This window comes from Eschscholzia californica, unplaced genomic scaffold (assembly GCF_041429995.1).
Source record: "Eschscholzia californica isolate CP2 unplaced genomic scaffold, dmEscCali1.0.p SCAF_2, whole genome shotgun sequence".
Classification (NCBI taxonomy): domain Eukaryota; kingdom Viridiplantae; phylum Streptophyta; class Magnoliopsida; order Ranunculales; family Papaveraceae; genus Eschscholzia; species Eschscholzia californica.
Window position 1 is genome coordinate 17,033,575 of NW_028238309.1, and position 72,089 is coordinate 17,105,663.

The 72,089-nt window shown below is 36.2% G+C and overlaps 1 protein-coding gene and 1 long non-coding RNA gene across 2 annotated transcripts; one reads left to right on the forward strand and one right to left on the reverse strand.

Moving 5' to 3' along the window:
• The first annotated feature begins 4,785 nt into the window (after positions 1 to 4,785).
• On the forward strand, positions 4,786 to 8,681 carry LOC147556580 (uncharacterized). Its single transcript, XM_086663307.1, has 3 exons — positions 4,786 to 5,036; positions 7,569 to 8,400; positions 8,489 to 8,681. The coding sequence occupies exons 2-3, from the start codon at positions 7,569 to 7,571 to the stop codon at positions 8,503 to 8,505; spliced, it is 849 nt and encodes a 282-aa protein (XP_086519433.1). The 5' UTR covers positions 4,786 to 5,036; the 3' UTR covers positions 8,506 to 8,681.
• An 18,576-nt stretch (positions 8,682 to 27,257) lies between these two features.
• Positions 27,258 to 28,427, reverse strand: LOC147556581 (uncharacterized). The gene is made up of 2 exons (XR_015235007.1): positions 27,957 to 28,427; positions 27,258 to 27,915 (listed from the first exon to the last, which is right to left on the reverse strand). It is a non-coding gene; the product is annotated as an uncharacterized LOC147556581 (long non-coding RNA).
• Positions 28,428 to 72,089: the final 43,662 nt, after the last annotated feature.

A 72,089-nucleotide genomic window follows, 5' to 3' on the forward strand; every position in this document is an offset into this window, starting at 1 on the left:
TGTAATTAGATTTAGGTTGTTTCCATACATGTAATTATAGTTCCTTATTTTAATTCCCTCTCTTATGTAAACTTCTCCATTGTAATTCTCTATATATAATTGTTCACCACATAAATAAAAATACCTTTGATTCTTAATATTTCAGTGCAAGAGTTATCATTAGTTTGGTTTTACCATTATCATTATCTTCGTATTATTATTTTCACATGGTATCAGAGAATAAGGATTTCGTTGTTTCGATCTTGTTTGGGAATTCTTTTCGACATCTCTAAGCTTCTTATCTGCACTCAAAGGTCAGTCTTTTCCTAACAATTTTTTTTTTTGACACTATTACCAAATCTTTGTCTAAGATTTCGATTTTTTTGTTTCATTCAGACCAAACCTGAATCACTTAGCATAATCCGACCAATAAGGTCCAACTTACATTTGAACTACGGTTAGAATCACACATAACTGTTTTGAATTAGGGTTACTCGCTTAGCATAAACCCATCTCTTCTGTCTCGACAACTCTCTTTCTATATATATTTTAGTCGGGACTCATCACGACCAATCTGGTCGACTTTGTGGCTTCAACAGACGAACCTTCAACCCAATAAGTCTGGACCCAATCCCACTCACTTTGTTCTTCCCAAGAGAAGAAACGATTTCGCACAACCTCTAGGGTTTGCTCATTTCAGTCGGCCACATCTACGCAAGAATCGTTGCTTTTACAATCACCGATTCATTGCAACCACGAAGCTGACTACTATTTCAACACCCATAGACCGTTTTGCTTTTGTTGTTTACTCTCTTATTAATTAGATTTCCTTCACAAAACCTTCTCTCACTAGACTATCTAGGAAACCTAATCATCTTCTATTTAAACCACTTACAGTTTGATTAAAACCACTTCATGTTTTGATTAAAACCATAGTGTTTTGACTACTTACTGTTTTGATTTAAAATCATAGTGTCCCACTTACTGTTTTGATTTTAAAACCATAGTGTTCCACTTATTGTTTTGATTTTAAAACTAATTAATGTTTTACTGTTTGACTATTAAAACTACTTAATGTTTTGATTAAAATCATTTACTGCCTTGTTTAAGACAAATATTGACAAAAGCAACCACCTTCTCACGGCCATATCATCCGTTTGCAGACTTTGTTTTTCGATCAAAAATTGATCAAAACATCTCTTCCATATTTGTGACGGTACTATTAAGAATTTCCCGTCCCGAATAACACTGTTGCAATACTTTATTTGTCACAGTTTCTGTTTTTTAACACAACTGTCGCTTTCATCAGTTTCTATATTTTTATATATGTTCACTGTTTGACCTATTTCCGGACTTCTAAATCTGTTATTATCTTATTTTTCTTTGACGACTTTTAATCATGTCAGACGAATCACCATCATTTTGGTTGTTACTTCTTAGCAAATATTTTAGCTTTTCGACAATGATTTTCTTGTCAATTTTAAACACAACAATATTATTTTTGTTGTCGCTCCTTCCGTCAATATTTGACATTTCTTCGACAATGCCTTACTTGTCGACTCAACCGACAATGACACTTGAGTTATCACTTATTCAACCTATTTCCCATAATTACTTTTTCTTTAGCAGACTCTTAAAATTTATTCTCTCGAGTTTTTCTACTAATTTTTGTCGACCCATGATTTATATTCCTTCTCCTTTATTGAGATCGATTCTTTTTCCCGGTATAGATACTGGTGACCCTAGCCCTACGGCTACGACACTTTTCTCGGGAACTATTCTTTCCATTCACCCTACTTCGTGGATTATCGATAGTGGAGCTACAAACCACGTCTGCTTTTCATTACAGTGTTTTAGTTCGTACGAACTTGCTCCTCCATCACTTTACGTTCAAATTCCTGATGGGAGTACCCTTCCCGTTACACATATCGATAAAGTAGTTTTTTCTGACTCTTTACATATCGAAAATGTTTATCATATTCCTAGTTTCAAGTTTAATTTGATTTCTGTACGACAATTATGTAAATCTTTAAATTGTCTTGCGACTTTCTCACCTTCGCACTGTGTCTTTACGGAAGTTTTCACAACCCGCCTGATTGGACAGGCTGATGAGGTTGGCGACCTCTATATTTTACGCCGTGACTCTAAAGCACTTACTTTACATAAGTCATTTGACATTTGGCACCGCCGACTAGGACATCCAAGTTTGAATCGCCTTAAACACTTATCTCAACGATTTGATTTTATTCGCTTCGACTCCACGCATGACTGTACAATTTGCCCTATGGATAAGCAATCTAAATTGCCTTTTCATAAAAGTACAACAGTTAGTACTTTTCCTTTCCAATTAGTTCATGCTGACATCTGGGGACCTTTCCCTGTTCCTTCGCTCACAAATAAGCGATACTTTCTCACGTTAGTTGATGACTATTCCAGATATACTTGGACATTTCTTATGCAGTCCAAGTCTGAGACTAAGAAATACTTAGAATATTTGTTCAATTTCACAATTAAACAATATCAAAAGACTATTAAGTCCATTTCTTCTGATTCGGCAACCACCTCTACCTGCCCTATTCAGACTTTTCGTTCCGATAATGGAACTGAATTTCTCACTAATGACTTACAGTCTTGGTTTCAGTCGAATGGTATTATCCACCAACGCAGTTGCGTTCATACTCCACAACAAAATGGGGTCGTTGAACGCAAACATAGACACTTGTTGGATGTCGCTCGTGCTCTGCGATTTCAAGCTAATCTTCCCCTTAATTTTTGGGGTGAGTGTCTAAAAACGGCAACTTACTTAATTAATTAGATGCCAACTCCAATTTTATCACTTAAGTCACCCTATGAAGTCTTATATGATACTCCACCAGACTACTCGACCTTCCGTGTTTTTGGGTGTCTGTGCTTTGCCCATTATGTCAAAGCTACTAATAAATTTGACATGCGAGCTAAACCAGGAATCTTTATTGGGTACGCTTATGGAAGGAAGGGTTACACCATTTATGACCTAGAGACTAAAACTCTCTATGACTCTCGAAATGTAACCTTTTTTGAAAACAAATTTCCTTTTGAGTCGGTTACTGATGTTCCATCTGACTCACACTTTTTTTACTCCTTTGAATATTTTGGATGACCATGTGCCTTCTCCAGACACTTTCCAGTCTCCGTCGCGACACAATATTTTTTCACCTCCACCGATGGTCGAGTCTTCTCCCTCGCCTTTGGTTGATTCTCCCCGTTTACCTTTTATTGAGTCAGCGCCCTCTATTTCTGTTGGGCCTCTGACTCCCTCTGATTCCAGCGAGGATTTATCTTCACCATCTCCTGTAGAGGTGCCCATAGCTTCTTCAGATAATGCATCTTCTCCAGACTTTTCTGCTTCCGCTTCTCCCCGACCTTCTACTAGTGACACTTCACCACTTGACTCTCCTGTTGAGGAATCTGGTAATCCTACACGACCTATTCGTGTTAGGAATCCTCCTGCTTATTTGACTATATTCTTTCTAGTTCAGAAACGACATCTTCGCAAACTCCTTATCCACTGGTCGACTATATAAGTTTCGACCGTTTTAGTCCTTCTCATAAGGCTTTTCTCACTTCCGTCATCACCACGGAAGAACCCAAATCTTACAAAATTGCCTCTGCTTCTCCAGAATGGCGTGAGGCGATGACTAAAGAGATTTCAGCCCTCGAGACTAATAATACTTGGTCTCTGACTTCCTTGCCACCTGGCAAGAAACCCATTGGTTGTAAGTGGGTTTACAAAATTAAATATCTTTCGGATGGATCCATCGAACGTTATAAGGCACGCCTCGTCGCCAAAGGGTATACCCAGGTTGAAGGTGTCGACTATCATGATACTTTTGCTCCAGTTGCCAAATTGGTAACTGTTCGTGTCCTCTTATCCCTTGCGTCTATCCAAGGATGGTTGTTGCATCAGTTAGATGTCAATAATGCTTTCCTCCAAGGAGACTTGGAAGAAGAAGTCTATATGACCATTCCTCCAGGTTTTAGCAACAAAGGTGACACTAGAGTTTGTCGCTTGAACAAATCATTATATGGTTTGAAACAAGCTTCTAGGCAATGGTTTGCCAAATTTTCCTCTGGTTTAAAAGCCGAAGGTTTTTCTCAGTCTTCGTCAGACCACTCTCTTCTTAGTTATTTTAATGGTCCGACTACTATCTATATTCTTGTCTCTGTAGATGATATCTGAAGGAGTTGAAGGAGATGTCCTTCGACCAAGGTGACAATGCGAACAATTTGTCGGATAGGACAATTGATGTGGAAGATCATCAAGTCCGATTGATTTAGGGATCGTAGAGTTGTAGCTAGAGACCAACTACGATCGTCGAATTACGAAGTAATTCGCGGCTAACTTCGATCGGATCCTACAACGGGTTACACATAAGAGTGACAAATTGATCTAGGATATGACTAGTGGGAGTGAGATATAATCATGGGAGTGTCCCATAAACATATCTCATAGGCCTAAAAAGGAATTAGGCAAAGATAGTACAAAAAGGCCAAAAGCAGGGTTTTTGGGCCTAGGCCGATTCGGGCACTTTTAGGGCTCGGATTGGGCTGATTTTTGGAGGGACGTTTCCTTATGTTATGAACATTAAATCTGCCAATTTTGGCTGGGTTTGGACGTCATCTCCTTAGGGAATTGAGAAAATACCAATAGTTGCTATTTTCGACTATTTCCCTAAATCTTATTCTAAAGGGTGTTTTGGGAAACCTAAAAGGAGGTGGATTCTTATTAGGGTTCTATATAAACACTCTTAGGGCAGAGAATAAGGTGTGGAATTTCTCTCTAAGCTTTCTTACTCTACCACATCAAGTAGAGAGGAGAAAGTGAGCTAATTCCCATTAACTATCTATCTAGTCAAGCAAGAAGAAGGTCTTCTTATTATCCAACCACCATTGGTGTGCTAGCTATACAACAAGGTGGGAGATCAAATTGATTGCTCGTGTCCCAAGTAGAGGAGCTACACTTGAAGCTCTTGGTCTTCTTCAATCAATTCAACTAGTTTGAGGGAAAAGCGATTAAGGTAATCCACTATCTCCATTAGATTAATTACTAGTTTTGCATGTGATCCTGGGAATACTAGTGTAGACATTAGATGTCATATTTCCGCTATAAACACTAGTAGAAGGGTATAAAACCCTACAGTGGCGTCAGAGCCTCTTGCTATTAACTAGTTTTTGCTAAGAATCGAACTAGTTCATATTAGATATAATTGATAGTTTGATAAATTGAGTTTATAAAAATATTTTAAAAGTGTTTTAAAACTATTTAAACTCACAATTTGATAATATTGAATGGGATTCAATGAATTTCAAATTAAGAATCAAATTGATGATTAAAAGTGTTTTAAAACTCAATTAGATTGAATTTCGGACTAATCCATGCTTGATTAAGTTGATAGTTATGTTTAAAAGAGTTTTAAACATAAGAAATTGATTGATTTTGAATGGGATTCAAGAATTTTTCAAATAGATTTCAAAATTGTTCTTTGAAAAAGTTTTCAAAAACCTAGACTTTGATCCAAAATTGGTTTGATTAAGAGTTGTTTTCAAGTTTTGGAAACTTTTGAAAAACAAAGATTTTTGGAATTTTAGAAGTGTTCTAAAAAGAAGTGTTTTGAGTTTTGGGAAACTCTCAAAACAAAATTTGGAAATTTTAAAAGTTTCTACAAGTTTTGTAAAAATTTTAGAAGTGTTCTAAAAGATTTCAAAATTTTAAGAAAAGTTTTAAATTTAGAAAATAGCAACTTAGAGTTGCAAAAGAAAAAAAAAAAAAATTTTTGGAAACTAGGGTTTTGGAAAACCCTAGTGTCCGGCCAGGAAGCTTCCTGGCCGGACCGGGAGCTCCTGGATGCGTCCTCTGGACGCATCCAGAGCAGCTGCTGAGACGCGTCTAGGACGCGACCAGCAGCTGCGACAGAAGCTTCTGGACGCGTCTTGAAGACGCGTCCAGAGCAGCTGTTGGGACGCGTCTTGGAGACGCGACCAGCAGCTGCGGAGGGAGCTTCCTGGACGCGTCTAGGACGCGTCCAGAGCACTCGACCAGACGCGTCTTGGAGACGCGTCTGGGAGGTTCTGGGTGTCTCGGACTAGTCCGAGACACCTAGTGCTGGTCCGGTCCAGCACCAGACACGTCTAGGACGCGTCTGGTACATGGACTAGCGTCCTGGCTCCGGCCAGGACGAGACCAGGCCTTGATAGGTTTCGGCCAGGACATGCCGGCCTATGGGCCGTGCTTTGTCCGGACCTTGTCCGAGCCCTTTTCTGGGCTTGGGCCGGGACTTGTCTAGGACTTGTCCCGGGCTTTTTCGAGGCTTTTCGGACCATAAAAAGGAACCATCATTCGAGTGGGAGTTTTTGCCAAAATTTCTTCCGATTCCAACCAAATAATTCCAAAATCAATCCGGGCCATCCAGAAGGCCAAAACGGATTTCTCTTTAAATTGATTTATGAAATCATTAAGAATCGAACCAATGTTTTTCCGAAATTGACCCGGGCTTTCAAAACCCGAAACGGAGTTTTTCTTAAAGATGATTTTAGAAATCATAAAAGATAAAACCGGAACGCACCACTAGTTGAATTCTTCGAATTTAGACTTAAGGTCCGTAATGTGACATGTGATGTCAACAAAAGTATCTCCCAAGATAATCATGCATATATAATTCTTAGCCTTGATATATTATATGATTGCATGTGATGTGAATGCGGGAAACTAGTATGGCCATAGATTTATATCTTTATTCTTGTTTTAAGCACGGATGGGTGCATGCTTTGTAATTAATTTTAATTTCAAGTTTATACGATCTGCGAATCGTTAGAGTCTTGTAATTAGAGTTTAGGGTCAATGAGTCCATTGAAGAAAACTCAAGGATGGAATCCAAAGGCGAGTGGGAGAAATCAATGGAGGTTCAAGGATGGAGATCTAGACGAACCAAAAGGCGAAACAAGAAGAAAACCAAAGGAGATTAGATCTTCTAGGTTAGGGGCCATACTAGGATCCATGTCTGCTTGATTTACTTTCTCGCGCGCATTTACTTACTTATTTACGCTTTATGTCGTGGATGTTAGTTAGGCTAAATAGTTCACTATAACAAACGCCAGACTAGCGTAAAAGTCCCCAAAAGTAATCTTGAGTAATCGCCTATCCAGATTAAGACACTCGTTGCGCCCTTGTTCGAGGAAGGTGGGTCGGCCTTCGCAGAGTACCTCCTCTACCTTGGGACAATGCGGGTAGGTCTATAGAAGAGGCCTACACGTCTAAATGGTTCTACTCAACGAGATCAGCAAGAGAGTCTTGGATACTCGAGGCAAAAGGATAGATTAGTCATTCATTAATGAAATCTATCAACCAAGAGTCATAAGGTATGATCAGTGAAGTAGTTCACTCACCCGGAACGACGGAGTCAAAGGGTAGGGCCTTCGTCCGCTTTACTCCGAAGAACTGGGGTCTTGGAATCACTTATTCAATCGGGGACGATTTTTATTGAATAATGTGGGAAAACTAAGTTTTTCAAAAATGATAACGAGTTTAAAACTTTGCCATTTCTTTTATGTAGATGACAAAAGATATTTTCAACTTCCGCTCACTTCTCGACAAGGAGAAGCTAAATGAGCACAACTTCCTTGACTGGGAGAGGAACCTGGGAATAGTTCTCAGGATGGAAGGAAAGCAACATGTACTAGAAACTCCAATTCCTGTATTGGATGATAATTCGACTAAAGAAGAGATAGATGAAGAAAGGAGTGTGCGGAAAAAGGCAGAGCCTGTAACTTGCTTAATGCTAGCAACCATGGAACCGACTCTGCAAGAGCAGTTCATAGACATGGATGCTTACTCCATGATGCGACAACTTCGGGAAATGTTCCAGAAACAGTCGAGATTGGAGAGGTTTGAAACCTCTAAAGCAATTATGGACATGCGCCTTGAAAAGGGAAAACCAGTTGGGCCTCATGTTCGTCAAATGATCAGGCTCATGGGCAAGCTGGCTAAACTAGGTTTCCCTTATAGCCAACAGACGGCTACCGACACTATCCTTCACTCCCTCCATAGTGGTTTTAATCAGTTTAAGATGAACTACAACATGAATGGATGGGATAAAACGTTGGAGGAACTTCATTCTATGCTTCTAACAGCCGAAAAGGACGTCGCTATAGTGGAGACTAAGAAGGACGTTCTTATGGTACAAAAGGACAAAGGGTTCAAGAAAGGTGGAAAACAGAAGAAGAAAACCGCGTCAAAAGGAAAAGGCAAACGAGTTGCCAAACCTAAAGACAAAGGTCCTCCTCCTGACACCAAATGTTTCTACTGTGATGGCAAAGGCCACTGGAAAAGAAACTGCCCTAAGTTCTTGGAGGACAAAAGGAATGGAACAGTGGCTTCCAATTCAGGTATAAACAGTTAACTTATCAAATACTGTAAAATTCCCAAACCTAGGTATATGATACCTAAAATTGCCCTATCATTGTGAATGTACAGGCGCAGCTGGGAACTGAGTATTTGGCTAAAGAAGACAAGATCCAAGAGGGAGCAGAAGCCTCGACTGCTAAGGATGCTGAAAGGGATCGAAGTCTACTTTAGGCACTATTCTAGATTAATAGTTTTTCTAGTTTTTTAACATCATCTCTGTACTAAGTATTACGGAGAATCAATAAAGAACTTTATTTCTAAATTGGGATGTTAATAAGTGCTAGATTTAACAAACTATACCAAAAGATTCTAAACTTGGTCAAAAACCTATAAGATAGGTTCATCGGAAAGGGATGAGGACAACAGGTCCACTATAACCAAAACATGAATCAAACTGACAAGAAAGAAAGTCTTGAGTCAGAAACAGAAATTGATCTTCAAACGTACTTCTAACCTATCCATATTTGGAGTGTCCAAAAGGATTAAGATGAAGAACACGAATCAAACTCTATCCTCCAAAATCCATTAGTCTAGACATAGCTTCTCACAAAACTACCAAAGTCCGTCTAAGCTTGTAAAGGCATTACAAAATTAGCTAAAGTCTGACGCAATTTCTTTAGAAGAAATTTGGGCTTTTTCCACAAGCAATCAAGAGAACAAAGTGTTTGTTGCTCATGATAGTATTCTTCTAATAATTAGCGCACCTAGTAATCTGGGAGAAAAACACTAATTATTACAAGAATAAGTGGGAGAAAAGTACAAGTCGATTTAATTCGATCATGAGAAAAATCATGGAGTTTCATGAAGAACAATCATGAAACTTGTACAAGACGATTAAATTCGACCAAGAGCAACAAACTGCGACTCCTTGGAAAAGGAAAGGTTAAAGATATGATCTTGTAAACCCACCGCACAAAAGCGAATGTCATTCGCAGGAGAACTCTCAAAGCGAGTGAAAGTGTCTCTAAAGGAATATCTCAAAGTAGTTGAGATAACTCCAAATTGTTGTTCAAAAGCCCTGAAAGGTCAAAATAAAATCTTAAAGACTCAGAAAATAAAGGTTATTTCTGAAGAGATAAAAGACCTGCGCAGAAACGGAAACTGACTCTAGATTTTGGCTAGAAGCCAAAATCATCGTGGAATCCATATCTCGTCAAGACATGAAGCTTGATAATTTAAGTCAACAGAAGACCTAAATTGGTTTTCCAAAATAGAAAACTGAGAAGGATGGAAACATTCATGTTTCCCGAAACGAGACAAGAAGAATAAAGATTCTTCCAATCAAGTTATGTCCACAAGCATGCTTAAGAAATCTATCGACGGATTAAAAGCACGCAAGAGTTAGAATCTTCGATTCAAAAGGCAATCAAAGAAGTTTGATTCCTGAGGAATGAAGAAAATCTTGAATCACGAAATTTCAAGAAGGTAAGTGGGAGTAAACAAACCTTCCGGGTCCGTATGCAGAGTACATACAAAAGATTGAGTACGACATAAGGTGTTGTATAACAGTAACGAACTGACTCAATAAAGGACCACACACAAAAGGATAAAATGCCATTTTGGGCATCTGAAGATCTATAAGCATAGATCAAAAGGATGATAGGATTAGAGAGACTCAGTACGCTGAGATGCTTGAGATCCGAAACAGAAAATCTAAGACTCGGAAAGTCTAAAAGAATTTCGACCCAAAAACTCATGACAGAGGGCGTTGCAAAAATCGGAGTCTGAAAAGACACCGATGAGCTAGCACGCATGAGAGAGACATTTATGTTCGAAAACATAAAGTCAATCATGTTGGACATGATTAGCATTTAAACATCCGAATTCGGATTGGAAAACCGAAACACTACTTAGTACATCCTAGAAGGCTAAAGGATGAAGTAGTACAAAATTGAACATGTCATCGTAGCAAACTTTCAGACATGGAAGGAAAGTAGGCTAAAAGTGTTTAAGCCGGGAACTGTTGCAAATACTACATAAAGAATTAAAAGCCTTAACTCTAGTAAAAGTTATTAGAAATTATCAAGGTTGAAGATAACCGTCTTCAAATTAATTGATAATTAGCAAAGTTTAAAACCGACTACCACGGTAGTCAAACTGAACTGTCACCTAAGACATAGTATGAGAGTCATACACAGTCTAAGGCATGAGGTATAATTTTAAACCTCGACGAGTAAAACTGAGTGGGTAAAAAGAGTTTTACGGAAGAGGCTCAGATTTACAACTCTCGTTATCAGAAATAATAGAGTTATTTCACAAGTCGTCTAAATTTGGTTTAGTATTTAAACGACAGTCCATTGATGATAAAACATTCCGAATAGGTTTGTCAGATACGTGATCTGATGAATGAAACCCTATTAAGTGAACTTGGAATATTTATTATCAAATCCCTGGTCCAGGTCATTGCATGGACAACGATGACTCACGAAGACTAGCACGGGAGTCGATGGGATAGCGCAGTTTCATGGGCTATAGGAATAGTATATTCTATTCGACTACGTGGGTGTGTAAAAGGTTTATACACTGGATAACCCTCAAATGAGAAGTACATCACTCGTGATGAACGTCAATACTTCTCATAAAGACAATTGGAGAGATTCCTCAAAACATGAGTGCTCCACTCATCTTATGTAAGGAATGCCCGACTTTGGTTCCGTTAAACGCCGCGCCGTAAAAGGAGGTTATAAAGGCGGACACTGGGAAGGACAGGATAGACATGAAGTTAAGTGGGAGCGCAAGAATGGATTGTGTCACCCTAATCACATTAGGTACAAAGTGTCTCAAGGCCACTTGATGAGTAGCAACTGAAAATGCGTGGCCGCGCTCAAACGGATTAAAAGTTAATCGTTTGTCTTTTACAGTTGTACTCGGATATCAAGAAAGTCTGAATGACGTGACGTATCAGATGGGATACTAAATTGACACGGGAATCGAGGCATTGCACTTGTTCTAAGTCCAAGTGGGAGTCTGAAGGAGTTGAAGGAGATGTCCTTCGACCAAGGTGACAATGCGAACAATTTGTCGGATAGGACAATTGATGTGGAAGATCATCAAGTCCGATTGATTTAGGGATCGTAGAGTTGTAGCTAGAGACCAACTACGATCGTCGAATTACGAAGTAATTCGCGGCTAACTTCGATCGGATCCTACAACGGGTTACACATAAGAGTGACAAATTGATCTAGGATATGACTAGTGGGAGTGAGATATAATCATGGGAGTGTCCCATAAACATATCTCATAGGCCTAAAAAGGAATTAGGCAAAGATAGTACAAAAAGGCCAAAAGCAGGGTTTTTGGGCCTAGGCCGATTCGGGCACTTTTAGGGCTCGGATTGGGCTGATTTTTGGAGGGACGTTTCCTTATGTTATGAACATTAAATCTGCCAATTTTGGCTGGGTTTGGACGTCATCTCCTTAGGGAATTGAGAAAATACCAATAGTTGCTATTTTCGACTATTTCCCTAAATCTTATTCTAAAGGGTGTTTTGGGAAACCTAAAAGGAGGTGGATTCTTATTAGGGTTCTATATAAACACTCTTAGGGCAGAGAATAAGGTGTGGAATTTCTCTCTAAGCTTTCTTACTCTACCACATCAAGTAGAGAGGAGAAAGTGAGCTAATTCCCATTAACTATCTATCTAGTCAAGCAAGAAGAAGGTCTTCTTATTATCCAACCACCATTGGTGTGCTAGCTATACAACAAGGTGGGAGATCAAATTGATTGCTCGTGTCCCAAGTAGAGGAGCTACACTTGAAGCTCTTGGTCTTCTTCAATCAATTCAACTAGTTTGAGGGAAAAGCGATTAAGGTAATCCACTATCTCCATTAGATTAATTACTAGTTTTGCATGTGATCCTGGGAATACTAGTGTAGACATTAGATGTCATATTTCCGCTATAAACACTAGTAGAAGGGTATAAAACCCTACAATATCATCATTACAGGCAATGACAACAAGGAAATTGACTCCCTTCGACACCGTCTCGAGCAACGATTTTCTCTTAAAAATCTCGGACGACTTCAATATTTTTTAGGCCTAGAAGTATCTAGGTCCCCTAAGGGTATTTTCCTCTGTCAACGGAAATACACTTTAGATATTATTCGTGATTCTGGACTTCTCGGTGCAAAACCGAGTTTATTTCCTATGGAACAGCATTTGAAATTGTTACCTACAGATGGCACACCGTTAGACGATCCCACTTCTTTCCGACGTCTAATTGGTCGACTTCTCTATGTCACTGTAACGAGGCCTGATATCGTATTTTCAGTGAATTATCTAAGTCAATTTTTGCAGCATCCCCGTTCAACACATATGGATGCAGCGACTCGAGTGCTAAGATATTTAAAGGGGACCCTCGATCATGGGATTCTCCTTTCATCCTCTAGCTCTTTGACACTTTCGGGTTTTACTGACTCTGATTGGGCCAGCTGCCCCATTACACGTCGTTCCACCACCGGCTACTTCACAATGCTTGGTGCGAGTCCATTGTCTTGGAAATCTAAGAAACAACCGACCGTCTCCCGGTCATCCGCTGAGGCAGAATATCGTGCCCTTGCTTTCCTTACCGCCGAGCTCCAATGGTTGAAATACCTTTTCCAGGACCTTCGGATTTCAATTCCAGAACCTTTTCAGGTCTTCTGTGACAATAAGGCGGCTATGCATATAGCTGCCAATCCAGTTTTTCACGAACGAACGAAGCATATCGAACTCGATTGCCACTTTGTTCGTGAGAAGCTTGAAAGTGGTCTTATTCAGATCTCTCATGTTCGCACCACCGATCAGGTGGCTGATATTTTTACAAAGCCTTTGGGTTCTGACCAGTTTCACAAGTTACTTCCCAAGTTAGGCTTGACTCAGCTTTCTTCCTCCGCTCCAACTTGCGGGGGGGTAATGACGTAATTAGGCGATTGGCAATATTGCCTCTCAAATCCAATCAGCTATCTCAACATAGAAAGAAGAATGAAGACAAAAGATTTTACTTCCTTACTATTTGTAATTAGATTTAGGTTGTTTCCATACATGTAATTATAGTTCCTTATTTTAATTCCCTCTCTTATGTAAACTTCTCCATTGTAATTCTCTATATATAATTGTTCACCACATAAATAAAAATACCTTTGATTCTTAATATTTCAGTGCAAGAGTTATCATTAGTTTGGTTTTACCATTATCATTATCTTCGTATTATTATTTTCACAAGACTATGTATATTTCATTCAAATCATGAAAATGTCCTTATTATATGATTTGGGACCGGCTGTAAAAATTAAGAACTAGATGGGTGCACCCATGAAAATTTTAAAATGACTAGAAAATAGATGATAAAATCAACACCACTATTAGGATAACCTCTTTTCTTTGTGTTTCAATTTTTCTTTCTACACTTCGGGAAGATACCAACCCCTGCTTTAAAATTCGAAGCAAGGTTGGTAGGCATGAAGCCATCAAAGCGGTGGTTTCGGACCCCAAGTTCTTAAAAGTATGACAAGGGCCCCCATATATAAATAATATTTTGTATTGGATAAATTATAACTTCATATTAATAAGTCAAAGGCTAACTGAGATACAAAACGAAGTTAAAATACATACTAAAAGTTTAGTTTAGACATTAAGATGGACTAGACTATAAACTAAAAGACTTCGGGGCACAGAACTGAATGAACGAGCAAATGGGTGGCTTCATTGGCTTCACAAGGTTTAGCTCAACTGGTAGAGAACTTTTTGTTGAGAGTTTGATAAAGATCGGATTTGATGGACAAAGAAACTCTAACATGAGTGCTTTAGCCATTTATGTTATGTTTCTTCTTCTTCCGGAGATTTTTTTTTTAACTATCATCGTCCTCATCGTCTTTCTCCAGAATTAAATATGATCTACCAACGTTAATTAAGAGGAATCTACCATGATCGTAGAACGCGGGGAAAACATGAAATTTTACATAAGAGATGGTGGTTCCAATTCACTAAGTCAACACATTTTTTGTCCTTTTTTATTTGACTTTCTCATTAAGATTGGACAATAGTAAAAGTCTCGAGAACTTGTGTAATTTACTATAGTCTTATTATTTATCTCACAAAACTTTTGTTACCATCAATAGATATCATAACAAGTTTTTTTTGTTCAACTGATTAATTTTTGTTTGTATATCAGTTGAAATCCACGCGAAATATGTTTATATTTGTATTTTGCAATTATGTGATGTTTTAATTGATGGTAACATTGCAAATCTTTGATGTGCATTATTACATTGTACATATAGCACAAGAATAAAACAAATGTCAAAAGGGGCTACTACATGACACTCATAAATTATATAACTAAGTAGACTAAAAACATGCTAGCGTGTATCTAATATCACTAAGTTGTTATAACAGTCGAATTTCATTCACAAAATGTTGTTTATCGCGACTCCTACTTCTTTTTTAAATTAGAAACGAAATGGTTGCCAAACATATATTTATATTGGTCTTTGGTGAAGGGACCTGTATCTAATGTATTGGGACACAATTAGTATAGGGACATTACTCCTTTTAGTAAGTAGACATTTTCCTCAAAAAACCAAATAAATCATCATATATTCACTTTAAAATGACAATATAAAAAATACTTTAATATTTACAAAAAAGTTTGAAACCGACAACGTTGTCGTTAGACTTTGGCATTGATACATCAATTATGTGATAAGCTCGATACCCGCCCACTCAAACTCTAACATGACCAGGCCTATAGCCCAACTAGATAATGACCTAAAACCCAACTACACTACATTATTTATACCCTAATAATTCCAATTCAAATAACCAAAGATTCCACCTTCTCTGTGATTCGAACCTAGGACCTCCACGGGTTTATAGAGTTTATGTCAACACCTTGGAACCACTTGAGTTACCAACTGTTGACATAAAATTTAATACTCAAGATCTCTTTTTCTATCTAAAAACATGGAACAAATGATGAAATAAAATTTGACAGAAAAATTTCGGACAAAGTAATTGAAAAATGTCTAAAATTTCGACCAATATGGTCGAAATATGCACAAAATTTTAGCCACTATGGTCGAAATATGAAATATCGGTTGAAATTTTGGGCATATTTCAACCACTATGGTCGAAATATGTTCAATATTTCGACCACAGTGGCCGAAATTCTTGCGACAAAAAAAAAATAAAGTAACTAAGGTGGCCGAAATATTTATCTTTTGAGAGAAATCTTCACCAACAGTTTTCACTAATAGGAAATAATAAATGTATTACAATGGAAATAAAGAGATGAGAACAACTTAAAATTAAATAAGAATGTGGTGTTTATAGGCGATGCTTGTTTTGTAAAATAAGTTAAAAATAGGATTTTGTGCCAGGAGCTGTGGATCTAAGGATTGACATGAAAATAAAAGAAAACGTCGTTACCTGTATTGTTTTAATCCTAATTTTTATCCCAGTAAAAATTAATTTATTCGACTTAAATCTCTAAAAACAATGTCTAGTTTTAATTGGTAATGAGACTTCAAATCTAAAATATGATTTTGGGACCATGTCCCTATACCATTTAGCCGAGTCCTTATACTAAACACTTTTATATTTGATATACAACTCAAAATTAAATGACAAAATATCGGAAGTTTTTATAACCTATAAAACATTTCAAAGTTGGGTGGAATTTTTAAATTTCACGAAAATTGCCCGTTTGTATTTTTAGGTACTTTTGAACAATTTAACATTACAAATGTGTTGTACTCTTTGAATCTTGTCCGGTCACATATTCCTATAGAAACTCAGTCGGGATAATGGCCAGGTATAAGGTGTTGTTGTCCTTTTTAGAGAATGTGATACTGCTCGTGCTTTAGTTACGTGATGTAAAGATCTACCATTATTAAAATAAGGCTCAAACATCACAAGGAAGTGAGGTTAAAACTCGTGAAATTGATTTTCATTTTCTAAAATTAAAACATAGGACCCAAATATATAGAAAGTTGCTTTATAGTCATGAATTCTGAAGTTTTTTTTTTTTTTTTTTTGTTGAAATAGAATTCTCAAGTTGCTTTCATTTCATCACTTTCACGTTCATTTATGTCTTCCCTTTATTCACGAGATGCATGGATGGATGCTTATTAACTGTTCCCTGGATCCTATATATCTAAACTTTTTTTGGTGCTTCTAAAGGCGCCCTGACATTGTGGCTGTTGTTGCCCTCCTAGAGTCCGTGACTCAAATTTGTTTAACCACCCTCTCTATAGACGCACTGGGTTCGATAGCAGTATTGGTGGGTTTTCTTTGTTGAGATACGTGTGTCGGGCGCCTTTACACACGTATCTTCAAAATGGAGAAAATAAATATTCTAGATCTTCACATATCTTCAAATATCTTGGAATAGTCTTGATCGTCGAATTTCTTCATCTTGATCCGTCTCTTATATCACGTGTTTACACACGTATCTCAATATTCTTAACTTCCATTTTCTCTTCTTCTTTTCTATCTTTCAAGTTCTACCTTCTCTGTATCTACTTCCTATCTTTTTTGCTCTAACTTCTCTAACTATGTTTATGGCTCAATAGTCGGATAAAAGATAACTTTTAAATTTACGTTCTAGGATTTTTCAAATTGGGATCAGATAGACAACCGTAAGACTTCACAATTTTTTAAATAAGAGTGCACATCCAATAATGGTTCCAGAGAACAGTTAATACTTCACACACTAGATCAAAAGGAAAGATCAACTAAGTTGTTATACTTGGTTATCTTTCTGCTATATAAATGTTTCAACTTTGTTTCAACGAAAAAAAAAAGAATGTTTCAACTTCAACTTATAATGCACCGAAAAAGAGAACTATTCTAAACCGAGGTGCCTTGTGGTGGGGGGTCTTTGTGCTGGGTGGATCCAGACAAATTTCTTAGTGGGGGCACACTTTATAGTTGAATTAAAGAGCAAAAGACTTCAGTTAGGATGACAAGGTTAGGAGATGTTATGATCCTCATTTAAGTTATATTGGAAGACGGAATGAGTTAAATAAGTAACCATAAAACTTAATAGGATATAAGTAACTTTTTAATTAGGGCAACATGAAAGGGTGACGGCTAAAACAAATCAACTGATATAGCTCCCTTGGTTAGACATCCCTCTAAAAGACTAGGAAAGTCATGAGTTGGATAGTTGGGAGTGATACTTTATCCTCTTGAATTATCCACATACAATTTATGGTGTAAATAAAAGTCTGGATGGTGGGTGCCGCTCTTTGGTGTAGTGGTAGGACATCCCTCTTAAGCCTATGAGAATTTTGAGATCGAGTCTCGCTAGAAGCAGTTTATCACCAAGATTTATCTCATGTAATTTAGACACTAAATAAAGTAAATGTTGTCGTGCTTTAGGCCTCTTTAATTATTGGTTTAACTTAGGCGGTTATCGTGCTTATCACATCTTAATGATGTATCAATGCCTTGTAACGACTAACGTAGATCGTAGTCGATTTCTCAAAAAAAAAAAATCTAGATGGTCTTTGGGGCCTTTTTTGTTAATAGTGAGATGGCCCATAAATGTCTCTCTATAGCCTCTAAAGGCCCCAGTGTCCAAGTTAAGAGCATCTCCAATGAGACACTCAAACTCTAAAAGTTAGAGTGTCCGTGATTTATAGAGATTTTGTAAAAAAAACTTCTCCAAATGGGACACTCAGCTAGACACTCTATAGTGATATCGAGCATTTAGTTATAGAGACACTCTAAAATGTCTCTAAGTGTCAATTTAAAATTTTAACCAATAGAAACCCATACTTTTTAACTATTTATGTATTGAATTGAAGAGTGACATGTACATTAAGTAGAGGTATTTTGGAGATCTGTATTGGAGACAAAAAATATTTAGAGTGTCTCTATATTGATACTTTGGAAAGAGAATCTTCATTGACACTTGACAAGTGGACTTTTAGGGTATTTGTTAAAGTGTTCCATTGGAGATGCTCTAAGACTGTGGTTACTTTTATTGACATGAGACTTCAAGAAACTTTACATTCATTAAATGGCATGATACATTCTACAATTACTATCATTTTGGACAGTAAAGACCCTTATTGTCGTCCTATCGGGCGTAAAGTCCATTTACTTTTACTTTTATTTTAATTTTTTTGTTAAAATGAGAATATTACTAATAATTAAGAGTGCGATTAAACTACAAATTAGAAATAAAATTTGAAAGGGTTATTTCCCTAATGGCCCCAACTTTGTGACCAGCTTCCCGCCTGGCCCCCTACTTTACGAGAAATACCCATATGGCCCCCTATTACCGTTAACTTTAACTTTCCGTCACTCTCTCTCCTCCATCTCTTTTTCTCTCTCTGCCATGTCACGTCACCTCATCTGTTAGGCCACCTCATCACCTTCTCCGGCAGAGGTCGCCGGCCGGCAAAATTTCCAGCCGGCGACCTTCAAACTAAAAAAAAATAATTTATTTTTATCTCTCTCCTCTCTCTCTCTAAGAACTCCGGCGAAGGAACCCTTCGCCGGAATTCGTCTGTTCTCACGAACAGACCAAATCTATTCGTGAGAACAGTCACGAACAGATCCGTCTGTTCTCACGAACAGATCTGGTATGTTCGTGAGAACAGATCACGAACAGACGAACTCCGGCGAAGGGTTCCTTCGCCGGAGTTCTTAGAGAGAGAGAGAGGAAAGAGATAAAAAAAAATTTATTTTTTAGTTTGAAGGTCGCCGGCCGAAAATTTGGACGAGGTGGCCTAACAGATGAGGTGGCGTGACATGGCAGCGAGAGAAAAAGAGATGGAGGAGAGAGAGTGACGGAAAGTTAAAGTTAACGGTAATAGGGGGCCATATGGGTATTTCTCGTAAAGTAGGGGGCTAGGCGGGAAGCTGGTCACAAAGTTGGGGGCCATTAGAGAAATAACCCAATTTGAAATGTACTTCCAGAATCAATTGTCGTATTTCTTCCTGCCCATTTTGCTTTCTTGTTTGCTGGGTGATTTTGAGCTCTACTGATGTAAGAGAACTTGATTCTACTAAACTGAGGAATGAAGTTTTTGACTTGTTGAATGTGTTTTGTTGATTGCCACTGTATCAATTTTCTAGGATCTTGCAAGTGTTGGATCGGACTCTAGATATCACTTCTATAACAATATTTTTTTTTGTTGAACTAACTTTCTATAACAATATGGTTAAAGTTATTTGTCGCCGCCCACCGGGCACCGCATAAAATAACTTTCGCTTCAGTTTTTTTCACTAGTTCTAGCTCTGAGTGTTGCCGCTTTAGCTTCGATGAATTGAGCCTGGTGATCATGGATGATAAAGCTAAGACCCATACAACTCTTAAGGTCAGTAAATGATGCATCTGTATTAATTTGCAATATGAATAATTCGGTGGGGACCATTTGGTTGTCTGTAACGATTTGGTTATGAGAGTTTCGGATTAGATACACAACTAACTGAACCAACTAAGCTAGTAGTTACTTGTTATGATGTATAAGTAGTGTGAGGATAGTCACACATGAGAGAAGGGGTATCTAGCAACCAAAAATATAATGTCTAAGTCTTCTCCACTAATTGCAAATTAATTTTTTTTTGGAAGTCGACTACGATGTACGTATGTCGTTACATTTGGCACTTGATACATCATAGATGTGATAAGTTCGATAACCGCCCACTCAAACACTAACAAGACCGGGCCTAATTGCAAATTAATTTTGAATTTGGATGATAACAAACTTAACATGGTACCAGAGCTAGGCCCACATGTTATAGGCTTAAAATCCATGTGTGCTCCACGTCACCCTAAAAGAAAAAAAAATGGAAAAATCAATATCTAACAACTAAACATATAATATCTGAGTCATCTCAACTCGTTGTCAATTAATTTTGAGTTTATGACTACAAACTTAACATCATATAATGATTCTTATCTTTCGTGGTAATTTAAAAAAGAGTTCTTTACTTTTTGCCCTTATTTTGTGACCAACTTTCTTTTAGGTCCCTTATTTTTCGTAAATTCAAAATTTGACCTCCTATATTTTAACTTCGTCAGTTAACCAAAATGGTTAACATTTTTGTTACCAAAATTACACTTCTTATAAAATAATGAGTTAATTCCTATATGGCCCCCTACTCTGTGACCAGATTCCTTTATGGCCCCCAAATTTCTGTAAATTCAAATATGGCCCCCTATTTTCATGGAAATGTCATAACTACCCTTCCCGTTAATATATTTTCAAAATAAAATTAAAAACAAAAACCTAAATTCCACCTCACTTCCCTCTCCACCACTTATCTCTCTCCAACTCACCTCTCTCTCTCTCTCCAAGTCAGCACTCTCATGAAGGTCGCCGGCCGGAAAATTTAGGTTTTTTTTTAATTTTATTTTGAAAATATATTAATGGGAACGGTAGTTATGACATTTCCATGAAAATAGGGGGTCATATTTGAATTTACAGAAATTTGGGGGTCATAAAGGAAGCTGGTCACAAAGTAGGGGGCCATATAGGAATTAACTCTAAAATAATCTTATGAATTCAAAATTGGCCCCTTTTAAATATAGACTCATTCCCAAATAATTTCAACTTTGTGAGAATTAACTTGGGAGCCAAAATGAAAATATATCTCAAAATTTTTAAAAGCACCACCTCATCTCTCTCTCTCTCCTCTATTTCATCACTTCTACTTCATTTCTCTCGCAACCTCATCATCTTCTCTGATGAAGGTCGCCGACCGAAAAAATTTCCGACGACCTTCAAACAATAAAAAGAAATAAAATTCTTCTAATCCCTTCTTCCTCCTTCTTCTACATCTTCCTTTTTCTTCTTCTCTTCTTCTTCTTTCTCTTTTCTCTTTCTCCATTTCTCTATTCTTTGTCGAAATAGCTCTGGTGAAGGGGCTCGCCTTCGCCGGAACAACCAGACCGGGATCTGGTAGTTTGCCAGATCTCAGTCTAGTTGTTCCAGGGAAGGGAGAGAGAGAAAAAAAAAAAAGATTAAAAAAACATAAAAAAAAATTAGTTGGAAGGTCGCTGGAAATTTTGGTCGAGCGACGACCTTCGCCAGAGAAGATGATGAGGTGGTGAGAGCGATGAGGTAGCAAGAGAGATGTGGAGGTGATGAAATGGAAGAGAGGGATGAGGTGGTGCTTTTAAAAATTTTGAGATATATTTTTATTTTGACCCCATGTTAATTCTAACAAAGATGAATTTATTTGAGAATAAACTCAAAATTAAACGGGGTAAATTTTGAATTTACGAAATAAAAAATTAAAAAAGAAGTTAGTCACAAAGTGGGGAGCTAAAAACAAAATAACTCCTAAAAAAAACTTGGAAGACAGAGGGTTTATATTGATCTCACATAGGTTACTCTTTTTTCAACAAAAAAAAACATAGGTTACTCTTTTTTTCGTAGTAGGTTACTCACATGTTAGGCTTAAGAATTGAGTTAATTGGATGGCATATATATGTGGCATTGTTGGCTAACAATTTAAACTTTGTTTTCTTTAAAGGGGAGGGGTTCCCACCTTTAGCTTTGCGGGGCAGGCACCGGCCCATGGCCCAAGGTGAGGTCCGCTCCTGTGTGTGGGTGCTCGGTCCGCATACCCCACCAGCTCTAGGTGAAGAATACAATGTGATGGATGATAATAATAACAGAGAAATTAATAACTAAAAACCAATTTTTGATAATTAATATTTTTTTTCAACCCCGTTCCAAGATTCGTTGTTTACAAAAAAAACATGATAACTAGAATCGATAAACAAATGATTGATTATTTGATCACAAGGACTAAACAAAACCTTGGAAAGTTGCAAAAGCGAATCAAGATTAAATAACATGCTCTTTTTTTTGTCGAAAAAATAACATGCTCTTGATACCTTGATAAATTTTGATATTCGGATAGACAAACGGAAGATAGTGACATTATAATAGGTTCAGTAAGAGATTCATGACCTACATCCACATTGGAAAGCCATAAGCCTACATTTTAACAAGGCTGCTTCAAAGAAACAAAAGTATTTTTTTCGGGTTACAGAAATACTTCAATCGTAAATATGATTTTTTTTTTCCACCCTAAACTCTCACTAACACTTTTTCTCTTCATGCACACAATGGTCACCGACAGACTGCAATTGTCCGCGACCCTAGAAAAAAAATCAGACCACCACCACTACTTATTCTTCTGTCTCTTCGCCCACCACCGGACCACTTCCGACCACAACCAACATTTCGCTCATCTCTCTCTCTCCCCCTTACAATTTCAAATAAATTTATTCTTCCTGATACAATGCTACTGTATTCAGTAGCACCTTACTGGTAGGGGCTACAATACCGTCGGTGGAAACTAGAAACTTATTGGTGCCTCAGTGGTAATGCGTAACTACCACTACAACTCTATTGGTGCGTACATATAACCGTTACTATTAAGCTTTTTCTTTATTCAATCTGGTCGAGAAAGAAGGGAGAGCACTCAACCAACGTTTATTTAATCTTTAGAGGATTTTCTCATTGCCATCGATATATGATCACAACAAGTCAACAACCGGACTGGTAAGTTTAAATGCAACTTAAGTTTTCTTTTTTCAGTTTGGGAGAATGAAGCGGTGTTGGCCGTTCAGTAAGTTAGGCCTCATTTGGACAAGCGAAAATTTTCGTTAGCAGCTTTTTTAAATAGCACTTAATCTTAAATGCTTAAAAAACCTAAATGCGGTTGTTTGGCAACCAACTGAAAAAACGCTTTTCGACTAATAAAAATTACTTGCGCGAGTTTGGTAAAAATAAGCTATAACTGCCTTTATGTATATACATGTTTAACATTCCTTAAAGATAACTTTATCTAATTATCAAATGTAACACATTATTATATAATCTAATCGATAAAAATACCTAAATATTCAAATGAAACATTAAAATAAAGTATATATAGAATAGAATTTAGAAACTTAATTAGTCGATGCCCAGTTTCCGATAGCAATATCATTTGCAATTGAATCGCGAACGAAATCCATTTGAACTTGATGTTGTTGATTAAATGATTCATGATTGTGATTCTTCGTGTTCTTCTTCATGTTGTTCAACACGTTATTATCACCATATTCAACTGTTTCACTGTTATATTCTTGTAGTAACCAATCTGTAGCCATCTCTTGGCGTATGAAGTTGTGTATCGCCATGCAAGCCACAATTATTAATACTTGTGTTGTGTACTGATATGACTACATTGATTTAAGAATTAGAAATCGCGCCTTTAATACCCCGAAACATCTCTCTATCACACTGCGCAATGATGAGTGACGATGATTAAATAATTCTTTTCGGTCTAGCTTGACCGCTGCGTCGAAAATCAGGAAAGAAAGTGATGTGGGAGTAACATGTGTATAGATAGTAAAAATTGGTTCTGGTGGTGCATGTGACAAGATACCACTAAGTTCCGTAAATACTAAGTTCCCCGGTGGTAAAAAAATTAGTTTTATAAACATATAAATTATTAAAATTATTTTGTTCTTACACGATACTATTACTACTCACAGGTAATCAATTAAAATTGAAAAAACGTAACTTCAATTGAAAAAGAAAATTGAACTCTTGATATGATGTATTATTTTATGTCCAGCTCAATATTCAACTCATATCTTTGTCAATTTCTGACCCTGACTTAGTTGAGATATTATTTTTTTGTCATTTTGGTATACAACCTTGTGTCACCATAAAAGAAATTTGGCTCGAACCCAGTGGAACCAAACTCAACTTCTTGGGCATAAGAGAAATAATGGAAGGGTAGTATTGTATCCAAAAAAAACACAACTGACAATGTGGGTTCTACTGCCCATTTACAAGATAATCAACATAGGCAGCAAAATCACGTTTTATTGGGACCCATAAATAAAATGAAGTATTATTCAGACCTCTCAATTTTTGTGCAAATGAATGATAAAATGCCAAAAATGGACACACTTATTTCGTTTTCTTTTTGCACTACAACAATTTAAAAGTTAAAACTGTTACGGAGTCAAAGTCTCAAAATAACGTTTTCTAGTGTGATAGTTTGGTGTTAAATATTCACTAATCATAAGATTATAACTCATATGGAAATTTTGATATTGACCCCCACTTATATATCGATATTAAGACTACACCTCCGTTTTTAAAAAATTTTGATTTACACCCCCACCTGAACGGAAAACGTTAATTTCTGTTAAATGTCAGTTGTGCGAATCACACATGTGAATCAAGACAAAAATGCCCTTATATATGACTTTGACATTGCCCCACTTTTATATCGATATTAGGACTACCATCCCGTTTTTAAAAACTTTTGATTTATACTCCACGTGGACTGAAAACATTAGTTTCTAGTTTAATTTCAGTTGTGCGAATCATACATGTGAATCAAGACAAAAATACGCTCATTTACATTTTAATTTCTTTCTCAATACCTTCTTCTTCTCTAATCTATTAATCAACTTCATCAATCACAGACAACCATTCTCTTTCATCGACTCCCACCACCCTACACAACCACCAGCACAATCTTTATCTTCATAAGCCACCATCACAAGCATCATCAATCTTAGGGGCTTAAGTTAGTGATCAAAGTTGTATGCCTTCTTTGGTTTAATAGAGATAATTGAGTCAGAGGTCAGCTTATAAAAGAAATCAAATTTGAGAATTGATTAAGAAGACGATGATAATGGTGGTGGTGGCAATAGCCGAAGATCCCCATGATTCCAAGACAAGCTTATTCTGGTCCATGTTTTTGAAAAGAGATGACTCCATTTTGGGATGTATAAGTTGTTGATACTTCGGTATGTCTTTTTGAAATGAGACGGCTCCATTTTAGAATGTATAAGTTTTTTATTCCTCTTTTCACAAAATTTCGTAAAATCACTGTCTAGGTACTGCTGATAATGATGGACTTGGAGATGATGAAGATTATAAGATTCATTATCAAGAAAATTAGTTTCAGCAGTTTGTAAAGATTAAGATTGTGATGATGGTTGCGTAGGTCGGAAAAGATGAAGACGATGATGGTGGTGGCAGTCAATGAAGGGAATAATTGTCTGTGGTTGATGAAGTTGATTAATGGAAGAAAAAAAGAAGGTATTGAGATAGAAATCAAAATGTAAATAAGGGCATTTTTGTTCTGCTTCACATGTGTGATTTCCATGGCTGACATTTACCTAGAAGTTAACGCTTTCCGTCTACGTGGGGTACAAATAAAAATTTTAAAAAATCGGAGCTTTAGTCCTAATATCGATATAAAAGTGGGGGGGGGGGGGGGGGGGAGGGGGAGGGGGCAATGTCAAAATCATACATAAGGACATTTTTATCCTGATTCACATGTGTGATTCGTACAAGTGACATTTAACTAGAAGTTAACTTTTTCCGTCCACGTGGGGTGTAAATAAAAAATTATAAAAAATGGAGGTGTAGTCCTAATATCGATATAAAAGTGGGGGTCAATGTCAAAATAAATTGTTCTGACATTAATTTTCTGTGCCTTGTTTTCCGTCAAATACCTGATAAACAATTCACATGCAAAACACGCGTGTCACTGTAACAAAAATACCTTTCGTCTAATCCTACCGTGAGCATGTCCTTTGATCCTAGACTGAGCATGTCATTTCCATAATCAATGGTGCTTAATGAATCTAGGAGCTTTGGAAATTTGTAGCCTAATAACCTTTGGATCTTGAACAGTGAGAAATGTATCTCTCTATAAAAAGCAAAGGTTTCTTGTAAATTTTTTAAGTGTGTGGAAATTTCAACTAAGTCAGTAAGTTCTTTCTGGTCAAAACATGAGAGAGGTTAAATGTGGTTCAATTAGTCGGGTATAATTTGTTTTTGTCGATTTTTGGTTGGAGATGTTCTTCTAGATACTATATTTGGGGATGTTATACATAATGACATAAGTTACTTTTGCTTACAGGTGGTCCCTTGCAAAATTTGTGAGATGAATTCTCGTGAGGCGTTAAATTGTCATTTTCTTTACTCATTATGTACAAAAGTAAATTATGATAGTATTTGAAAAGTGATGGCATCGGGATCTTCAAGAAACATGGGAAGGAAATATGTGATATCTCAACACCTTAAATGTGAAAGTTTTCCATGATTGAATTTAACCATGAACAAATTTGAAAATCACCTTGTAAAACAACATCGTATAGTGGGGGGCATTCATTGGTTGTGGTCGGGCGGATTATAGGAAGAAAGACTGCTCCGCGTTTAGGAAATCCCAGAGAAGAAAAGTAGTTCATGCCAAACTCGTGATCACCACTACTCTCTAAGAGTTTTGAAACAAGGAGCAATAACTAAAAAGATCAAAATAATATTGAAAATGAGTAAAAAAGTACAAAACATTTGAAAATTATTATACAGGTCAAAAAGTATACAAAGACTAAAATACCCATTTTTGTCATTTTGTGTAACTAAATTCTTTTATTTTTCTATAAACTTTAAATCAGTATAACTTTTGTTTGAGATGTCGGATTTCTATAAAAATTATATATTTAGAAATGATTTTTCATTAGCTTCCTAACAAGATCCACTTTCAATATTATTTTTTTTCAAAAAACAAAAAATCCAGAAAAAACAACGTTTTTTCCCTTACGTTTTTCTGCAAACATGTGTTTGCAACAATCTGTTTTGCAAACAAGTTCTTCAAACATGTGTTTGCAACAATCTGTTCTGCAAACATGTGTTTGCATAATGATAAAATTGCAAACACAGTTTGCAATAACAGCAAAATGTAGATTGCAAACTGGGTTTGTAAAATATAGATTGCAAACATGATTTGCAAGCTTTGCAGAATATAGTCTTGAGTTGCATATCTTGCAAACTCGATTTGCAAATCGAGAATATAAATTAAGAGTATGTGTCTGTGAAATCTTGAGTTTGGAACCGATTTCATCATTTGTCGTATAAAATAATTTATCAAAAACAAAACCACATAACACTTGCATACTTTCCCAATGTATAAATACAAGACCAAAGATGAAGATAAAAAATCATCATAATCTAAAGGTTTTTGCTTTCAATGCCTAAACGTATAGAACCTCCATATCCTTTACACATAATCTAGTCATGGTAGCAAACAAGATTAGCTTAGTCTTGCTAATTTCAATCATAATAGCTCTTGTGGTTGTAACACTAATGAGTCATTTTGCCAATGTTAGCACTCTCGCTTCTTGGAGCGGACCACAAAACAATTTACAATCATTATGGATGTTTTAACATTAACTACCATGGAAAAATATATTTATCGAGTGTTAAGCTGGTTGATTCAATTCAATTATTTAACCAGATCGTCCATTTGTACAAAGTAAGCAGTCCAAGAAAGAGGATCTTTATGAGACAATTCATCAAACAGTTTCTGGGCATGTTCATAAAAGGGATCTCTTAAATTCCATCCATCACACATCCCATGCCTTCAAAGATTATATTAGCTAGGTCTCTTCATCTTATTGATAACAGTAGGTATGGACTGGATTTCCACCAACCCCTTGTTTGGATCATAGATATCTAACACACACTGTCTTGGTCCATATAATGGATCATAGATATCTAACACACACTGTCTTGGTCCATATAATGGTCACCCTTAATGCCACCGTTAATGCCATTTTCACGTAATAACTTTAGATCAGGGACTTGATCCCAACGTAATCACCCTTTCTTTTCTATCCTCTTTGTTGCAGAAAATATCATATATTTCCCATTGTCAACTACAAGTTTACCACCTAATCTTTCAATTGCCATATTTTGTAGTTCTGTTCATCCAGGCTCGAGCTGGAAAGCTAGATCTCTAGCTAAGTTTGCTTCATCGGTAGACCTGAATCAGTTTGCGCATAAGACCAAAATATCGAGAGATCTGAACAAGTTTGCTTCATCATCACTGTTGATGCATCAGTTTGCACGAAGAAGATGATGGTGAAGAACTGTCGAAGATGATGATAGCTATCACAAACTCACAAGAAGAAGGAAGGAAGGAGAAGAAAAAGCATCGAGAAGAACAAGAAAAAACCCTAAAAAGAGTTCTGACTCTTTTTTGAGAAAATATGACTTTTAATATATAAGGGTATTTTAGGTATTAAAAAATGACCTGATTTATAATTATCCATATTATTTTAAACTTATACTACCATTACACATAATATTTTGACAACTTTTTATTAATAGAAAATGACCTGATTTATAATTATCCATAATATTTATAATTATACATTGTTTTATGCATAATTTGTTGACCTAAACAACTGTTTTCCCTTGAAACAAATTGAACAAGGATTGTCTCATGTGAAGTACTAAAACAATGTAGCCACCTAGAATAAGCAGTTAAAATTTTATAATCAAAGTGCCGCCCAAGATTATCTTTTTTAAATCTCAAACCCAAATTTCAGTTTGGGTCTTTATATTATGGCCGCGGTTTTGGGGCATAAAGAAAAGTCTCCGGAGAATAAAGACTTCGGTCAACAAAATTTGACTGAAGGAGCTTCTTTATTTTAGGTCCAAAAAATGATTTTTTTTGTTCCCTGACCCTTAATCTTCTTCTCTTCATGTATTTCTCTCTCTTCCTCTCTTCCGCTAACTCCTGCTGCTCTCACTCATATACCTCCTCCAATATCAACACGAAAATGTTTTTTCTTCAGAAATCGATGAAACAAAAGAATATGACCAAAACCCTAATTTTGAAAAAAGTGAATAACAAAATCTTTTTATGAATTAATGATACCCGAAACTAAATTAATGGTGCTTCCAAGGTGTGGCGAATCGATGAAGCCGTCCAGATATCTTATAGCTTCTCAGATCGATCAATTAAGCATCAATTGAAAAACCTTGAAACCCTATAGTACAATGTCTTCTCAAATCTGAAACCTTCGGATTTAGGGAAGCGAGATGGATATCGGCCATGGTGGGAAGCAAGATAAGAAGGGTTTTACTGGAAAGCTTTAAACCAATAGTGTTGATTTCAAACTATAATTGTTAAAGGGAAGCCATTGTTGAAGAGGACTAGCTTGTGATCTATTAAAAGCTTCCATCATACAAAGTGATCCATCAGATTTAAGTGGCTTTGCAGATAAGTGAGAAAATTTCATGGTTTGATCCCCCAAGAATTCCACCAGAGATTGAAGAGTTAGTAGGTTGAAAAAATATAAAGAACTTCCATGTTAGGATATCAGTTAAAAACCCAAGAAGTTGTTCTTGCTCTTATTGCTTAAGAACTTCATCCTTCTTTTCTCTCAAATCCATGGAGGATCTCTTGTGGGCAGCAGGAGAGAGAAAGAATGAGACATATGAAGATCAGGTGCCTAAAGCAATCAAGTCAATTTTTGTGACTAAAAGATAAATATGTTCCTAAAACTTTATTCCCCAGAGATTTTTTGTTATGCCCCAAAGCCGCGGCCTATATTATACAGTAGCGTTTGATTCTAAAATGTCAATAGTTGAGATTTCTTAAGATCTCAATTATCTACTCAATAAATTTAAAATTTTTGAAGTGTTGTATTGGTTGTCTTTTGAGTAGAATTTGAATTGAAGTTTTCAACTAATAAAACATTAAGTGAATAGTAGTTTTGCATTAGAGCCTTCAGCCTTCTCATTTAAGGGGGAAACGTGAGGTTGTATTGGAAATGAAAAATGCTCCCACCGACACCCAAAAGTCAAATTATACATGGGACAAAATAGATGGTGTGTCAATGCAAAGAAAATAGATGGTGTGTGACATCTGATAGAGATAGAAAGGTCCATTAGCCGTTACTTCATTGCCACATGTTTTAACAAACACATAAGGTAATTCATAATTGTATGGACCAATGTGGGAGCTTGTTTGTAATCGACTTATAAACATATAAAGATATGGTTTAGAGTGCAAATGATTTATATGTTCCACCTACTTTTACTATCTAGAGTAAAAAGATTTATTTGCAACAAAAAAAATACAGAAATATTAGAAACATAAGATATGGTAGACTTCTAGTCTTTTTTTTTCAAAATAGATAAGAAAGTACATCAAAATTCATGAGTAGAACAAAAATTATAACGGTCTGGTTTGAACTTTAAAAACTATATATGTCTGATTTTAAAGATCATCTTAAGACACCTAAGTTCCACCTAATGTACATCAAAAGGAGGTTGAAGGGAGAACCCTTGTAGTAAAATGATAAAGCTAAGTTGATGATACATTTAATTTATTTATTTTTGTTGAAAATGACATATTTAACTTTTTTTTCTTTTTGGGTTCAAAACATTTCATTTATTTATTTTTTCCTTTTAAAAAATAGTTAGTACATAGGCAATGATGATCGGTGTATAAAAACCAATATATTCATATATTATAATTATAATTCGTTATCATTATAATTAATTAACATTTTTTGTTATGATCTTTATTTTGTGTTAAGATTATTGTCGATTTTAAATTACATTTAGTATGTAATCATGGACGAACCTGAAATCTTTCAATATAGGGTTTAGAGAGAGAGAGAGAGAGAGAGGGAGATAGGTTCAGAGAGATAAAGTATAAAATGCGATCTTATTTCAGTATTTATACAAAACAGAGAGGGAAGAGATAACTCGTTAGAGAAACAACTAACTAACTCCCACTAACTATCCAGCTGTCATAACAACCTAACAACTAACTTACCAGAAGAAAATCTCTCTGTTTATTATTACATCATCCTCAACTCTCATGATCTTATTATTTAGTCCTTAGTCTCTTACACTCCCCTCAAGTTGAACTACAGAATGACTTCGGATTGGAGAAAAGAGAAGATGCGTAATCTGATGAAGCAAGGATGAGAACAGAGGATTGGAGAGACCTTTGGTGAACACATCAGCAAGCTGAGCAGAGGATGGAATGAACTCCAGTTGAAGAATATTTGAAGCTACCAATTCTCTCACAAAATGATAATCAATCTCGACATGCTTGGTTCTTGCAAGAATCTCCAGTCGAAGACCTTCTTGAATCAGGGCATCCATCGCAATCTGAATCACTATAAGCTCTAAGAGAAGACAAATCTCACGACACAATGGAAATACCAGAACCAAGAGTGCCTTTCAAGTATCTGAGAATTCTCTTAACCAGTTGGAGATGGGAATCAGTGGGTGAGTGCATAAATTGAGCTACATAATTGACTCCAAAAGCAATGTCAGGCCGAGTCATAGTGAGATGTTGTAAACTCCCTACCAAGCTTCTATATAAAGTAGGATCAGCTAATGGTTCACCTTCCCGGACAGAGAGTCTCTTCCCAAAAAGAATAGGTGTGGGCATTGTCTTAGAGTCTAAAAGATCAGACTTTTGAAGCGGCTCCAAAGTGTATTTCTTCTGAGTTAAGAGTAAACTAGAGGATGGAAGAAAGTGACCTGAATTCCCAAGAAACAATAAAGAGAACCCAGATCCTTCATTGCAAATTCAGCACTCAATTGTGTGATGAGAGCTTGAATCATGGAATCTGATGACCCAGTTAAGATAATGCCATCCACATATAATAAGAGAACCATGGTATCATTACCCATTATGAAAACAAACATATATAGATTTGTGGAAATCTTTTGAAACCCATATTGAAGAAGAAACTCAGAAAACCTGGTAAACCAGGCTCTTGGAGCTTGTTTTAACCCATAGAGTGATTTGTGAAGATGACATACAAAGGAAGACTTAGTTGAATCAATGAACCCAAGTGGTTGCATCATACAAACATCTTCATCCAGGATTCCACGGAGAAAAGCATTAGATACATCTAGTTGCTTTATGTTCCAACCTTTTGTAAGAGCAAGTGTTAGAACTATTGATAGTAGATGATTTAACCACAGGGTTGAATGTTTCAGAATAATTTAATGAGGGGTTGGGCCATTGGTCCAAAAAGGGGGCCAAAATGAAAATCCCACCCAAAGTTGCCTAAAAATGAAAGGGAGGTCCAATGTGTCAGTTTGGGGGGTCAAAATTACGTAAAGGGCCCTTAGGAAATAAAGTATTTACCGTTCATGCCATCGAAAATTACAAAATTGCCATCGAAAATTCTCGGGAAACAATTTCTTTTCTGAAAAATAATCTGACAACCCGTCCATCAGAATATGTACTGTTCAGAAAATTACGGAACAGGCACCGAAAAATTCCCGGGAAACGAAATTTTTTTCGGAAAATTATTTTATTTACTGGAAATTTTTTTCTCTACTAGACATTTTTGCTGGGCGGGAATTTGAAATTTCGTAAAAAAATTTGAAAATTTGGGCGGGAATTTGAAATTTCGTAAAAAAAAATTTCAAATTTGGGTGAGAATTTTTGAAAAAAAAAATTTGTGACCGGGAAATTATTTTATTTACTGGAAATTTTTTTCTGTACTAGACACTTTTGCTGGGCGGGAATTTAAAATTTTAAAAAAAAATTGAAAATTTGCCCGGGAATTTGAAATTTCGTTTGAAAATTTCAAAATTTCGAAAAAAAGATTTCGTTTGGAAATTTCAAAAAAAAATTTGAAAATTGGAATTTTTTGTGTACGGGAAATTATTTTATTTACCGGGAAGAGATGGTTTGCTGGGCGGGAATTTGAAATTTCGTTTCAAATTTTCAAAAATGGGAAATTATTTTATTTACCGGGAAGAGATGGTTTGCTGGGCGGGAATTTGAAATTTCGTTTCAAATTTTCAAAAAATTTTGAAACTTTGAATTTTTCGTGTACTGGTAAATTATTTTATTTACCAGACATTTTTTTTTTTCAGGAAAACGTCAGCATGTCCCGTCCAAGGGCAAGAGGGGAATTAAAAAAAAAACTGACATTTGGACCTGCAACTAATTTTTGGGCAAGAGTGGATATTTTTTGGGTTTACCCCCCAGATTTTGGACTGTTGACTCAAAAATCCTAATTTAATCCATCATGTTGGTGAAATCATTTTGTAACCAATCGAGCTTTGTACCTTTCAGTGCTCCCATCAGACCTGAGTTTTGTTTTAAACCCCCACTTACAACCCAATATGTTCATAGAAGGAGAGGCAGGTACCAAAAACCAAGTCTTGTTTTTCTGAAAAGCCTCAAACACTTCCTTCATAGCATTACACCATTCAGAACTCTTGCATGCCTGTTTATAAGTTGAAGACTCAAGAGGTACATCCAACACACTCACATATGCTTGAGGAAGAGGATGGCATATGGAGTAATAAGAGACATAATCAGGCAAATACTTAGGCCTATGAACACCCAATTTAGACTTGTCGTCATAGGATGTACTGGCTGAGGAGGACACTCTATTGGAGTAATGACTTCAACTGCATCAGGTGTTGAAGGAGAGACAAATGAAGTGCTAGACTCTCCAGGAGTTGAAATAAAGTTCTGAAAATGATAAACATCCTCACTTGAAGTAATAATAGGTAAAATAACTTTCTCAGGAGCTGGTGAGGAGCAATTGATGCTGATTTAGAAAGATCGGCGAAAGGAAAACATTCATCATCAAATGTAACATGTCTAGAGATAGGTCCTTCCAGACTCTATGTCTAAGTATTTGTAGTCTTTGTAAATGTCGTTATAGCCCAAAAAACACCCTTGATAAACTTGGGACTGAGTTATCTTGTATTATAGGTGCCAAGTGAGGATAACAAGCAGAACCATATACTTTCATCAATGAAAAGTCAGGAAATTTGGAAAATAGGACCTCATAAGGTATTTTTGCATCAAGTACCTTAGTGGGTAACCTATTTATAATATATGAGGCAGTTTCAAAAGAATCAAACCAGTATTCTTTCGGCACAGAGGCCTGAAAACTCAATGTATTACCCATTTCTACTATCTGTCTATTTTCTCTCTCAGCTCTTTTATTTTGCTAAGGGGTATAGGGACAAGAACACCTTAGTGATATACCATTACTTTCTAAGTAACTCTTGGATTCCCCTTTAGATAGCTCAGAAGCACCATCAGTTTGAAAAATCTTTATAGAAGTAGACAAAAGATTTTCAAAAGCCACTTTAAATTGCTTGAAGCAGGAAAAAGCATCAAACTTACACTTCAAGGGATATATCCAAATATATCTACTATAATCATCAACAAAGAGGATATAAAACCTTGTTCCTGTTGTAGATGTGATAGAGGTTAGTTCCCAAATATCACAGTGAACCATATATAAAGGACTAGGAGTAGTGCTTGAAGATAATTCAAAATGTTGAGCTTTACTCTTGCCTAGCTGACATGGTTCAGGGACTTGTAAGAGCTTAGAGGAGTCCAACTGAATTATACTTGAGTTGTGTACAGATTCTAATACATTCTTAGAAGTATGACCAAGCCTTTTGTGTCACAACTCTAGTGTACCAGAAACAGTAGATGTATCAACCTCAATTTGAGAAGGGATATTCTCAAATTCTATTAGATATAAGTCATCCAACATAGGACCTTCTGTCAATATAGACTGGGTTGTTAAATCCTTTACATCATATCCCCAGGGATAGAACTCGACAAAACATTTATTATCTCTAGTAAACTTTGAAACAGATAGTAGATTTTTCCTAAAATCAGGTACTAACAGTATGTTTTTGAGACAAAATTCATGTGATTGACTAGATGCACCTGTGTCAGCAAGCTAGGTACTTCCAATAGCATCAGTAGCTCTATTTGTTGCTATTTGCATTCTTCGAGCACAACAAAGTTGCATTCTTCTTGTGGTGTGCTAGTTTCACCATCTTGAGAATCTGAGTTGTTGTTCTCTAATATATGCGTACCAACAAAAGCTTGTGTATTTGATGGTTTTGAAGGTGTATAGCGAAATCTGCATTTGTAGGCTTGGTGCCCCTATTTATGACATATACCAGAAGGAATACTTGTGAAATCAAAGTTTATTGCCTTTTGATTGTGTTGATATTTTGAGTTTTGTTGTGTTTTGATCTGATTTTCATTAGACTTTTGTGTATTTGTTGTTCTGGAAGTCTTGTTCTGATTTTGTCTCAATGACTGGTTCTAGCTCGATTTAAAACCAATTTGATTTTGTTTGTATGAATTCTGTCTTGAATTTTTGTGTGGAGCATTTTTAACATAATAGGATGTCTGATCATCTTGTTCTTGAGTCAGAAGTCATTGTTCATGATGAAGGAGCTTGGGTCGAAGCTCAGAAACCGTGATACTTTCAGTTATATTATTAATTGCTATGAAAAATTGATGAAACTCTTTTCCTAAACCAGAGAGTATGATTTTAATCATTTCCTTATCTGAAACTTTATCTCTAACAGCAGTTAAAGAATCTAAAATCGATTTGAGTTTACGAAGATATTCACTTACAAAAGTTGATCTTGTCTTTGTGATTTGTAATTATCGTCGAAGGAGATCTTGCTTTGCCTCAAATTTTTCAGCATAAATAGTTTCCAAATATTTTCAGATCTGTTGAGATGTTTGAAGCCCTAACACATCTGATGGAATCGATGGTGAGAAGGTTGCTTTCAAACAAGATTTCACAAAACTATCTTGCTTTCCCCAGCTTAGGTAAGCAGGATTAGATACTCTTCTTCCTTCTGAATTAAGTATGAATTCTTCAGGTTTATCGCTTGTTCCATCAACAAATCCATATAGATCATTACTTATCAAGATTGTCTGGAATTGATCCTTCCAAACTAGATAATTTGATTCATCTAGCTTATTAGATATGAAATTTGTGACATTTAGGGTTTGAGAATTTGATTTAGAGCTTGAAGGACTTGAATTGTCTGAACTTGAGGACTCCATTATTGTTAGATCCTTGATTGACCTAGAAGCTCTCATACCATGAAATCTTTCACTATAGGGTTTAGAAAGAAAGAGAGGTTCAGAGAGATAAAGTTTTCATTAAGTATAAAATGAAATCTTATCTCAGTATTTATACAAAACAGAGATAAAAGAGATAACTCGCTAGAGAGAAAAAGTTAGTTAGAGAACTAACTAACTAACCCCCTCTAACTATCCAGCTGTTATAACAACCTAACAGCTAACTAACAAGAAGAAAACTATATGTTTATTATTACATCATCCTCACACTCTCATGATCTTATTATTTAGTCTTTGGTCTTTAACAGAACCAAGATTTTTATTTGGGTGGGATCGAACCATTCCTAGTCATACGTTGATTCGCTAAATTAAAAGATTTTTATTTGAGATAGTGGGTTTGATCATGTGGATGTGCACATCTAGGATTATTGGATTCGGGTGTAAATAATGTAGTTTGGTGGGCTTACCGTCTAGTTTAGATGGGCGCTCGGTAGATAGCATGTTTAATTTGAAGCAGTTATCGTGTTCATGACCTCCTGATGATATATCAATGTCTTTGTAATGACTTCGAAGTCAATGATCCGAAAAAATACTATCATAGAGATATAAACAAATAAAAAAAAAATACGGAAAGACAACAACCAATACTTTCTGCACTGTAATTATCAAGATGGGAATACTGAATTTCTTCAAATCTCAGAAGTCATTTCAAAGAGAGAGAGGACAGCCCAAGATGAAAAAATCATCCAAAGTAATGGTTCACTTTTTTTTATATACTAGTTTTGTTTTGAATGATCTAGACTTTTTTTTGTTGAACTTGAATGATCTAGACTTGAAAAGCAATGAGTAATCTTTCAACAACAAAAAAAAAATCATAGAAATAATTTTGTGAACAATTTTCAGCTTGACTTCTATATTTCGTGAAATACAAGTTTTACCCCTTCCTTCGAGATGTTGCTACTTAACCACTATTATTATTCTTTACCTTTGGAAGTTATTTTCATATAAATTTGTCTTTTATTGTCATTAATTATAAGGTTTTTTTTTACTCCCTCAAACTTATTTATACTTGAGTTTACCTCTTTTAGTAATTGGTAATTGAATTTACCTTCTTGAATTTAGAGCTTTTGTTAAAATGACTAATGCCATGTTTAGCGTGTGATAACAAAATCAAAGATTAAATAATATATATACTTTTACTAATTATATCTCTGATCAAATCAAACAACAAAGTAAGGTGGAATAACTTACAGAAAATGAAATTGAAGGATAATTGTTTATGATTTTAACATTTCTTTCACGCATGACAAGCACGACCTTTGTGATTTTGTCAAAAATAGTAAATCCAAGAGGATAAACTCAACCACCAATTAGTAACGAGGGGGTAAGGTAACAAAGAAAATCTTAATTCGTATCAACTCTCCATTATCATTTTCAGCTCATTTGGATTATTATTTCCACAAGTATCTTCTTCCTCTTTTTACTCATAAATTTTTTACAAAGAAGATACTTTTTAACATAAAGGAAGAGGAGGATGAGGCCAAGAAAATAAAACGAGTGAGAATCAAATATTATAGATAAACATATATGAAAAGAAATAATTAAATTATAAGGACAATAAAGGAAAACATATAATTTAAGTTTGGATGAAACTCAAGAGGGTCGAATTCAAATTTAATAAAACAAGCATATCATGAATTTATCACAAAATAAAAGTCATATCTGAATTCTCATTATAAAAATATATGTGGTGGCTTAAAGCGCATGGCCGGCCCTGAGCCCAAAGCAGGCAAAGCCTTGCTTTGGGCCCCCAAATTTTAAAGGCCCCGAAATGTCTTTTTTCTACAGAAAAACTGTTGTACCCATATTACATTCTATAGGTTTTAAAGGCACTACATTACAAGAAAGGGCCACATATTTCCTAACACTACTACTCTTATGGGCCCACAACAACTAAGAGATAAATATTATCAACCCTCGCTTTCTTATCTCTCATAGTATTCCTCACCTCCCACACTAAAATTGTTTTATCATTATTAGTAATACTAATATAATACCTACTGGATAAAATCCTGAGATCTTGATTTATGTAAAAGCTCATAGTCATGGTTTATTTGATTAATTCAAGCAATTGTTCTACTCTCATGAACAATAATATGTAACACTAAAATCTAGAACATATCAATGTCATTATCTATGTAAACTCACAACAAACTAAATATCTAATCATGATAATGAATTAGTAATCAAGCCTCAATTTAGTGTGTGTTATTAATCAATTTAACATGTAAAAATCTAACTTCTATTTTTTATTCCTTTAATTTGGGGAATGATAAGTTTCTCAAAAGAAACTAAACAAGAATGAATTAAAATATCGAACTTTCTACATGTATATAATCTTTATCACCTTTCCTCGTGAAGAATACGAAACTAAAAACATTTTTTAGCAAAACTTTAGAACAACATTAATCAAATAATAAAAAACTTTTTTGTGGTGGAAAAAAGTCTCACGAGAGTTATTATTTTGAGTTTTTTTAATAAATATGGTATACGGTTATCTAGCATATTATACACGTTATATTATCGATTGTAATAAATATGATAGGATGTTGGTCGTGTATTCAATGTCGAAATAAAAATTATTATTTGCATGTATTTTAGGGGCCAAATTTTTCGAGTTCGCTTTGGGCCACTAGAAACTCAAGACCGGCCCTGTTAAAGCGGTTGGTGGTTGCTAATATAGAATTGGGCTGGTGGCCTTGGGCTGTTCTAACATACTTCCTCGAAGTCTCTCTCACTAGCACGTAACAAAAAAACAAAATTGTCCACAACGGCTAAGGTAAAGGTATAAATGGGCTTGCATGCCCGTAGGATATCATGAATGGACTTTCATGCCCAGCTTCAAGAGTCTTTATATGACTTTACTTAAGCTATCGGTAGTTATAGAGTTTATTCAGTTTATATAATTATTCATGATGTGTCCATGTTACATTGACTATGATGACATTTGGAACCATGTTAAAAAGGAAAAAAAATAAGGTTGCGGAGGGCCTTAGCCCCCTTTAATTGTCCCATTTGTACATTCATATGTAATAACAATAAACAAAAATAGACAAGTGTACTTCTACGCAACTTAACGACGTCAGGCGATTAAAACAAAAGTCTCAAATCACTACGAAAATAGTATAGAGTAGGCAACACACCTCCTACTACTTTACTAGTATACCAAATATGTCACTAATGTCCTGATCATGATAGATTATTATGTGTTGGTAGTTGGTAACTTTAAACACTTAGATTCAACAAATTTCTCTTAATAAGTTAATATCCTCAGATGATCTTTATGTAGAGAAGTGGTGGATCTTCTCTGTCATAGGTACGACCTATGCCACTGAAGGAGTGAGATTTGTGGTGGTAGTTGTTTTGTTTATTTGTAGCATGTTGTTGAGAGTTGAAATTTTTTTAAGATGGTTGATTGGTTTGAACAACAAGAACATAAAATGGTTAAGAAAAAATGGAAGATAGTTGCTTTAGTCGCATTTCTTGATTAAGAAGTGGAGGAAATAGTTGAGAGAAGGTAGATAATGCCTCTCTTGTTTCTATTGTACTTACAAATTGGTTGTATGCTTGTAGCTTGGACCTAGACGAAGAAGTGTGTTTTGTACAAGCACAACACCAGAGACTAGAGTAGTTGAATTTGCTAAGGAATAAGAAATAGATTTCAGTTTTGCCAAATAGTTAGTAATGGATAAGTTTTCTCTTTGAATGGTTTGAAGTTGATATGCGTAACACCCCAAGTCCATATTTCCACGTCGACTGCCATGAAAACGTAAACTTAAAACATTTCTCCGCAGAATAGCATATACAATCGATATACTCATCAAAAGAGACAAATAACATCAAAACATAAGCTCATAAGCAATAATAAATCAACTAAAAGAAACTTTATTAAGTTCTCAAAATTGAAATGAAGTCTCTAAATCATCGACCCGTACGTTAGACAAGAAAAAATGAAAGAAATAACTGTCTAGGAGATGAAACTCCAAGTAACTACCTACTAAAATAAAGAACTGCTATGAAATTCCTCAGAATGGTAACTACGACTCAAGCAGGTGACACTTCCTGATTCCCTTCACCTGAAAAAAATAATAGGTTGGGTCAGAACCCAACAAGTACATTTTGAAATCCCTAGGACCCTAATAGACGGTTTCAAGATCTATCGAGTCGACTAGATTTCTTCACATATAAAGTTGTCAGTATCATACCACACCAACATAGCATTCGTATACAACAATAGCATATATTAGAATCGTTACTTTAATAGAAAATTGATTATTAATAATACATTATATAAGAGTTAATTCCTATTTGGCCCCCTACTTTGTGACCAGCTTCCTTTATGGCCCCCTATATTATGTAAATTTAAATATCGCCCCCTTTTTTAAAGTAAATGTCCTAACTGCCCTTTCCATATTTATTTTTTCAAAATAAAATAAAAAAGAAAACTTCAGTTCCACCTCATTTCCCTCTCCCCCACACATATCTCTCCACGTCACCTCTCTCTCTCTCTCCAACTCACCTTTCTCCAACTCACCTCTCTTCTCCGACGAAGGTTGCCGGTCGGATTCATAAAAAAAACACTCATCTCTCTCACTCTAGAAACTTCGGCAAAGGGGTCATCCTTCGTCAGAGATCTGGTCTGTTTAAGACCAGACCAGATCTTCGACGAACGATGACCCCTTGGCCGGAGTTTCTAGAGAGAGAGAGATATGAGTGTTTTTTTTATGAATGTCGCCAGTCGGCGACCTTCGTCGGAGAAGAGAGGTGAGTTGGAGAAAGAGAGAGAGGTGAGTTGGAGAGAAAGAGGTGAGTTGGAGAGAAAGAGGCGAGTTGGAGAGAGAGGGAGAGGTGAGTTGGAGAGAGAGGGGCGAGTTGGAAAAGGATAGAGAAGTGAGTTGGAGAAAGAGAGAGAGGTGAGTTGGAGAGAGAGGGGTGAGTTGGAAAGAGAGAGGACGTGGAGAGATATGTGTGGGGGAGAGGGAAATGAGGTGGAATTGAAGTTTTTTTTTGAAAAAATAAATATAGAAAGGGCAGTTAGGACATTTACTTCAAAAAATGGAGTCATATTTGAATTTACAGAAAATAGGGGGCCATAAAAGAAGCTGGTCACAAAGTAGGGGCCAAATAGGAATCAACTCATTATATAACTAAGATATCATCGGGTTTTCTTCAGATTATTGTTGAATTTTACTCATCTAATCAAGATATTCATAAACGATTCATGTCAACTAGTGAGAGGGGTTTAGTTGCAAAAATCATACACATTAGACAAGCTAACTAAGTGATGTACTAATGTATATAGTTGTCGAATTCTCTAAATATCATGTCAATATGAGTCCAAATGAGTGTAATATATATAAGAACTATCATAAAATTGGTTAGTTCAATATGTTAATCATTAAGACTATTTTCTACCATAAATAAGTCTTTTATTATGATCCAAAGTAATCGTACTTCCTGATTTTGTTAAGTATTTAATCAAACGTGCCCTATCAGATATCTATGTTATAATCCTAACTTTAATTTGGTTTGTGTGAAGTTTTGGGTTCGTGAATACTATCTGATCCCTTGATTTTTTTTCCTATGAAAAAGGCTTTTATAGTCACCGGGAAGAAGAAACCTACCTTAATCGAAAGTAAATAATGCAGAGAAATTCCCAGACGAAGAACCAATGAAGAAAAATCAACACTTTCAATCCCTCCTACTTCTTCTTCCTAGGTTTCTCTCTCTATAATTTCCTCCACACCCTCTCTCCCGAGAACTCTTGGCTGCACCAGAAATAAGAAGAAGAAAAATGGGAGTAGGAGTTACAAAAGTGGTCATACATTGTTATTTATTATATACACCCTAATATTTGGTTAGGGGCACTACAATGTGTGAGTAGGTGAGTCCAAGCAGTGATTTTTGTATAGAAACATGATTTGATGTAGTTGTAGAGATCACGAGAGGTGGGAACAATTGGGATTTGAGATAAGACAGAGGCTGAAAGTGTTGTCTGAAGGAAAGTTAATAGAGTTTGATCAAGCCGATCCCACATTTGAAAGTATGGATTTGGAATTTATTCATTGGTATCATCTTGAAGGATATCAGAAGAAGGAGGTGGAAAGTTGGAGTTGACATACTAGAAGAGATCTTTGGAATGGAGAAGTGGGTAGCATTTGTTTCTTCTATACTAAATAGTTTTTTGTTTCGAGTTGGCTTTAGATGAATTGAATGAGAAAATATAGTGGGAAGGGTTTGAAGAGTTTGTCGTAGCAGAAGTGGGAGGTAGGTTGAAAGCCACGAGAAAACTGAGTTAACTTTTCTTTTCTTTTTTTAACCAAAAGCTACTGATACCATGTAAAGAATTGTTTTCTATTGATTTGAAACTCATGATACAAGAGATATTTATGCTATTTGAAGTTTGAATTTTTCAACTAATTCAACCTTCCAAATCATCGGGGTGAATATATTTGAATTTCAACTTCCATATGACTGGGTCTTGTTAAAGAGTATGTGAGTGATCTTTGATGAATAGTCCCATATAGGATAAGTTAATATTGGTATTCACTTATAGAGCCTATATAAAGGCCTCAAAGTGTAATAGTTAAGTGATCCCAATCAACACTCTTCTTCTTCCTATATTACTTGTATCATGGTATCAATAGCATTTTTACTCTAACGAGTTTGATCCTAGGATTTTCGACTAACCGGCGGCGGTAGCTCCGTCAATGACTACCGCCCGCCGACACACATCATCGGTTTAGTTTTTTTTTTTCTATCCAAATTAATTAAGTTTATAAATTTTTCAGTTTTTCCTTCGAGTTCTAGTTTCGAGTTCTAGTTTCGAGTTACTAATTCTCTAAGTGTTCTATCATTTGTCAATGATTTTCACCATTAAAGATTTGAAGGTGCAGAGATCAGTTTCTCATTCTTAGATCTAGCTATCTCTACTTTTCAGTAGTAGCTAGATGTAGATTTAAGAAGAAACAAACACACTTGTGTTCCTGTTCATTTTCAGTGGTGGATTCATCATACAAAAAAAAGAGGTTCGTTCTTCTACTATGTCATAGAGTTAATAGAGCTTATCAAGCTTAACAAGCAGGCGAAGCACCTGATCATGAAGAGTAACACTGGATAATAACTTTAGTTTGTTTTAGTTTGTTATTTTCGGTTATAACTACTTGTAACAAACCTCTAACAGTTCTCTCTCTCTCTCTTGCTTCCATCTTTCTCTCTCTACAAGTCTATATAAACACTTGTAATAATTGAATAGAATTTCTAATGAGAATCGAAAGCAATTATGGTATCAGAGCTAGGTTCTCTCTTTTCTTCTCTTAATTTCTAAATCTCCATTGAACTTTCTCTCACTAGAAACTTCGTCTTCATCAACTCATCTTCTTCTTTCATCTTCTTCTTCTTCGAAAATTCAACTCTCTGTAAAATCAAATGGAAACACCTAAGATCACATCTCTCTCTATCAATTCTATGGGAAATGCGATTCCAATTAAACTTCAATCAGACAACTATCTTGCCTGGAAAGCCATGTTTCTTCCAATCTTAAGGAAATATAAAGTGTTAGATCTAGTTGATGGTACTAGACCTTGTCCAGATAAATTTTGTGATGAAGATAGACGAATCAACAATATAATCAATCAAGATTATATTGACTGGATAGAAGAGGATCAAACTCTTCTAATTTGGATTAATTCGACACTGTCAGACTCAGTGATTCCATATGTAGTTGGAACTTCAACATCTGCAGAACTCTGGAAGAATCTTGAAGAATCGTTCTCTACTTCATCAACAGCTCATATAATTCAACTTCAAGATCAACTTCGCGAGTGTAAGAAGAATACTTCTTCAATTCCTGAATTTCTTGGTCAGATCAAGCACATTTGTGATAAATTAGCAGCTTCTGGTAGTCCTGCTAGCAAAAATGAAGTGATAGTGTCAATTTTGAGAGGATTACCATCTGAGTATGATTCTTTTGCATCTGCTATTCGAATCAGAAATCCTCCAGTCACTATAGTCGAACTTCATAATCTTCTAATAAGTGAAGAAATTATGATTAATGAAAAACTCAAGAGAAATCAAATCATCAATAATCAAGCTTTATTGATTCAAAATCAGCCTAATTCAGGAAGAGGGCAAACATATGGCAGAGGTTATGGTCATCATCAATTTCAAAATGGAAGAGGTCGTGGCTATGGAAGAGCTTTCAATAATAATGGAAGAGGCAATCACAGTGGAAGAAGCCAAGGTTATGGCAGATCTAATTCTCAATACAATCACAACAATTCGAATTCATCTTCTTCACATGATCGACCAATATGTCAAATCTGTCATAAGACTGGACATACAGCCATTGAATGCTATCATCGAATTAACTTCTCTTATCAAGGTCGATCACCTCCTAACAATCTATCTGCTATGTTAGCTTCAGCTGACATTTTTGGGCATAATCCATGGTATGCTGACTTAGGAGCTACTAATCATATTACTCCCAATCTCAATCAACTCAATACTTCTACTGAGTTCAATGGTCAAGACCAAATAGCTACAGCTAATGGCCAAGGTATGTCTATTACTCATACTGGTCATACTTCATTTATAAAGAATAATCATCATTTTAAACTTTCTAATGTTCTTAGAGTTCCTAAGGCCTCCCACAATCTTCTATCTGTTCACAAATTCACCACAGATAACCAGTGTTCCTTAACATTTGATCCTTTTGGGTTTTATGTGAAGGATTTGCACTCAGACAAGACACTTTTCCAAGGGCCAACTGAAGGTGGTCTCTACCCTATAGATCTGTCCTCCCAATTCAATCAACACAATAAAGCTCTTAGTGCTCAGAAGTCTGATGAAGACATCTGGCATCAAAGACTGGGTCATCCCTCTTTTCAAGCTCTTCAAAGATTAAGAGACATTTTGTTTTCTGCTAATAAACCAATGCATCCTATATTCTGTACTGAGTGTCAACGAGGCAGGAGTAAGAAAATACCTTTTCACTCTTCTATCACAAAATCACATGTTCCTTTAGAATTGTTGCATATTGACCTATGGGATCCTGCACCTGTACCATCTGTAAGTGGCTACAAGTACTATGTGAATATCATAGATGATTGGTCTAAGTATTGTTGGGTATTTCCTTTATTTGCTAAGTCTGATTTCAGACAAACATTTATTTCTTTCAAGAATAATATTGAGAATAGTCTTGGGTTGAAAATAAAGAATATTAAAACAGATGGTGGAGGAGAGTTCCTTCATCAATCATTTAAACTTTCTCTTCAAGAAGCAGGCATTACCCACCAAATGACATGTCCTCACACCCCTGAACAAAATGGGGCTGCTGAGGCTAAACACAACCATTTACTAGATTTCACTCGTACCCTTCTTATTCAATCCTCACTTCCTGACCAATTCTGGTTAGAAGCTCTCAAGACTTCTAACTACTTGATCAACAGACTTCCCACAAAATCAATTCAGTTCATCTCTCCCTTTCAAAAGTTGTTTAACACTACCCCTGACTATCAATCTCTTAAAGTTTTTGGTTGTGCCTGCTTTCCATGGCTTAGACCTTACTCTTCTCACAAATTAGCTCCTAGAAGCAAAGAATGTGTGTTTCTTGGTTATTGTGATGTTCAAAAAGGCTATAGGTGTCTTGATCCCGAATCTGGCAGGGTTTTTGTTTCTAGGCATGTTGTGTTCAATGAATCATCCTTCCCTTATGCTCACATATCTAAATCTCCCACTACATCATCTCATCATTCTGCACATTCTCCATCTCCACCAAGTATCCTTGTTCCATCCACTATACCTATTCTACCCAATACCCCTATTCCACCCATGGAACCTATTTCTCCTATTGCACCCATAGAACCTATTTCACCTACTGCACATATTCAACTCAATGACCCTATAGCAAGTACTCCATCAATTGAGCCTTCTCCTATTTCTACAAATGAACCTATTTCTACAAATGAACCTTCAACCCATTCTCATTCCATTCATCCTATGCAAACAAGAGCTAAATCTGGTATTTTTAAACCAAAAGCCTATAATCTCTCTACCCTTCATCCCATTTCACCTATTCTTCTAGCTACTTCTCTACCTCCAACCCCTACATGCTTCACTCAAGCTAATAAATATCCCAAGTGGCGTGCAGCTATGTGTGATGAATTCAAGGCATTAGAAAAGTCAGGAACTTGGTCTCTAGTTCCTTCCTCACCTGATCAAAATCTAGTGGGATGTAAGTGGGTATTTAAAATCAAGCAAAACTCGGATGGTTCCATTGAAAGATACAAAGCTCGACTGGTTGCCAAAGGTTTACATCAAAGAGAGGGGGTAGATTTCACAGAAACATTCAGTCCAGTGGCTAAACCAACTACTATTCGAGTTCTTCTTACCTTAGCTGTTCAAAATGATTGGGAAATCAGACAACTTGATGTTAGTAATGCATTCCTTCATGGACATCTAAAGGAAACTGTCTTCATGACACAACCACCAGGCTTTCAAGATCCTTCCAAACCCAACCATGTCTGTCAGCTTCATAGGTCTCTCTATGGTCTGAATCAAGCTCCTCGAGCTTGGTATGAAGAATTGGTTGATTGTCTTCTTGAGATTGGATTCTCCAAATCTTCTTCTGATTCTTCATTATTTACTTATTGTCATCAGGGTCATATGGTATATATACTTGTCTATGTTGATGATATTCTCATCACAGGAAGTTCCAAAAATGAGTGCTCCAAGATAATTCAGCAACTTCATAACACTTTCTCCATGAAGGATTTGGGTCCCTTACACTACTTCTTGGGATTGGAAGTCTCTCGAGATGCAAATGGTATCACTCTTACACAGTCAAAATACATCATTGATCTCTTACAAAAGACCAAGATGGATGGTGCTAAACCTTGCTCCTCTCCTCTTGCCACTACTGCAAAATTGGCTCCTAATGATGATGATCTATTGACTGATCCTACTCCTTATAGAAGTCTTGTAGGTGCTCTCCAATATTTAACTTGGACACGACCTGATATCAGCTTTGCTGTTAGTCAAGTTTGTCAATTCATGCACAAACCAACTAATGTTCATTATCAGGCAGCCAAGAGGATACTTAGGTATCTCAAAGGAACAATTCAGTTTGGTATTCATATTACAAAGTCTTCTTGTTTTAATTTGGATGTGTTCACTGATGCTGACTGGGCTGGAAGCTCGTTCGATTGTAGAAGCACTGGTGGCTTTGTCATCTACCTAGCTGGAAATCCAGTCAGTTGGTCTGCCAAGAAGCAGCCAACTGTTTCTCGCTCCTCGACTGAAGCTGAGTATAGGGCTTTAGCTCAATCCGCAGCTGAAGCAATTTGGATATGCTCTCTCTTAAAAGATCTTGGAGTCAATCTCAACACTCCACCACAAATTTGGTGTGACAATGTCTCAGCTCTTTCGTTGGCTTCAAACCCAGTGTTTCACTCGAAGATCAAGCATTTGGCATTAGACTTCCACTTCATCCGAGAGTTGGTTACCTCTAAACAGCTGTGCCTTCGATATATCTCCACTCATCTTCAACCTGCTGATACATTTACTAAAGCTTTGCCCAGTCCGAGATTTGGTTCCCTCAGAGACAAACTGAAAGTTTTCTCTAAGACAACTTCAGTTTGAAGGGGGGTAATAGAGCTTATCAAGCTTAACAAGCAGGCGAAGCACCTGATCATGAAGAGTAACACTGGATAATAACTTTAGTTTGTTTTAGTTTGTTATTTTCGGTTATAACTACTTGTAACAAACCTCTAACAGTTCTCTCTCTCTCTCTCTTGCTTCCATCTTTCTCTCTTTACAAGTCTATATAAACACTTGTAATAATTGAATAGAATTTCTAATGAGAATCTAAAGCAATTAAGAGTTACATCCTTTTAAGGTTTCATCTCTGATTTCTATTCTTTTTCTGTTCGGTGGCAAATCAGTGCTTTCGTTTTTTTCTACTGTACATCTTTGTGAATGTTTCCTTTTAAAGTTCCAGAAATCTTATTCATTATAATGGGAAAACTAATATTCATGACTCGGTTGTAAGTTTAGATGAGTTTGAAGACATGTTGTTTTGTTATTGGTTTTTGGGTGCATTTTCTTTTCTTCTTTACTCTCTCTACATGAATTAAAAAAGTAAGATAAAATGAAGAGAAGGCAGGACGAGATGAAGAAGAAAGTGAGTATAGAAGCTAGTATGAAGAAGGTCAGCTGCTATTCCTAAAGCAGAGGAAAAAGAAAGTGAAAATGAGGTACAGGGTTTCAACTTTCAAGTTCTATTCCTTTAGTACGTGGGTGCCCTTAAGATTTTGAAGAATGACCAAGTTCCAAGTTACCGGGCTTCTTCCACTGGTGTGCTCTCAAGATTGGTGATCTCTTAACCTCTTGGTGCTTTCAAAATTTCATGAGAACTATGGGGTCCTTATAAACTGGTATGATGTTGTGTGGTGGTGTGTTCTTCAACGAACAAAAAAAACCTTTGATCGTACAAAAAGGATGGCTTCTCTTTGCCACAAATGTCCTTTCTCTTTCAAACCCTAGTGGGTCAAGCTATAAATCTTTTCTCTTCTCAAGTCCAAGTGGGCCAAGCTATTAAGCTTTTTTCTTTCAACCCTTTCTCTTTCAACCCCAACTGGACTAAGCTATTAAGCTTTTCTCTTTCAACCCCAAGTGAGCCGAGCTATTAAGCTTTTCTCTTTCAACCCCAAGTGGGCAAAGCTATTAAGCTTAGTATTACTTTCTCAAGCTCAACTGGCCTAAGCAATCAATGTTTTTTCATCTTTCTTTCTCATACTCAAGTGGGTCTAGCTATCCATGCTTCTTCTTTCTTTTGAAAGCCCAAGTGGGCAAAGCTACCACTATTCTATATCATATTTCTCTCAAGCACAACAACAAACACACATTAAAGCAACACCGACATTAGTAGTGAAAGAAATTGAAACATCATCAATGCGGTATGGAAACCAAATCACCATTGACCTAATGAAGTACAACAGGAGAACAAAAGTTGTTTTGCATGTTTAATTTTGTGTTTAGATATTATTGTAATGAGTAAAGTATTTATTGTAGCAAACCATTGTACTTACCAATATCTTTGATAAGTACATTGGTTTGAGAGGGAGTGTTAGAGAGTATGTGAGAGATCTTACATGAATAGTACCACATGGGATAAGTTACTATTGGTATTCCTTATAGAGCCTATATAAAGGCCCCAAAGTGTAATAGCTAAGTGATCTCAATCCATACTCTTCTTGCTCCTATATTACTTCTATCAGGTCTTGTGACTATCTCTTAACACTTTATAGACTTCTTCCAACATGTCACTTAGGTTGTCTTTGTTTTTTTGTGGACCACTGAATCTGAAATGTCTTACCTGAATTTAAAAGTTAGGTGTTTTTTTAACTATAATACCCCTCATTCATATATTTCACCAAACAGACCCTAACCTTGTCCTAAATAAAATGCTAGAAACCCTAGAGTTTACATCTTTCTCCTTTCAAATAGTCCCCATATCAGTCTCCCTGTCTCTCTCTCTCTCTCTCTCTCTCTCTACCAATGGGACTCTCTTGCCGGAAATATCAATTCCAAGCTCTCTCTCTCTGGAAAGCTCTCGTCGGATCTCTCTTTCTACGATGGACTCATTAATTTCCCACTGCACAAGTATAAACCAGAGGGAGGAATCCTAGTGAGAGAAAGTTCATCTCTCTCTCTCTCTTATTCTTCTTCTCTCTTTTCTGATAGTGAGAAGACACACATAACTATACAAAATGACTTGGATTTCGTCCTTAAAGAAACGAACTTGGATCAACCCAACCTTGAAGAATATTTAACTACTGATTCCATCCATAAACCTCGTGAGAAGCTCCGTCTATAAATCTCTTCTCTTTCTCTCACTCACTTTTTTTTTCTCTCTCTCTCTACTCAAGCGAAGGTTTGAAAGTTTAACCCTCTCCAGATCAGGGGAGGGTTTTGAAGAAAATGGGTACCTTCGCCAGATATGACGAGGGTTCGAACAAGATGACCTTCGTTAGATCAGGCGAGGGTTCACAGATCTCTTAAGATGTTGGTTCTGTGTGTTGTGGTTGTGGTGGTGGTGGTCGTAGTGTGCGGTGGTGGTCGTGGTGTGTGGTGGTTGTGGCGTGGTTTGTGGTGGTTTTGTAGGTGGTGGTGATGTTGGCTTTGCCGGTGGTGATGCTGACGGTTTTGCCGATGGTGGTGCTGACAGTTTTGCCGGTGGTGATGTTGATGTTTACTATTGGGACAAAAATTTCTAAAATACAGGGCATAATCGTCATTTGTCGAATTCAGCAATTGGACCAATTTTTCGGTCTTGTTTTGAAGTTTGAAATATATGGGCTCTTTTTCAGCAATTTCAGACTGGGTCCAATTAAAATCAGTTTCAGATTATTTTAATTTTGGAAACAAACATCTGATTTCAAATAAAAAATATATAACGAACAACACCTTAGTTTGGCGATCAAAAGCTCATATTCTTGTTGATTTTTTTTTTCGAGAAATCGACTACGTTCTACGTTAGTCATTACAAGGCATTGATACATCATGAAAATGTGATGAGCACGATAACCGCCTAACAGGGGCGGCCTAGGCCCAAAGCAGCCAAAGCAGCTGCTTTGGGCCCCAACCTGACCATCCTAAGAAAGGGTCTAGAAGTACCAATAGTTCAATATTTTTATATAGGCACTCGTGATTTCTTTTACCCAATCTAAAGAACCGTCCAAGAGTTTGTAGTAATAAAAGGGCCCAACCTCATCTCATTCAAACAAATGATGGGCCCACACACCCAAATCTCTTCTCTCTCGCAGGTCAACCTTCTTTTCATTAGTTTCTGTTGCGTTATTGATACATCAAACTAAGTCTCACAAAGATACAATTTAAATTGTTCAACAAAAAAAAATATACAATTTAAATTACTATCTGTTTAAATTTCTTAAATATCTTTGTAAGCTAGGTTAATTAGTAATCTAATCTTTCAATATTTAGATGCAACAAAGACAACAATTATTATTGAACTAATAATATTTTTATTTTTCAAATTTTTAATTATTATTGAAGCAGTATGAAATTGTGTGGTAAATATATACCTTAAAAGTTCCATTTTAAAATTGGATTTTTCAACTCCCCATGTTTGGGGTAAAAAAGTTAGAATCATAAGATAAATAATCTACAGACACTATAAGTCTTTACAAATCATATGTCGGACTAAACCGAACACTAAAATAAGTTATTACAATTACCAAAATCATATTACGAGATCATTGTTAATGGCAGTCATATTCTTTTTCCACACGCCAAACATTGTTTTGGTGTTTTTAACGAAAGTAGTAAGTCCAACAGGGTAAACTCAATTATAAATTGTTAGGGAGGGTAAACTAAATTACTGATTAGTAGTGAGGGGGTAAGCTCATAAAACCCTGTAAAATTATGTGATAACGTTGTTATGTATATTATTTTTATCACAAAGGCCCCCATTTTGACCTTCGCTTTAGGCCCCCAACTGACTTGGGCCGCCCCTGCCGCCTAATTTATATCATAATGAAAGAGGTCTAAAGCCCGACAAATTTATTATATTATTTACTTTTATATTGTCTAAATTACATGGTATAAACCTTGATAGCAAACTGCTTCCACTGAAACTCAATCCCACGACTTCGTGGGCTTAAGAGGGAGTGTCCAACAGCTACACCAAAGGGTGGTGGACTCTTCTTGATTTTTCTTAGAACTTAGTTTGGTGATAAGAGTTGCACTTATTTTGTAAGTGAGAAGTTGACTATAATTCTAAGCTCAATGCTCTTTTCAAACCATTATTACAAGGAACCGTGTCGCTCTAATTTAGTTTGAAGCTAGGTGGAGAAGCTGTGAGTAAGAAGAATATAATAAAACCTTGACTGAGATTTTTTTTTTCAATGTTCATCAGCATGAAGTATACGTACATAAATAACACCTCCCTCCTTAACTGATTTTGTTTAGGGCAGATTTATAGTTCCCAAGGGCAGATTTTCAGAGCCAAAAATAATCTCTGCTTATTTTTTAACATTATGACAAATTGATCATTGCTTTGTAACCCCATCGTTCAAAATTAAATGACAAAATAGCCATGGATCGAAAATAGTACAAATAACAATTTACCTCTGAAATGTCGATTATCTCATCGAAGTCCAAATCATCACCAAAGACTAATCATGCGTAACTGTTTTTTAAGACATAGAAATTATCAGCACATAAGCAACTCACAACAGCATATGAATAGAAACCGGTACTGAATTAGTATTAAACAAGGGCAGAACAATTAGCCGAGACTATTGGCCTATTAACTATTTGTTTCAGATACGCTTAATAGGTTCATTTTAGTTTATGATGGAGAAGAATCAGAAACCCTAAAATTCGGTTGGATAACCGAACCATCTGCTGAAATTAAGTTTATGATGGAGAAGAATCAGAAACCCTAAAATTCTTCCCATTATGAAGAACTAACCGATTTAATTTAGATTCAATAACAAATTATTTAAGATCAATATAGTTCTCGTGTATGATTCATTCGACAAGAGAAAATAAATAGATTGAAAACCTGTTTCTAACTGATGAGACATGGAAATGTCCCATCTGAGTCTCTTAATTTAGACGAGTTAGTCTCTCTAGAGCAGTTACTCTCACGAATTACTCTCTTTTATGTTCAGGTACCTTTTTACAGAGTTACGCGTGCAAAACGGATAAAGTCGGAAAGAATACAGACTAGGGGCATTTTGGTCATTTGTTGATTCTGACTTCGTGGTCAAGATTAGTGTTCGGATGGAAAGTAGAGTCCAAGACGAGCCCGTAGGCAAAAACGGAAGTCGAATCGGAGTCTGGTTGTGCAAAATATTCAAGGTCAAAGTTTGGGTCAAAGACAATTGACCAGATCAAACAGAGAGCACGTGGCACAGATCTAGCCGGAATACGTGGAGCAATCTGGACGATTGAGGTATACAGTCGGTTACAAATGGGGTCACTCCCACATTGTCTTGGTTTTTGCTGACATGTAGCGTGACACAAGATAAGAAGGTGGGTCGCTGTGATCCAACGGATGAAAGTACGTGTGCTTTGGTCAGATCCATCAGACGGCCGTGCTCAGTGGGACGTACGTAAACTCGATGGTCGTAGCAACAGCAAATTTCACCCTTAACAGCTGTCGACAAAGTCACGGGACATCTTGAGTGCTGATTCGGTGTATTTCATTGCAACCTATTCTGGTGGCCCCGCAAGGATCAGCATCTATTTGAATCTAGGCAACACGTGGCTTTACAAGACCCGGCGCGGTAACTCTCAGTATTATGGCCGCGAAGCACCGGATTATCCCAACCTTTCCACACAATTGTACGTAAATGCATGATTCTCCCTCCTTCCCTGATATTCTCAAATTCAAACTAAAGAAGGGAATGGAAAAAGAGATTTTGAAGGAGATGTTGGTTATAACAGAACCGAGAGTATCATGGAGATCGGATTTCGACTTGAAAAACGAGATTTGCTGGATTAATTCTATAAAACAGAAGGGCTCGGCTAAAGAGAGGGGAGGGTTTTTGATAGAACAGTAGAGAGAGTCTCAGGGTTTTGGGAGGTTTTTAGAGAGAGAGAGAGAACCGAGAGCTTAGTTTTTCTGATTTTTGTTTCTTTTATTTGTTAATCTTAGCTTCATAGTGAGAAAGAGAGAAAGATTACAGAGAAAGAGAGAAAGTTAGAGAGAAAGACAGAGAGATATTGTAGAGAGACAGCTCGGTTTTAAGAAATTAGTTTAATTTTTCTTGATTTTTGATTTCTCTTGTTATTTTCTACTTCTTAGTGAGAGAGAGGGAGATTACAGAGAAAGAGAGAGAGAGATTACAGAAAGAGTGAGAAAGAAACAGAAAGTTTAGAGAGAGAAAGAAGGTTGAAGAAGATGAGAAAATAAATTTCCCAGAAGGAAACCATTTCCGTGAAGACGAGAAAATCGTTTTCCCTAGGGTGCGTTTGGCAGAATTCTCTGAAAATCAGAAGGAAATCACTTCCTTAGGCTCTGTTTGGTGGGAAAATCGCAGAAAAATAAGTTTCTTTCTTCTTTTTCTTATACTAATTCAAATGTTTATCGTTTCTAGCATGAGTAGCTAAATCTTTTCAATCTAGGGTTTTAGATGAAGTCATAATAATTATTTTCTCGATAAATTTATTAAAGTTTTTACTATTTTAACGATAAAATCTTCCGGGTTTTTAGACCGTTCTTGGACTAAAACCTGAGTTATATAAAGAACTCTCCAATTAGATCAAAATTAAATTGTCGTTAGAATTATTAGGAAGACGGATTCGAAAACCCTAGGTTCCCTTTTTCTGAATACCGACTTATTTCTTTATTTATTTTTGAGTTTTATATTTTATTTTTATTTTACCTCAATCAAACCATTCTTAAATCTCAATAGTTTTAAGGTTAGATTTTAGTTTAACTTAGTCTCTGAGGAACGAACCGGTCTTACCGGAACTATTACTTGACGCCCGTATACTTGCGGGTGGAGACCTTTTAGGGTAACCTTTTAGGCCCATCACTAACATCAAGAGAATCTTGATTAGGAAAGAAGAATTAATAAGCATTTCATCGTAAACTCGATTAGCTCCTGCACAACCATAACTGTGTTCTTCTAGAACAAAACGAGAAACTTCATAAGGAAGAACGATCTTCAGTGTACCGAGATTAGGTTTTTAGAGAGAGAGAAAAAAAGTAGTACCGTGTTTCCAGAGGAGAGGAGTAAACAGAGGAAGGGGTTGGTTGAGAAGGATGAGAGGGTAAGATGAAGAAAGTTTGTTGTTGTGTGTGAAGAAGGAGAAGAAGGTTTGTTGTTGTTGCAGGCTTAGCGTTTTACTCATGAGAACGATTTGAAGTCTGCTGCCTATTTTGGTTCCCTTGATCGAATGGGAGGTTGGGACTTGGGAGTTGGGAGAGGGAAATGCTTAGGGTTTGTTTTTTTTTTTATTTTTATTTTTTGTTTTGATGTGTGAAAATTTTGATGTAAATCTTAGTGATCAAATCTCAGCCATCCATCTTTCACTCCAATCATATATATTTATTTATATATAATATTAAAAATTTAAAAGTGTTAATCACCGGTTTGGTTCGGTTTCTTCGGTTATCCAGAAACTTCATCCATAAACCGATCCAAAAGCCTCGGTTTTAAGCCTTGAACATCCGAGGGAATCCGCATCAACTTTGGATCGGTTCCCGAACCGGCCACAACTGTATGGATCGGATTGGATTGGTCGGTTCAGATATTCACCCCTAAGTCTGAGTACCCTATCATGTCCAAGTAATTTGACCTCTTCTATGTCAGGATATAGTTCTTAGTTCTCTGCAAACTCTATAAACCTTTTTGGTTCATTTTCAGTGATCCATCCCAGGATTGTCTAAATATCTCCCTCATTACTAAAATGAATGTTAAATCTGTGCGTGAACTTCAGCATACATTAGACTCCCAATTGTTGAAGCATAAAGAATATTATACATTTCTTTAATTTCTAATTTGGTTTGAGGGCAATGATTTAGACATAAAGTTTCTCTCCTTTAGTGATTAGGGTGTCCCCTGGTTTACAATATGGAATACCATATCTTTTAAGAACTTTCCTGTATAACCAATTCGTGATAATCCAAGAATACCCCGTGTGCGATCGCGGTGTATTTGGATCCTAAATATACATGAAATCTCACCAAGATCTATTATATCAATCTTCTTTGAAGGAAATCTCTTAGTTTCATGTCACATTTCTTTATCATTGGTGAGTAGTATGTACTCTACATTAGGGGTTGGATTTTGGCCCAGAAATCTAGAACCCGCCCACACTGTCCGAGTCCGAAGGGTCCGTGACCGTCTGATGTCCGAATCGGTTCGTACCCGCTAGACCGAAAGAGCTTAAGCGGACGAACGCGGGCACAGGTCCTTACCTGACGATCCGACCAATTCGGCCCGCTTATATTGTCCGCCTGACCGAACCCATCCATACCCGTCTGTTTGTCCTACCCGTTATACTCGCCCGCTTATATGATTGATTTTAAGCCTTTAGATTTGTAGGGTTAGCTACAACCGTTAGATTTCAAGAGTAAAACTATGTAACCCTAGAAATCACTTTTCTTAATCTTGTCTTCGCCTATCTACTTCTCTAGTCACTCTCTCCTCCAAATCTCAATGTCTCATTAGTAACCCAAGAATCTAAAATACGTACACCGATTGTTATCCATGAGAAGAAGAATAGAACCGAGCGTAATCCATGAGAAATCTCAATGATTATCTTTTGATTTTGTATTCATTTACATTTGGAATATTAAAGTGGAAGTTTAAAAAGTTGTATTTAGCTACTAAACAGTTTTAATTTCGAATAAATATTTTTTTTATTTGTTCATTAGTGACCGGTGTCCGACCGACCAATACCCGGTTTGCCCGACTATCAAAACGGTCACGGACGGGCACTTTGTTGGAGAAAAATCTGAAATATCCGCCCGCTTTGTCCGGATGTCCAAGTGAACACTTAGGACGTGTGCCCGTTCCGCACGGACCGGTTGAATTAGTGTATATTTCTCGCCCGTCCGGACCGTTTCCCGCCCCTACTCTACATACAAAATTAGGAATATAAAATTACTCCCATTGAATTTGTGATACACACAGTCTTACAGTTACTACGTGATGAATCTTGTAGTACCACAGACGGGCCTGCTTCAACCCATAAATAGATTTATTTAATTTGCAAACCACATTCTTAATTTGGATCTCAAGACACCAAGTTTTACGGTTGAACCATGTATATCGTTTCATCAATGTCGCCATTGAGAAATGCCGCTTTATCATTCATCTGATGTAGCTCAAGATCGAAAAGTGCAACAAGTGTCATAATAGTCTTAAAAAAATCTTAAAAAGAAACTACAGAGAAAGAGTCTTTATAGTCCACGCTTTCTCTTTTAGTGAAGCCTTTGGCCACAAAACGAGTCTTATACCTCTTCACATTAGCTTTTGAATCTCTTTTGGTTTTAAGGATCTATTTGCAACCAATTCATTTTTTACCTTCACGTCATGGGACAAGATCCCAAACTTGATTGTCTTGCGCAGATTTGTACACTTCATTCATAACAATGACCCATTTTTCAGACTTGCATGGCTTGATGAAAGTTGATCGGATCGTCGTTCGCCAACCCACCAGTGTCCTCATGTTTTTGGAGATATACTACGTAACCATCTGAAATATCACTTTTCCTCTCCCTTATAGATCTCCTTAATGACACTTCTTCTTGAGATTATTTAATTTGTTCTTCGTGAACAATTTCAGCAATTTAAGTCTTTATCTTTTTGGTGGTGATGTAGATAGTTTTCATTACTTTCTATAAAAAAAAATTAGTTTTGTTTATTTTTGTTTTGATTTCTATTTCTTAATGTGTTTCAAAATGTGTCTTTCGAAGTGCAGTCACCAAATGTGATATAGGGAGATTCTACAAGATACTTTTAAAATCTTAAAATCTAAAAAATTTATTAATTTGATATTCTTATACGTAAATACTTATTTTTTTAAATTAAGTTAATTTTTTAATTAAAAAAACTTTTAAATAAAATATACACGTATCACGAAAAAATTCTTACCTACAAGCAATTATATGTTGAATTTCTTGCCCGCATCATTAATTTAATTTAATTTTTTTAATTAAATAAAGTATGTTAATTTATTAAACACTTAGACGTAAGCATATTCATGTGAAATTGTATATATGTAGGTATCATTTAACTTAATCTAAGAAAGTTTATTTAAAAAAATTAATTTAATATATAAAACTTTTAATAAATTAAGTTAATATCATTTTCTCCTTTAATTACTTTTTAATTAGTTTTTAATATCTTTTAACTTAAGTTTAAATTTTAAATAAATACTTTTTAAGAGCATATTTATGTGAAACTGTGTGCACACAAACATTCATAAGTTTAAAAAAATTATTAAGAAAAACTTAAATTAATTTAAGAAAATAAACACTTATAATTGTCCTACAGGAGTGATTATCTATTCGACACGTAAATATTATTTTCTTTGTCATTTTTCTTGTCTAACAATATTGACTTATCTTGTTATATGAAATAGGATAATTATAATCATTTCGATAATTTGATACATGAAAATCCGAATATAAAAATAAGTGAAAATCTACCTTATAAGACCTATAAGTGAAAATCTACCTTAGAAGAACAAAGTTTCTATACTTGTTAGATTATATTGGTCTTGCTGAAAAAGAGAACGTAAAGTGTGGTTACTTCTTTTTACTTACGTCTCACAGGTATTACAATTTCCCCGATTGGTACTCGAAACATGATCCGCGAAGCTCATCCACACTGAATGATTGAGGTTTATAACGTGTACGATAGAAGATGATTTTAAAAAAAGGTACACCCGCAACTATAGGGGGACATTTTAAAGCTTCTATTTTTTTATTATTAAAGAAGTTAAGTGCCTTTATTAAAATAAAAAAAAAGTTGGTAACATAAATATGTTTTTGGTAAGTGTTTATTTACAAAAATTAATTAAAGTTAAATGATTCAAAGAACTCTATTATAAAATAAATTAAAGGAGACAATGCTATTAACTTAATTTATTAAAACTGTAATACATTGAGTTAAATATTTTAATAATTATTAAAAAAAATTAAATATTAAGTTAAATGATATTTGCGTGTACGCAACTTCGTATAAATACACTTGTATGTAATATAAAAAAAATAATTTTGGGTAACATAAATATGTTTGTGGTAAGTGTTTATTTAAAAAAAAATTAATTAAAGCTAAATGATTTAAAGAAATCTATTATAAAATAAATTAAAGGAGGCAACTATATTAACTAAATTTACTAAAACTCTAATACATTGAATTAAATTTTTAATAATTTTTATTATTTTTTACAAAAATATTAAGTTAAATGATACTTGCTTGTACGCAATTTCATATAAATATACTTGTCTGTAAATGTTTAACGAGTTAACTCGTTTTTTTATTAAAAAAACAGATTAGGTCAACTTATTTGCCTGAAAGTTATTTCAAATAAATATGCTTTAGCGTAAGTTTTTATTTTGGTGATACGTGTGTATTCGTAATACGTTTTTTTATTAAAAAAACTTAACCTAACTTAAGAAAATAAACACTTATCTATAATCGTCACACCCCTTGGCATAAGCATGTAGTCTGATGGAACAGATATGAGTTGTATATTGAGGTTTTTCATTCCAAGATCAATAACCAAAAGAGTTTTGTAGGACGCAAGAGAGTCGTCCTCATTGTATTTGAAAAATATCTATTTTATCGGGTGGTGGTCGATCGACCAATTCTACAACCTCGTCATTCAAACAAAAACATCGTGTGATGGATAATAGCCTCATGCCTAGGAGAAGATTGGAGAGTTTCGTTTATCTGAATCGAAAACGGCGAGATATGATTAAGACTTATTCCTAATTAAGAATAACAAAACGGGAGAATAAGAAGTTGAATCATTAAAAAAAATTATTGTTTTTTGTTCTCCCCTCCTTCATAATATTTCGTAAGTTTGATGTATGGTATCTTTCTTCATAATATTTCAAAAGAGTGATAATATTTTTTAATATTTATTTCTTGATAATATCTTATAAGTTTGATGTGGGATATCTTTATCAATAATGTTTCATTAGTTTGATAATACCTCTTTCTTGATACTATTTCATAGGAGTATCTCCAATGAAAAACTCAAAAAAGTTTATAATTTTTGCCAGAAGTAGTAGGTATTGCAATCGATTCCTCCTAAAAGACAAGCGTCTCTAACTTCATTTATCCCCTGTTACTCGACATCCTCAAAAAGTATTGTAGTTCTTGTTTCAAAGATAGACTTTTATGTGAGATCGTAAAATTTGTAGCCCTAGATCACTCTAAGTATCCAACAAAGTAGTTGCTCATTCTTTTAGAGTGCGGTTCTTTTCATTTGGCATGTAAGACCTAACCTCAAATGGATATCCCCAAACATTTAAATGCTTTAAACTTGGCTTTCGTCTTGTTCAAAGCTCAGGAGGTGTTTTGGTAATTGCTTTAGTTGGTACTTTGTTAAGGATGTAAGTTATTGTTTTTTAGTGTTTATCTTCAGAGTGGTTGTACTAAGGTAGATTGACTGGTAATACAGTTCAAAGTGATCAAAGAAATTGTTTTTATTCCTTGAAGATTTTCAAAAGAATTACAAGTCTCTATTTATAGAGTTAGAATACTACTAGTTTCCAATTTACTAGTTGTTAATATCTAATAGTTTCTAATATCTAATATTTTTACTAGTTTCTAATATTTACTATTTTCTAATATCTCGATATAGGAAAGATATTATATGAAATATTTCAAGATAGGAAAGAATCTCAACATATACTCCTTACCATATGCTTATGTGTTTGATTTTGCCTTTTAGCTACACCATTTGTGCTAGGATAACCTGACATAGCGTAATGTGGAACAATTCTGCATCTGATGCAGGAAACCTAACAACGTTAGTATTTTTACAATAAGTGGGACCGTGACACAACATAACTAAAGAATGTCAGGAGCCCTGCCCCACAGCTCAGGCCTACTCGGGCAGGCAAGGCATAGAGGTCAGCCCTTCTAGAGGATATTCTATTTTTATAGTTTCTAGGTTTTAGCAGTTTTTGAATTTTGATTGTTTTCCTAGTTCTTAGCAGTTTTCTAAATTCTAACTATTTTAGAGTTTTAATAATTTTAGACTTCTATTATTTTAGGGTTTCAAGCCTATAAATAGGCCTTTTATTTTCATTTTGAGGAGGATTTTAGTTTATTAAATAAAATTTTATTTGATTTAATCAATCATAGATGAGCGATCTCTATAGTTTTAATCTTTTGCCTAATACGCGATGTATTAGATGGCATCTGAACTTGCGCCGATCTTTAACGATGCCAAAGAGAAGACAACCTGCTGCAAGTAGGGAGAATCCCATGGACGTTGTTAATGAAAAAGTAGAAATTCAAGCGATGAATCAGCGATTAGACGGTGTTGACGAATTGCGCCAACAGATGACTCAAATGATGGAAGGATTGACGCATTGGTTGGATTCATTATTTGTTCATCAAAGGGAACCAACTTCACCAAATTGTCACTCAGAAAAGGATGTTGGATCTACTGAAGATGATTCTGACAATCCTTTTGCTAGGGATGTCTATGGAAGAAGGAAACAAACCAATCACGATTCTCGGAGAGGGGAAGCAAGATTAGGGATTGATATCTCGAAATTTGAAGGGCGTGGTCAACCTAGAGAATTCCTCGATTGGCTAACTGCGGTCGACGATATTCTAGAGTTTAAGGAGGTACACATGATAGACAGGTTCCTCTTGTGGCCACTAGACTTCGTGACAGGGTTGCTGCATGGCGGTAGCAACACAAGTTGGTGCGGCCCAGAACAGGAAAATCAAAGGTACTTCGTGGGAGAAGATGAAGAAATATATGTGTGCAACTTTTCTTCCACATAACTACACCAAGTTAATTTGTTAGAAATTGCAACAATTGAAGCAATGGTCTCGTACTGTAGATGAGTATACTACGTAGTAAGTTTCGCTTTCTGATTTCTCGCAATGAACTTGCTGAAATAGAAGAACAATTAGTCGCTCGCTATATTGGTGGTCTTAAGGAAGACTATGAGGATACAATCAATATGTTTGATCCATTCACGATATCAGATGCTCATCAACGTGCCTTAATTTGTGAGAAACAGAAGAAAAAATAGGTAGAGGAACATGTTGGAATTCGGTGTCTGGAAGGAGTCGTGTTAAGTTTAGGTCAGTGGTAGTGACCAGCAACGAGGCAATACATCAGGTTCTGCACAAACACCGACAACTACAAGACAGCACGCCAATCAGGCTAATCTGTCTCAAAGTAGTGGCTCGATAATTCGATGTTTTCAGTGTGGCGAACTCGTACATCTTCTAATCAATTTCCAAAAGGCGGAACTCATGGTAAAGGGTTGTACATTGATAACATTAACCAAGAAAAATTCGATCAAGAAGATGGTGGCAATCCTGTGTATGATGATGACGAATTGGAGGAATACGTCGTGGAAGATGTTGGTTCATTACTGGTTGTTGGGAGGGTGTGTTATGCACTTCGTAGTCTGGACGGGGAAGATTGGTTGCGAAATCATATCTTTCGCTCTACTTGTACAATCGGGGGAAGAGTTTGTAAATTTATCATTGATTTTGGTGCATGTGAGAATGTTATCTCGAAAGAAGTACCCAAGCTTAACTTAAAGACAGAACAACACCCAAATCTCTACACGTTGGTGTGGCTTATATAAGAAGATAATTCAGGTAACTGTTTCTAAACAGTGTTTTGTTTCATTTTCTGTTGAAACAAAATATCGCGATAGTGTGTGGTGTGATGTCGTTGTTATGGATGTGTGTCATCTATTATTGGGCAGACCTTTGGCAGTTTGATAGGTCGGCTCTTCATGATGGTCGAAAGAATGCTTACAATTTTCTATTTGACAAGAGGAAAATTGTATTTTCACTAACTAGAGAGGTTCTTCCTAAGACAAAGAAAGGCGAAACTTTAAATTTGTTATCTCTAAGATTTTTCATTAAGGAGGTTGGACAAACTGATGATGGATATATGCTAATTGGTAAGGAAAGTAATATTGAGGATAGTGTGATTCCAGATTCGGTTCACTCAATATTGGAAGAATTCGATGATGTTTTCCCTAAGCACCTACTTGACGCCTTACCACCGTTGAGGGATATTCAACATCAAATAAATCTTGTCTCGGGTGCAACATTGTTGAATAGAGCTCATTATAGGATGAGCATGAGGAACACGAAGAGCTGAGGCGTCAGGTGGAAGAGCTGAAGGCTAAAGGCTCCATTTGAGAAAGCATGAGCATGTGTGTCAGTCCAGCCTTATTAACCCCCAAGAAGGATGGCGGATGTGTGTTGACAATAGAGCTATAAACAAAATCCTAGTGAGATACAGATTTCATATTCCTCGGTTGGATGCTTTGTTAGATCAATTAGGTGGAGCAACCGTCTTGTCAAAGTTGGATTTGGAAAGTGGATATCATCAGATTCGAACGCAGTCAGGTGATGAATGGAAACTCGTGTTTAAGACGCGTGAAGGATTGTTCGAGTGGAAGGTAATGCCTTTTGGCTTCTCGAATGCTCCAAGCAGTTTCATGCGATTTATGGATCAAGTCTTACGACCTTTTATTGGTAAATTTGCGGTGGTGTATTTTGATGATATACTGATCTATCGTCCTGATGAGGAAACACATAGGTTGAATCTTAGGTAAATTATATCGTTATGGATAGGGATACTAAATTCCTTAGCCACTTTTGGAGAAGCCTACGGAAAATGGTAAATACGAAACTAGATTTTAGTAGTGCATACCATCCTTAGACAGATGGGAAAACTGAAGTAGTGAACGGGTCTTTGGGTAATTTATTAAGTTGTTTGGTGGAAGAAAACCTGAAGAGTTGGGATCAAAAATTGCAACAAGCTGAATTCACTTATATTCGATCAGTTAATCGAAGTACCAGCTTGAGTCCTTTTGAAATTGTTTACGACATAATTCCTCGAGCTCTAGTTGATCTTGCTCATGTTCCCGATTTCAAGAAGCTTTATGGCACAACTTAAGATGTTGTGACTAATTTGCAACACGTACATTAGCAAACTAACGATAAATTAGCAAATTCAGCGGCGAGATACAAGACTGCAGCAAAACTGAAGAGGCGTCGCGTGGAATATGAGGTGGGCGACTATGTGTGAGTTGTTTTAACTAAGGATAGGTTTTCAGTGGGAGAATATAACAAGATACGCGCTCCATCAGCATTCCTATAGGAAGTTAGCAAATTTCCTTGGGCGTCGTTATCCTGAGTCGTCATTAATGATGCATAAATTGACAGACATCTGGAAGTCAAGAACTGACACGAAGTCCAACGGGTCAACCTGTCTTAAGGCAGCAGAGCAGCTAAGCCCTCAACGCTCTGCCACCTACACCCGTAACTGGGAGGTCGGTCGGGATAAGCTAAGAGGTAACAGCTTTGTTTAGCCCTCGGCACAGACTGATCAGTCCTGGAATCTCTAAATGAATGAGGGAGGTCCACGTAAGCTAGGCATCTGCTTCACGCGCTAAACTGGGGAGGCATGACAGCGTTGCAGGCTTACCGACTCAATCTCGGAATCTCCCTAAAGGATCTCAGTCGGTTACAGATCTTAAGTGTTTAAGCAAGTTTGGGCTTCAAGTGAAGGAGATGTCCTTCGACCAAGAATGCAATGCGAGCAATTTGTCGGCTGGGACAATTGATGACGAAGATCATCAAGTCCGGTTGATTTAGGGGTTGTAGAGTTTAAGCTAGAAACCAACTACGATCGTAATTACGAAGTAATTCGCGGCTAACTTCGACCGAATCCTACAACGGGTTACACATAAGAGTGTCAATTTGATCGGAGGATATGACTAGTGGGAGTGAGATATAACCATGATGTGTCCCATAAACATATCTCATAGGCCTAAAGAGAAATTAGGCAAAGATTGTACGAAAGACTCGAAAATAGGGTTTTGGGCCTAAATCGATTCGAGCACTTTCAGGGATCGGATTGGGCTGATTTTTGGAGGGTCGGTTCCTCAGGTTAGGAACATAAAATCTGCCAATTTTCGCTGGGTTTGGACGTCACCTCCTCAAGAAATTGATAAAATATCAGCTAGTTGCTATTTTCGACAATTTCCTTAAATCTTATTTTAAAGGGTCTTTTAGGAAACCTAATTAGAGGTGGATTCTTATTAGGATTCAATATAAAGACTCTTAGGGCAGAGAATAAGGTGTGGAATTTCTCATATAGCTTTCTTACTCTACCACATCAAGTAGAGAGGAGAAAGTGAGTTAATTCCCAACTATCTATCTAGTCAAAGCAGAAGTAGTTTTTCATCCAACCACCATTGGAGTTCTAGCTAACAACAAGGTGAGAGATCAAGTTGATTGCTCGTGTCCCAAGTAGAGGAGCTACGTTTGAAGCTCTTGGTCTTCTCAAAAGCGATTGGAAAGGTTTGAGAGAAAAACTAGTGATCAAGGTAATCATCAAACTAGTTTTATTTACTTAGCATTATTGTCTTATGCATGTGATCATGGGAATACTAATGTTAGACATATGATGTCTTAAATTCCGCCATAGACATTAGTAGATGGGTGTAAAACCCAACAATGGCTTCAGAGCATCTTGCACTTAGCTAATTTTGTCTAAGTTTCGGACCAATTTATGCTTGTTTAAATAGATAGTAGTGTCAATTGATTTTGACTACTTCAGTCAAAAGTTCAGTTCTCTGTCTCAACTGGAGACGATTCGGGGAGAAGGTATTCTTCTAGGTTAGTTTCAAAAGTTCTGATTAATCTCCATCTACAAGTTAGTGGAGTTAGTAAGTTAAAAGCTAGGTGCTTAAGAAAATTTTATTAGGGTTTAATGGAGGAGGAGTATGAAGATATGATTGCTCTAATGGAGGACTTAATGGGTGAGAAACATAAGAGTAAACTGAAGCTCTTAGAACAAGATGAAGTAGAGATCGATGAGAGCAGAAGGTGTTTAGCTATCAAGTTTATTTAAGGAAGATCGTTGAATATGAATCTTTTGAAGAATATATTGATGAAAGTCTGGAAACCTATTGGTAATATATGGCTAAAGGAGTTTCATGGAAAAGCTTATATTGTCAAGTTTGAACTCACGACTGATAAAGAACACGTTGAGGAAAGATCACCATGGTGCATTCAAAATGATTTGTTGTTATGGGAACAATGCATTAGCAATAAACTACCTTCCGATTATGTATTCACAAAGATGGAATTTAATGTACAGATACATGGATTACCTATTGAGTATTTGACTGTGGAAGCAGTTGGAAAAATTGGGAAGCTTATAGGAGAGGTGAAACCAATTGATAGTAATGAGACAAAAAATTGGGGAAGATATGCTCGAATTAGAGTCTGCATTGATATATCTAAGCCGCTCAAGTCCAAAATACTGATTGATTTAGCCGATTCCAAGCAATGCTCATTACAAATTAAATATGAAAAAATGTAGTAAGTGTTGTTATTTCTGTGGGAAAGTCGGTCATTTATTGGCAGATTGTCCTACTAGAGCGGGCATTCGAGAGAAAATTTCTAGCAAATGGCCTATTGAAATGCAAGAAAAAGCTAGAAAACTTTTACAACCTCGGTTCAATGAAGATATGAAGCTGAATTTAGAGAAAATAAAATTTTCAGGGGATGGGAAAGATCAACAGAGAAGTCTAGCAGATATCAGAGCACCGAAATTTTTTCCGGTGAGAGCTCAAGGAAATCGCCGGGAAAAGATTCAACAGAATCTCAATCAAATCAATTACCTAAAATAAGGAATAAAGGAGAAGGAAATTTAACATTATCTATGGAAGGTGCACAAATTGTTAGCCTAAATAAAACTGTTACTCATTCTTTGGAAAAAAATATTGAATCCACAAATTCCAAAGATATGGAAAGTAACAAAGTTGATTTGATCAATAAAAACTTGGAAACAAACTATTTTAAAAAGGCATCTGGTTTAACTAATGATGTGGGCCGAGCACTCGAGCTATAGCAAAAGACAATGGAATTATTTTTTATATGGGGTCCAGGCCCATTATAACTCAAGTTCATGAATTATGTTAGAAGAAAAGTGAAAAAGATGGTTTATTGAAGACGAAATGAAATTATGTGGTTGTGCCAAAGAATGCATCGGTAGACAAGGAAGTCCTTTATGGTGCGGGGTGGCCGTATCACCATGAAGTGATGAAAACAATACAAGAGTCTTTGGTTTTGCCCGATACTTCTTCAACAAGTTTTCCATTATCTAATGTTAATAATTTGAACTTGATTGCAGGTTTAGGTGGAGGTTCGAATGAGAATGTAAGTTTATAGTTTGGAATCGGGACAGGAAAACCGTCAATTAATGATGGTAGAAGGAAAGAAACGGGTAGAATTGCAACTAAGGCAAATAAAAAATCATTGAAGAAGTTAGCAAAAACTGGTAATGTGGCTGTCTCCTCTAAGCTAGGTTTATTGGGAAGTACGAGGGATAAAGAGTGTGGTATAGTTGATGAAGAGATGCTCGAAGTTGAAGACAAGAGAGGTAAGCTCGAGAATGGTGAAGGTAGTAAACGGGTAATGGCGGACATCTCTCAAAGGTCGCAGGATCAATGATTGTACAAAGTTGGAATTGTCGGGGAGTGGGGAATGCTCTGACAATTCTGGCCTTAAATGCAATCCTCCGGGCAGTTAAACCTTCCATTGTTTTTCTGTCTGAGACAAAGCTATCACAGATTTCTTCAAATTAATGGATTAAGAAAGTGTTATACAAAAAATTTTATATTGTTCCAGCAGTAGGGTTGAGTGGTGGTTTGTGGATTCTATGGGATAATGAGGTGAAAATAAATATTATTTCTTCTTCGCTTAATCATATTTATATCAGAGTACAGAAGGACGAGAAGAAGCAGAAATGGAGCTTATTATTGGTTTATGGACCACCTATTGTGAGTGACAGAGAAGGATTTTAGGATTTCATTAGAAATTTTAGTACTCAAGTGCGTGAACCGTGGTGTGTTATGGGTGATTTTAATGCAGTCATGAATGAAGGGGAAAAGTGGGGAGGAAATGGACTCAATAGGAAAGTTGCAGATCAGTTTCGGCAAATGATAGTGGATTGCGAATTGATTGATTTGGGGTTTTCAGATCCGGTGTATACGTGGGTTAATGGGAGAGGGTTTAATCATCATATTCGTGAAAGATTGGATAGAGTGTTAGCAACCCCAGATTGGAGGGTTAAGTTTCCAGATGCTATAGTTAAACATTTACCAAGATTTCATAGTGATCATGCACCGATAATTTTAAATACGTCGAGAGCAAAATTAAAAGGTAGTATCCCGTTTAGACCCATTGGACTTTACATCAAGAGTTCGAAGGTTTTATGAATGAACAGTGGAAATTAATGAGGGGATCATTTACACATAAACTTACTCAATTAGCTAAGGCATTAAAAGATTGGACTAAGAAATCTGTGGGGAAGTTGTTTGAACAAATTAAAGAAACCGAGAAATTGGTATTAGAAGTGCAAGCTCGAGTTCCATCTATTGAGAATCTTGAAGAGGAAAAACAGGTAGTAAAGAAGATGGAGATGTTGAGGGACCGAGAGGAAGTATTTTGGAGACAAAGGGCAAAGAAATTTAGGGTTGAAGAGAATGATCGAAATACAAAAATTTTTCACCTATCCGTACTAAATAGGAGACGAAAGAATAATATACTATCGGTCAAACTGCCAAACCAATGTTGGTTGTCGTAGCCGTCAGTAATCACAACCACCTTTGTAAACCACTTTTATAAAGCTTCAAGGTCGGAGAGTGTATCAAGCTTCCCAAGTGGTTTAGAATTAACACAGAGACCAATTTTAGCTACAGAGAATTTATTAATCAGTAAGGCACCTTCAATGGAGGAAATATGGCAAGTTATTAATGGGATGAAAGCTTGTAAATCTCCAAGACCTGATGGGTACTCGACAATTTTCTATAAGAAGAGTTGGACAGTTATCAAAGAGGATGTTACTCATCAAATTAAAAATATCTTCGATTCAGGCATATTACCAGGTAAGCTTAATTATACTTTTATTGCTCTTATTCCTAAAGTGCAGGCACCAGAATCTCCGGTCGACTTCAGACTTATTTCGTTGTGTAATGTACTTTATCGTATAGTAGTAAAAATTATCAGTAATTGTCTTCGACCATTGCTAGGAAATATTATTTCCGAAGTGCAAAATGCTTTTGTTCCAGGGAGACAGATCACAGATAATATAATAATTGCTCAAGAAATATTTCATTCTATTTCACTTACGACGGCGAAAGAAGGAGTCTTTGCGCTAAAGGTTGATATGGCAAAGGCTTATGATAGAATAGAATGGGATTTCCTGAGTGTAGTTTTGAAGAAGTATGGGATTATAACGAACACATATAAGCTTATTATGAATTGTGTATCTACACCCTCCTTTTCGTTATTATTGAATGGAAGACCTAAAGGTTTTTTCTTTAGTAAGAGAGGGCTTAGACAAGGATGCCCCTTAAGTCCATATTTATTTATACTTTGTTCTGAAACTCTCACTAGATTAGTGGTTCAGGCAGAAAGATGTGGGCTTTACAATGGACTTAAGGTAAATAGGTATGCGCCAAGTATTAGTCATCTCATGTTTGCAGATAACCTATTTTTCTTTGGGAAGGCATCAGATTATAATGTGGAGCAGTTGAAGAGTATTTTAGAAACCTATGCAGGGTGTTCGGGGCAACTAATTAACTATCAGAAATCCTCAATACAATTTAGTGCAAATTGCAGTTCCGACAAAAGAAGTAGAATTTTGGAATTATTGGGAGTGAAGGAGATGAAGAAAGACAACATTTATCTGGGGAATTATTCATTGAAACCTAAACACAAAATTGCCTCTTATGATTTTGTATTGAAGAAGATTGAAAATAAATTTAATGGGATGGAAAAGATATACTCTTTCACATGCGGGGAGGACGATATTATTAAAAAGTGAGTTTGCGTCAATTCTTATTTATTTTCTTTCAACAAATATTGTTCCAAAAGCAGTGGTGGAAAAAATTGAGCAAATCCAAAGGAATTTTTGGTGGGAGCATAGTGGTGAGAAGGCGAAGATGCATTATTTGAGTTGGGATAAAATGCAAGCTAGTCAGAAAGATGGAGGATTGGGCATTAGAGATATAGGTGTTGTTAATCGCTCGTTAGTCGGAAAATTAACTTGGAGATTCCTTTCGGAACCGGAAGCATTGTGGGTTAAACTATTGAAGGCCAAATATCTCAAGAACGAAAACTTTTGGGACCATTTAGCAAAACCGGGTACCACATTCATTTGGAGAGTTATACTCGAGATGAGAAAGTTCGTGAAAGAAGGGGCGTGTTATTCTATTGGAGATGGAAATAGTACTCGTATATGGGAAGACCCATGGGTACCTAATATAAGAGGTTTTAAACCGAGTAAGAAGGAAGTTGATATGGAGGGTCCAAATGTGTTCTTGGTAAAAGACCTTATAGATATACATGGACAGTGGCAGAAGAGGGATATAGATGATTTATTTGATGAAGTGTCGGCGAAAGCAATTGTTGAAATACCGTTATCCAAAAGTAATAACACCGACAGTTTGATTTGGGTACATACTTTGAAAGGAGAGTTCACTACAAAATCATTATATACCTCGCTTATAAAAGAGAAACCATCTTCTTCAAGAAGAGTGGAACTCTTTAATGGCTTAAGTTGGAATGTTGTATGGAAGAAATTCACATTAGCTCCAGGAGTTAAACTTTTTCTATGGAGGGTGCTAAATGAGGCTCTCCTTACTAAGTCAAGAGCTCTTAAATATAATATAAAAGTTTCAAAACTTTGTAGTGAAGGGGTTTGTAGGGTATCTCATACACCTAATTGTCTAGTGTTGGTAGCGGAATCTCAAACATCTCTATGTTTAACACTAGTTTCCAGGATCTATACATGAACATACCAATGAACTAGATTGGAAAGATGATTACCTCTTAATCCCTTTCCCACGAACTAAATCCCGACCAGTATTCGGAAGATAAGAGTTCCAAGTGTAGCTCCTCTACTTGAGACACCGAGTAATGACTTGAACACCCTCCTTTCAGTCAGCTAGGACCTTCTTGAAGGTTGAGATGAAGAATTCCTTCTTCTTGACTAGATACTTGAGAAAACTCCTTTTTTCTCTCTCTCTCTGAGATGTATATTCTGAAACTCTTTCAGGCTCTCAGAAAAGCTTGAGAATTCAATCTCTAGGCTGGCTCTCTTCCAAAAAGCTCTATTTTTAGGTTGTATAATTAGGTATATATAGAAATCCCTAGAAGAGGTATTAGACTCAAACTAGGATTCCTAAAACCCAATTATAAGGCAACACCCAAAATACCCTCTTTAGGGTTACTTGAAGTGGTCGGCCAACATAGCCCTTTATGGGCTTCCTTGGCCGGCCCACTTAGGGCCTAACCGGCCATCACATGGCCGGCTCTTTTGCCTAGGTCGGCCATCACATGGCCGGCCCACCTAAAGCCTTTCCGGGCCTCCCTTTCGGGCCCGGACTTGTTTGTATCTCTTCGGACTTCTCCGAATCAATCTGGACTTAGCAATAATGGATCCAATCCACTTATTTGTCATTCTTCTTCTAGTCAATTATCTCCGTTCAAATCATTACTCTGATGTGTAACCCTTGTAGGATCCGGTCTATGTTAGCCGCGAATCAACTCCTTGATCCGACGATCGTAGTTGGTTTCTAGCTAAGCATTACGACCCCTAATTGGACCTGACTAATGATCTTCCGAGTAAGGTCATTAAGATCCTATTCGCCAAATTGTACGCATTGCAACCTTGGTCGAAGGACACTCCTTCGAAAGGATACCATTCCTTCGGACCGAGGCAATATATCCTTCAGTCTCCCACTTGTACTTAGAACAAGTGCAATGCTCGATTTCTATGTTTTTTCGTATCTCATCTGATATGTCATATTCATCAGACTCTCTTGATCCCGAGAACAACTTCCAATCCAAACGATTAACTCTTAATCGTTTGAGCACGGCCATGCATTTTTCAGTTGTTTCTCATCAAGTGGCCCGGAGATACTTTATCCTGATTTTACTCAGGAAAACATATTCCATTCTTGTACTCCTACTCAATTTCATGTCTATCCTGTCTCCCCCAGTATTCCGCTTTTATAACCACTTTTTACGGATGGCGTTTAACGGTACCAAAGTTTGACATTCCTTCCATAAACTGAGTGAGTACTCATGTTTTTGAGGAATCTCTCCAATTTACTTAAATGAGAGTTATGACAA

Coding starts and splice junctions, on each gene's coding strand:
- LOC147556580 (XM_086663307.1), top strand. CDS start 7,569: ATGACAAAAGATATTTTCAACTTCCGCTCACTTCTCGACAAGGAGAAG.